The sequence below is a fragment of the Geotrypetes seraphini genome, chromosome 6 (assembly GCF_902459505.1).
Source record: "Geotrypetes seraphini chromosome 6, aGeoSer1.1, whole genome shotgun sequence".
Taxonomy (NCBI): domain Eukaryota; kingdom Metazoa; phylum Chordata; class Amphibia; order Gymnophiona; family Dermophiidae; genus Geotrypetes; species Geotrypetes seraphini.
Window position 1 is genome coordinate 79832524 of NC_047089.1, and position 72089 is coordinate 79904612.

Here is a 72089-nt window from a genome sequence, read left to right on the forward strand (position 1 = left end):
CTAGGTTTGCCACTGTTCTCCAGTTAAAGATAAGTGTTATTCTACCTCTCCTGTGCACAGACAGTGGTTTTGGACCTTTTTGAGATATAGAGCAAGTTCTCTGTAGGGTTTTTTTATGCCAGTGATAAGATTTAAGACAGCTAGAAGTTTCTGGATTTATGCTGCTATTTAAGTTTGAAGCTTTTTTCTCCATATTTGATAAGTCTGTAGGTTCCTTCCACTGCCTGGCTTGTAATAATTTAAATATAGCTGTGGTATTTTTAAACAGTGTCAAAATGATAATTGATGTTACTAGCCAGTGGTAGGTTTACCCTATAGAGAACTGCATTGCGGTTCTCTATAGGGTGAACCCACTGCTAGCTAGTAACATTAATTTTGAGATTATAATGTGTTACTAAATAATTATTACTTGTGTGACTATTTTTAATCAGTGCCCATGCCTAATTTAAACTCATTTTCAGTTGTTCCTTTTAGCTTTTTAAAGCCATTTTCCACATTTTATTTTAGTTGCCCTTTAGAAAGCTAAATACTGAAACTAGATTTCCTTAGTGTCTTCGCTCCAGTCATTAGCTCAAATTTGATCATATTTTGATCATTATTAATATATGGACCCAACACAGTTATCTCTCAATCCACTAAGGATTAGATCTAAAATATCTCCCTCTCTTGTTGGTTCTTGAGCCTTTTGTTGCCAGAAACAATCATGTATTTCATCTAGAAAGTTTACCTCTCTAATATTTTCTGACATCTCATCCATCCAGCCAGTACTGGGGGAAATGAAATTACTAAGCCACAATGAACTTCTGTAAAGATGGAGTTTATGTTACAAGCTTCATTGAGATCAAATTATGCTACATGGTAAATGGCAATCCAGAATGAACATCCGTTTTGCAAACTGAAACATCCAGACTATGAATAGGGCAAAACAAAGGAAATGGACACCTTTGTGGCAGTATAGGAACATCCATCTTATAAAGTGACTGCATAGGCATCTATATAGAGGAATAGCCTAATGGTTGGATAGTTGACTGAGAACTAGGACAAAGAACCAGAGGATGCAGGTTCAAATTCCAATTCAGCTTTTTAATTTCTTTCCTTATAAAACATTGTGATCCCTCCAGGACAGAAAAATATATATTGTGACTCCCTTTTTCCATCCAGTGGAAAACTGCTACATACCGTGTCTACATATTGATGGCCAATTTTGGGCATAGACACCCTTTCCTCTTCTGAAATTAGAGTTGGATGCCCATACTCTGACCCCTCCCTAGTCCTGCCCAAAGCATACCCAGACCATACGCTCTTGCCATAAGATATCCTTAACCCAGTTTTATAAAATCAGGATTTGGAGATCCATGCAATATATGGAAGTCTAAATGCCTATGTCCTCATGAATAGAACTTGGAGTTGGATCTCTAACTTGGCTTTACTTGGATATGCAGTTTTCTAAAATCCAACAATCATCCATTTGACTAGCAGTACTTACATGTTCAGTTATTTATTATGCTTTTTATTTATTCATATTTATTTATATACCACTTATATCCTAAGTGGCTTTACATTCAGGTACTTTTATCATATTTCCCTATCTGTCCCGGTGGGCTCAAACTCTACCTAGTGTACCTGGGGCAATGGAGGGGGGGGGGAATTAAGTGATTTGCCCAGGGTCACAAGCAGTGAGGGATTAGAACCCACAACCTCAGGGTGCTGAGGCTGTAGCTCTAACCACTGCACACACTCAAAAGCTTGTATCTTTACCTGATTTTTTTGGGTGGGGGGTTATCCATCCAGAGTGTACCTAATTTACTTTATCTGTTCTTGTTTGTAGGGAAAAACAGATTTGTGTCTCCCTCTTTGCTAAGTTTAATGTTAGTATGTTAACAACTGTAATGCCTTTCTTGGAAGAATTTAATAATTCTGTAAGTAAAGATCCTAGTTATCTCAAGTGCTTCCTCAATGATCAATGTATCCAAATCTTCCCTGTGCCAGTATTGCAACTATAAACTGAAAGTCTCTGTGAGGAAGTTCCTTTCATGCTCCTCTTAGCACATTTCATACATTTGGCTCCTTGCCCAAAACTTCTCTTTGACTCCATGAATTGCTTCTGAAGCTCTACTGGTTCATCAAGTGTTAAGTCATTTGTACCTAGGATTACTATAATATCCAATTTACCTCCTATTTGCCTTTCATTAGAAAACATCTGCACTGTTGTCCGACCCTGGAAACTCAGGCAACTATGAAGACAAATTACTTTCCTTTACCCTGCTCGAGTTAGAATGCTCAAAAAAGCAGTTTTTCCTTTAGAGAACAATAAGTTGCAATTCATCTAATGCAGTAATAGCCTTTCAAATATTATGATATATTCTGTATTTTGGAAGTAAAAATATCAATTAAGTCATTGCTATTGTCTTTCATTCTAAATTGCTGTTTCTGGTTGTATTGAGGTCCCAATACTCAATGAATGCCAAGATTAATCTTCATATTGTTATACTGGGAACCATCAATGCTCTACATTTCGTCTGAATTGTATGGGCGGAAAAGTGTTTGGAAATCTGCATAATTCTATCTGATCTGCAGACAGGCTTAGGCATAATCTTCAGGATTCTTACTCCACAACTTTGATATGTAAATCATCAGAAGAAAGAAACAAAAGCCAAAAAAAAAAAGACATCTAAACCAGGATAACATAATATAAAGCTCCTTCATTGTCTAAAACTGATGAAGTGGAAATGTATATTAATATGATTTGCTAACAATACATTGTATGAAAATGAAATGTTTGTTGCTTTGATCTTTTAAAGACTAAAGCTCTGATAAATGCAAATATTCTAGCCCTGGAGTTTGATTGCATGGATTTTTATTAACACCTCATTTGGGTTCTAATTAGCTGTGTATTAAAATTGAAAGAACTTTCATTATGTCGTAAATGTTTATGAACAGGAAGAATAAATTGTTCTACTTTCTCCAACATTCACAACCCATGGGTTACTGTTTCTCGGGGACAAAAAATGCCAGCAACACTAAACTGGAAGTAATCAATCGATGACCTTCTGTTCAACTTCCTGCTCAATCTTCTCCTGGTGCGAAAAGTAGGATAAATCCTTTCCACTTACACTCATACCCTTATTTCAGAACTCCACTGACAAACACAAACTCATATAGCTTCAAAACTCTAATGATAAACATACATACAAATGTTTCCCTATAGTGCTGGTCTTTACCTCCAGTACTCGTGGGCTTCCAAGAGGTCAGTTTTTTTAGGGTATCATCAATAAATATGAATAACAGAGAGTTGCATATAATGAGGGGGGTATTAGGAATGCAAATTTCTTTTGCACTTATTTATTAAATAGTAATAATAATAATAATAGCATGAGGGGAGGTTGTGATCAAACTTTTTTAATTCATTAGAATTTACCAGATTACTATAAGATATCGAGTGTTTTGTTACCAGAATGGTACATTTTATCCCAAAGAACAGACTTCTATGAATAAACAGGACACTTCCAGAAAAATCAGGTTTAACATAATATATTTTGGTCCCCCTTCAGCCTAAATTAATATGCTATTGTGTGTTTTCACCTATGTAAATTTTTAATAGACTCAGTGTAATTTTTGTAAAAATTTTGCCTCAGGAAATTTGCTTTATTTGCCCCTGTACAAAGGCTGACAGCTGGCTGTTATAACTGAGAGCAGATTGCAATTCAAATACTAACAGCTATGAGGTAAAGAATGCAATTCAGAGCAGATGGGACCAATCAAGCCATAGTTGACAGTCCACTAAGATGCCTCATGCTAAACTGACTTAACTGAATTCATATAAGAAGCATGACTTTGTTGAACAGAGGTTAAGCTTCAACTTGCAGAATACAAAATATCTTAAATTTATGTCTTAACTATGAATTATGATTGGTGAAATGCTACTCTCACCATGTTTCAGGACTTATATTAACACATTTTATGTAAGAATAGGGATGACATTTTGACTTTTGGGCAATTTTACTGATAACAGTAGTACCGGGAGACTACTGATAGAGGACAGAGATGTCATATTGAATCCATGACAGAAACAAATAGGAGTGCCTGTGAATCATTCTTGCCCTGCTACTATACCACATGGTTGAGTCACATTAATATGACCACATTCTACCTCTGACGTCAGGGATACACAGCCAATGAACAAATGCATGTGTCACATACAAACTTTGTGAGTATATAAGGTGGGATGGCAGCAAGTTGTCAATATAGCAACCGTGGCTGTCATGGGGGAAAAAGCACGATTTATCAGACATTGGCTACTGGGCCATGGGACGCAACATTTTGGAAATGGCAGAGTTTGTGAACTGTTTATGGGCTGCTGTGGTTAAAGTGTACTGTGAGTGGATGAATTGAATTTTTTAAATGATGCGATGTGGTAACTGTGAGGCAGCACGAGCCATCAACGCGAGAGGTGAACATTGGCTGCACAGGTTGATGCGGGTCAATCGGTAGGCTACCATGGAGGAACTCACCATCCAAACGAACCGGGGGGCTTCCAGATGTGTGTCCAAAACAACTGTGCAACAAACCCTTATATGAATGGGGTTCCGGAGCAGATGGCTGATGACTGCACATATGTTCACAAGGGTTCATTGTAAAAAATATGGCTGCAATTTTCACAGGAATATCAATGAGTCATGTTTAGGGCTCCATTGAATGGATGGACGTTGGCATGTCAGACATGAAAATGCCAAGAACAAACACACAGCGACAATTGTTGGATGTACACAAGCTGGTAACAATGGGATTATGATCTGGGAAATGTTTTCTTAGTATGGTCTGGGTCCCTTGATACCTCTGGAAGATAATCTCAACCAATATAGGTATCTCTCCATCCTTGCTGATCAAGTACACCCATACATGTTAACAATCTTCCCTGTGGCTGATGGGATCTTTCAACAGGACAATGTGGCATGTCATACCACCAGAATTGTTCACTAGTGATTCGCAGAGCATAACCAAGACTTCCAACTACTTCCCTGACCTCCGAATTCCCCAGACCTTAACCCAATTATATTACATTACATTACATTAGTGACTTCTATTCCGCTTGTACCTTGCAGTTCTAAGCGGATTACAGTATAAGATAGCTGGGCATTTCTGGGAGGTTACAATTTAGGGGATGCTTACACAGTAGATGCAGGGGAATTACAATTTAGGGGATGCTTACACAGTAGATGCAGGGGAATTACAATTAAGGGAACGTTAAGTAATGGAGGCAGAGGGGGATAATGAGGAAGGGAGGAAAAAATTGAGGATTACTAGTAGGGAAGAAGAAATTTGGGGTAGGATACTTGATAGGGTCATTGGGGAGATATTAGTAGAGTGGTAGGAGGTCAGCTGGTAGTTTGCATAAAGGGGGGATAAGAAGGCTGTATAGTTTTTCTAAATAGTAGAGTTTTGATTTCTTTTCGGAATGATTTATAGTCACATATAGTTGTCAACAGGTTGGAAATGCAGGGGTCCAGCTTCGCTGCCTGCGTCGCTAGGAGGCTGTCATACATCTTCTTGTGCTGAGTTCCCTTGAGTGATGGGTAGGAGAATAGGATCTGGGTTCTTCTTAGTCTGGATGTGCGGTTACGATTCAGACGGTTGTTGAGGTAGGTGTGTGCAGTTCCGTTTATTGCTTTGAATAACAGACAATAAAATCTGAATTGGATTCGAGCTCGTATCGGTAGCCAGTGAGAGTCTAGGTAGGCATTAGTGATATGGTCAAATTTTCCGAGTGAATAGATCAGCCTGAGGGCTGTGTTTTGAATGGGGCATGGAAGTTTGTGGGGCATGGAAGGTAGAGGATATTGCAATAGTCCACTAGTCCTAGGACAAGGGATTGGACTATGATCCTGTAGTGATCTTTTTTGAAGAATTTTCTTATTTTTCGAAGATTGTGCATGGTGAAAAATGCTTTTTGGGTGGTTTTGTTGATTTGGATTTGCATTGTGCAGCTTCTATCAATCGACACTCCAAGGATTTTGAGAGAGGGCTGTATGGGGTATTTGGTGACATTTATTTCTAATTCTGTTATGGATGGGGTTTTGTCCTTTTCAAGTAGTAGAAATTTTGTTTTGTCCGAGTTCAGTTTCAGTTTGTGGTCTAGCATCCATTCTTCCACTTCTTTCAGTGTTGTTTTTAGGTTGGCTAACGATGTGGGGTCTTGGGTGTCGAAGGGGAGGAGTATGGTTCAAGGAGTATGGTTCAAGCACATTTGGGACCACCTTGATTGACATGTTTGACTGGAACTACCACCACGCACCCATCAGCAACTGTTGGATGCACTGCAGTCTACATGGCTCCAGATACCTCCAGCAACTATCCAGTATCTTGTTACTCCCATGGCATCTGGCTGCCCTACATGCTGCCAGAGGTGGTAAGTGGTCATAATAATTTGACTCAACCGTGTATAAACAAGCAACTAATTAGCTGAGAAAACTTGATGAAAGAGACACACATTTAATTGCTTTCCAAATACCTTAGTATTGGTCTGTAATATCCAGTGAAATTGACAATACATATTTCACGTTATCAGGACAGCCTAGAAAAATACATTTTCATGTCTCACACAAATAGATCTGCTGAAAAGTTGGAACATCTAAGAGTCCCTAGATTTTTCATCACAACTGTCTATAGGGCAATGCAATTTTTACATGCTAGCTATGATGATTAGAGCCCATCACTAAGAAACGTAGATGGGGGGCACCATCTACTGAATTGCCCTTATCCGGCATTTATTCAAATAAATGTACAGAATGCTGACACTTTCATAGGTAAGTACACTATATAATTAAACATGTAAATGGCTGCAAAGTGACTAAGCATTATCTTGGAAGGACATGAGGAAATGGCATAGCATTTAAATGCAAGAGGGCATTCACATGAGTTGGCAATGGTAGGACCTTCCATTTACATGAAAAACTTACAAAATAAGAATATAAGAATATCAGAAAAGCCATACTGGGTCAGACTGATGGTATATATTTGGCTCAGTATCTGTCTTTAAGCAGTAACCAATCCAGATCACAAGTACCTGACAGCACTGTTCTCTCTAAGTGGGAATAATCCAACTGTATTGTTTTAACAAGTTCCTGGAGGAAAAGTCCATAAAATGATTAGCTATTTAGAGTCATTGCTTATCCCTGGAAATAAGCTATGAGAAATAGATCTACTTTTCCATTTCTTCCAAGTACAGTGGTACCTCGGTTTCCGAGTGCACCAGTTTGCGAGTGTTTTGCAAGACGAGCAAAACATTCGCAAAATCGGCGCCTTGAAAACCGAGCGTGCCTCAATTTATGAGCGCCCCCCCCACCCGGGATCCGGCACCACCCCACCGCGATCTGCCATCCCCCCCCACCGCAACCTGAAGTCCCCTAGACCCACCCGAATCCGCTTCTTACTTTCATCTCGGCCTCGGCACCGGCACCAGCATGTCCTGTGCTTTGGTGCCGGTGCCCGAAGATCGGCCTCCTCTTCTATGCTCAGTCTTGAGCATCTGCGCCTGCTCAAGGCCTGCGAGTTCACGTTCTCTCCGAGATCTACGAGAATCTCGGAGAGAGCGTGAACTCGCAGGCCTTGAGCATGCACAGATGCTCAAGGCCCGGCACAGAAGAGGAGGCCGATCTTTGGGCACCGGCACCAACGCACAGGACATGCCGAGGCCGAGATGAAAGTAAGAAGCGGGTTCGGGTGGGTCTGGGGGACTTCAGGTCGCGGCAGTGGGGGGGGGCGGATCGCGGGGGGAGGGTGCTGGATCGTGGAGGAGGGGGGCCTTCGGGGGGAGCAATACTGGTTCTCGTGGGGAGGGGGATAGAGCAGCGCCGCTTGTCTCGGGGGGATGGGAATGTATCAAAGTGAGTTTCCATTATTTCCTATGGGGAAACTCGCTTTGATATACGAGTATTTTGGTTTACGAGCATGCTTCTGGAACGAATTATGCTCATAAACCAAGGTACCACTGTACTTGTGATCCATACTAGCTGCTCTCCCAAGCATAATGTTAAGACTAGGTAGCTTTTTCTTATGTTTGAATTTAGTTCAAACCTTTCTCAAAAGTTCAGGGTAAATTACATTCAAATGCAGTAGGTATTTTTCTGTCCCTAGAGGGCTCACAATCTAGGTTTGTATCTGAGGCAATGGAATCTTTAGTGACTTGACCAAGTTCATAAGACTGGCAGAGGACTTTGAAACAGTTTGGTAGAGGAGACAAGCTTAGTGAGAATCATCAATGAGATAGGCTCTCTACATGTGACCATGTAGGAGTAGGAATAGATTTGGAGGGCAGATCAGTTGCTCTGGGTAATGAAAAATGGGAGAATTACCCCCAAAATCTACTATTATCTGGGAATTACATTTAGGAAACAGTGGTGGATATTTTATTTATTTCTGAGATTTCTAGACCACTTAAAACTAAGCAGTTAACAATTGAAAAACATTAATAATAATTCATAGACAAGACATTTACAAAATGCATTCGTGTTACATTGCAATTATATAGTAATATCATCCTCCTTAAATAGTGACAACTCAATAAAGTTACTCAACAGCTCTGTTCTTATTCTGTGTCTGACAAATGTCATTTCAATATTCATGTTGCATGGATGTCCAAATCCCAATTTTAAAAGGCAGATATGGATTAACACTAGAGTACATCCATATATGACAAGGGTATGTGGTCTGGGCAAATATGGACCTCCAACTCCAATTACAGAAATAGAAGAGACATCCAAGTCTAATAAGATTGATGTTCGTGTTAGACCCAGTACTTGGTATGTCCAGACTAAAGAACGGTTCTCCAATTGAGTAGTTTTCCACTGAATAGCGATAAAGGAAGTCACCATATGCATTGTTCAGTCCCAGCAGTGCTCACAATTTTAAAGAAAGAGACAATTTTTCAAAAGTTGCAGTGGAATTTGAGCAAGCATGAAAATATTGAGCAAAATTGGAGATACTGGGGCTCCCTGAGGGACTCAACAAAATGATTCCCATGAAAACACATGATTTATCCACACACAATACCTCCAATTGGTCAAAAAATTATTTAAACCAATTACATACAGAACTCCGAATACTCAGTTCACTCAACATTATAAGGAGCAAATGACGATTGACTGAATCAAATGCTACACTAATATCAAACTGGAGCAAAATAGACTGTTTTCCTTGACTTAAATGTTTGTATTCTGGAGTTGGATATCTTTTCTACAATGTTCCTACACATGGTATGTTGACTCTAACACTTTGTACCATAACCTCACTATAAAAGTTTTAAAACAAATGTAATAACCAAGATATACAAAATGGAAGCATAAAGTGCAATTCATTAATTCTGTATTCAAAACAATGCAGTAAATCAGAGTACTGCCTTCAATAAACAACTCACTGTGGACTAAATTCTATAAAGGGCACCTAAAAATAAGGTGCTGAAAAAAATAGTGCTAAACACTATTCTACAATTGGTGCTCAAAATTAGACACCACTTATAGAATATTATATAGCATAGGGAACCATACCTAATTTTAGGTGTGGCCATTTACAGCAACTAAAATGTAATCCTCCCCTTATTCTATAACTAATCCCATGAATAGCAGAAACGCTCCTGATCTGCCTATGACCCTCTTATTAACACACCTTCTTTTTGGATCGTTTAGGCATGGATCCCGCATTTACATTTACATGCAGAAATTGAAATTCATTCCAATTAGCACCAATAATTGCTCATTAAGATCCCAAATACCAGCACTAATTACCTTGCTATTCAATTAAGTTCCCTTTTACAAAACTGCACAAGAGGTTTTTAGTGCCAGCCGGCGCGCCAAATGTTCTGCACTGCTCCAACGCTCATAGGACCTCTATGACCGTCGGAACAGCACAAAGCATTCAGTGTGCCAGCTGGCGCAAAAATTCTCTTGCGCGGTTTTATACAAGGGGTGGTAAATTTTGGGTGCACATCCAAATTTTGGGTGCACATCCAAATTTAAACATGCACATTTTAATGCTTTTTATAGAATTTGAGGGTTTGCAGTTTTACTAAACTAACATGTAAAAATTAATAAAATGTAAAGTGTCAGATTTTTATATACTGCTTTTCTGTGGTATAACCAATGCATTTTACAATTTATATATGCAAGTTACAAATAAACTTGAGACGAGCTGAAAGTCAATGTACCAATTTGCTGTCTGTGAGTTGCATTTCATAGATATATAGAAATATGATAGCAGATAAGAGCCAAATGTCTCATCCAGTTTGCCCTCTCACTCTGGAGTTTCCTTTCAATTGAAAGAGACTTGCATCCTGTGTATTTATATTATGTAGGTATTTAAACATCTCTATCATATCTCCCCTCTCCTGCTTTTCCTCCAAAGTATACATATTGAGATCTTTGAGTCTGTCCCCATACGCCTTATGACGTAGACCACTGAACATTTTAGTAGTCTTCCTCTTGACCAACTCCATCCTGTTTATATCTTTTTAGAGGTACAGTCTCCAGAATTGTACACAATATTCTAAATGAGGTCTCACCAGAATCTTTTGGATCCTATCATATTGCTTCTATTTTTAGGATTCAATTTGCCTTTTCCTAGTTTACCTCATTTGGTATATTTTTATGCTTATATTTGATCATTTCACTATTATTATGTTAACAAGATAAGTTTTTATGCCAAACTGTATAACACCTTGGATGACTTTATAAAGGTGACTAATAAATCCTAATAAGCAAATCAAAAGAATGATAAAAACGTGGAGGGGCATAATAAAAAAAAAAAAGTCTAATTCCCTTTTGGCCTAAAGCCTTAAACGTTGAAAATAGAATCAGGGAAAATGTCCATTATCAAAAAAAAACGTCCAAAAGGAGGGTTTTTGATAATTGCCTGCCTCTACGTTCAGCTGTTTAAATGTCCAGACCACCACTACATCTAAACTTATACCATATAATCAACCTAAAAAAAGCCTAAGCTCCAAACGTCCAAAACAAGGGCTTTTAGGCGAAGGAGGAGTCAATCCTTTGCCTAAAAGCTGGATTCTGTAACTGGTGTTTGTCAAAAACAACACCGGTTACATAATCCACCCCCCCCCCCTCGATGACATCGGGGCAAGAGGGAGCCCAAGCCCTCTTGCCCCACGATCCCCAACCCCCCCCTCCTGACGACATCGGGGCAAGAGGGAGTCCAAGCCATCTTGTCCTGCGGCACCCCCGACCTCCCCGACACTATCAGGGCAGGAGGGAGCCCAAGCCCTCTTGCCCCATCGACAGCCCTGACTATGATTGGGGCAAGAGGGAGCCCAAGCCCTCTTGCCCCATTGACAGCTCCAACTCGATGGAGCCCAAGCCCTCCTGGCCATGTGACCCCACCCCCTATAAGATCGGGCAGGAGGTAACCCAACCCTTCCTGCCCAGGCGGACCCCTACCCCCCACCCCAACTAAAATACAGGCAGAAGGGATCCCAGGCCCTCCTGCCCTCGACTCAACCCCCCACGACTGCCCCACGAAGCCCCAATCAGCCCCCCGCCGATCTGTGACCCCTCTCACCAACCCCACAACCCCCCCACCCCCAATCCTACCCCTCATACTTTGAAACTGTTGGCCGGACGGACGGGTGCCAAGCCCGCCTGTCCGGCATGCCAGCCAGCTCAGGAATGGGGCTGGATTGGCCCAGGCAGCTCAAACTCCACCCACAGGTGGGGCCTGAGGTGCCTGGACCAACAGAATATGCCCAGGAGCCTTAGGCCCCTCCTGTGGGCGGGGCCTTAGGCACATGGACCCAATCCGGCCCATGTGCCTAAGGCTCCTAGGCCTATTCTGGTTGGTCCAGGCACCTCAGGCCCCACCTGTGGGCGGGGTTTGAGCCATCTGGGCCAATCTGGCCCTATTCCTGAGCTGGCTGGCCTGCTGGATGGGCGGGCTTGGCTCCCGTCTGGCCGGCCAACAATTTCAAGGTATGGGGGGGTGGGATTGGTGGTGGGAGGGTAGTGGGGTCGGCGGGGTGGGTTGCGGGTTGGCAGGGGGGCCGATCGAGGGTTCGGGGGGGCGGTCGTGGGGGAGTTGATTCGAGGGCAGGAAGGCCTGGGATCCCTCCTGCCCGTATTTTAGTGAGGGTGGGGGTTAAGGGGTCCGCCTGGGCTCCCTCCTGGCTCGATAGAGTCAGGGCTGTTGACGGGGCAAGAGAGCTTGGGCTCCCTCTTGCCCTGATGTTGTCAGGAGGGGGGGTAATGTATCGCGGCAGGAGAGATTGGCCATCTCCCCTGCTGCGATGCGATCACTCCTCTACACGAACTGCCACAACCCACAGCAGGAGAGATTGGGCATTTCTCCTGCCGTGGGTCGCGGCAGTTCGGGTAGAGGAGTGATTGCATCGTGGTAAGGGAGATAAGGCATCTCTCCTGTCATGATGGTTGTGGTGGGGGTGGGGTGGGTAGGTTGTCGGGCCGCTGAACTGATCGCGCCAGCTGCCATCAGCTCAGCAGCCCCTTTTTCGGCACTTTTACCTGTTTTGACTTGGTCTAAGTGAAAACGTATAAGTGCCGACTAGGCAACCTGCCTAAAGTTTTGGTTATACCTACTGCACGCCTAGGTCTAGGTTGTCCACCTCCCGCCCGCCCTTTCCCATCCTCTAAAAATGCCTCTTTTCTCTCTGTGTGTTTAGAGGCAGGGGAAAGGCCTAAGCTGGTTTTAGATACGTCTAAAACCAGCTTTGATTATGGGTATTTGGACGATCAGGCTTTTTGATCATCCAAGTACCCATTTAGGCCACTTTTTTAGACTTTTTTAAATTTTTTTATTATGAGCCCCTTATTGTATATTTGACGTGAAGTTGGAAATACTTTATCATTTGATTCTGCTTAGGTACTTTATAATATAAATTTGGTTATAACAGAATAATTCCAATATTATTGTTGGGGACTTTGCTATTTTTCAAACAAAAATACTTAAAAATTCTCTTATAATACTGGCAAGATAAAATAACACTTTGAATTTACCATCTGTCTAAGCATTCCTACCTTGTAGACATTAAGCTGGCACATTGGACTTCTACTCCTGCCAAAGTGTTATCAGAGCACTGGCACCCAGTTCAGTGATGTCCTTGCTTGGCATGTTGAATGGTGAGTGATTAAATAATTATCATTCAAAATGATACAATAGACCTTATAGACAAAACATAGCAGCAGAAATGGAAGAAATATAGCACAGGGGTTATCGGTGTTTGAGATAATTCAGATTTAGTAAGGTTCCTCTTGTCTGCTTTATTATAATCTCGCTTTTCTTTGGAGCTTTCAGAGACTTGAGATCTCCTAGGATGTGACAATCAAAAACAGAATGTAAAATCCAACCATTTTGTTTTCCTCAGATATATAAAGGCCAGGGCAGAATTGTTTAAAGCAACATCAACATCAATGCAACTGGATTAGGATCTTGATGATACCTCTTTCATTTTTTTTCTCTAAAGATATTTTGTTTCTTATAATGTCATACTTTTTCTAATATGTATGCTTTCTATTATGATCTCTCTCAGAAAGATAAACCAAAATTCTTAATAGTGAACCATCATAAATATACCCTACCTAAATTCCTTCACTATAAATATTATTTTGATGGACTTCACTGTGACCATATAGATAGCCCAAAGATTCTTTTTCAGCCAGTATCTTCATCAGTCATAAGAATGAAAGGGAGATGTAAGGTGGATATAGAGGGGAGAAACCTTGAAACAGCCTGTGGTGAAATGGAAAGATATGTTGAGAACCTCCTCCTTCAGAGTGTTTAAACTATGTTAAAAAGACAATTTATTAAGAAATTAATCTTTATTGAAGTGGAGAATACATTTAATACATTTATTAATGCTAAAGATTTCAAATTTAAAGGCCTGATTAAAATATTGGCTGAAAAGTAATCACGGTGCTATCTATATGAGTACATAGATTAGCCGCTGAAGTCCATCAAAATAATATATTTATAGTGAATGAATTTAGGTAGGGTATATTTTTATTATGGTTATTCCTACTATCTTTACAAATCTGTTTCTGAATTGACTCTTCAGTTGACCTTCCTATATGTATATCTTATTTTCATCAAGAAATTCCTGGGGTCCTGTGATGATCGTATAAAAACATCAAAAGATGTATTTAGTTTCATAATATTTTGAATAGCCAAGAAAAAGAAGCTATGAAAGTCCTCAAACAGAATAAAGTACAATAACGAGCATAAGGGAATATAATAAATGCATTTTCATAGTTTAGCTGATTTAAATATAGTCTGATCAACATTCAGTAGAAAGTTGCATGATAATTTTGAAAGGTCTAATCTAGATAGTTCAAGTTATTTCTGTACTCAGTAGAACTATTACAGAGTTCTTATTTTAGAAACTGTATTTATGTTTTGGATTTATTAAAACTGTTTTTTAATCATCCATGTTGCATATGTTTATGTTTATGTTTATTTTTTTTATGTTTATGTTTATTTTTCATTTGATGGATCGCTTATCTGTAGTTTACTAAGCGATTTACAGTAAATACATGAACAATTTAAAACATGTTAATAACAACAAATACTTGGTAAAAAAAAACAAATTCCTAAACTGACAAACATTTTAACATTATAAGACGATTAAAAGCATTTTGATGTACATGTTAATAAAATTGTCCAAATCCTGATTTTATAAAGCTGGAATATGGTACTCTAAGAACATAAGAAGTGCCGTTGCTGGGTCAGACCAGTGGTCCATCGTGCCCAGCAGTCCACTCCCACGGTGGCCCCTAGGTCAAGGACCTGAGCCCTAACTGAGTCTAGCCTTACCTGCATATGTTCTGATCTAGCAGGAACTTGTCTAACTTTGTCTTGAGTCCCTGGAGGGTGTTTTCCCCTATGACAGCCTCCGGAACAGCGTTCCAGTTTTCTACCACTCTCTGGGTGAAAAAGAACTTCCTTATGTTTGTATGGAATCGATCCCCTTTTAACTTTAGAGAATGCCCTCTCATTCTCCCTACCTTGGAGAGGGTGAACAACTTGTCTTTATCTACTAAGTCTATTCCCTTCATAATCTTGAATGTTTCAATCGTGTCCCCTCTCAGTCTTATCTTTTCAAGGGAGAAGAGGCCCGGTTTCTCTAATCTCTCACTGTACGACAACTCCTCCAGCCCCTTAACCATTTTAGTCACTCTTCTCTGGACCCTTTCGAGTAGTACTGTGTCCTTCTTCAACTACGGCGACCAGTGCTGGATGCAGTGTTCCAGGTGGGGTCGCACCATGGCCCGGTACAGCGGCATGATAACATTCTCCAATCTGTTCGTGATCCCCTTCTTAATCATTCCAAGCATTCTATTTGCCCTTTTCACTGCCGCCACGCATTGCTTCATTGACTTGTCGACCAATACTTCCAAGTCTATTTCCTGGGGGATCTTTCCGTGTACTGCACCAGACATCCTGTGTTTGTGTATAAGATTTTTGTTACTGATATGCATCACCTTACACTTATCCACATTAAACTTCATTTGCCATGTTGCGGCCCATTTCTCAAGCGTGTTTATGTCCTGTTGCAGGTCTTCGCAATCCTCCTGCATCTTCACTACTCTGAATAACTTCATATCGTCTGCAAATTTAATCACCTCGCTCGTCGTTCCAATTTCCAGGTCATTTATAAATATGTTGAAGAGCACAGGCCCAAGCACTGAACCTTGCGGCACTCCACTGGTGATGCTTTTCCAGTCCAAGTATTGTCCATTTACCCCCACTCACTGTTTTCTATCCGCCACCCAGTTTTTGATCCACATGAGTATTTCACCCTTAATCCCATGGCTCGCAATTTTTTGAAGTAGTCATTCATGTGGGACCTTGTCAAATGCCTTTTGAAAATCCAGATATACAACGTCGACCGGGTCACCTTTATCTATCTGCCTGTTAACTCCCTCAAAGAAGTACAGCAAGTTTGTCAAGCAAGGAAATGTCATAAGAGTGGCAGGACTAGAGGCTACATTGAGAAGAGGGGGTAGGAAAGACAAAAAATTAGAAGAGATGATTTTAGGGTATGCTGTGAATGGTAAAGAATAACTAATCTTCTGTGGTCCACCTATGGGTCCAGCTGGATCCATAAGTCACTTTACATTGACTAAAATTGATATTGTTAGCTATTCTTTGGTGAACTTTTATGACTTGTGTTCCTTGAAAGGTGAGAAAATTTTATTTTTTATTTATGAATGTAGAAAATAAATTGTTTATATGAACCATCTGGCGTAATTAGAGGAGGAAGAAAGGTTCGAAATAGGATGGTAATTGCTGGAGGAGGTAGAACCTAGGCCAGGTTTTACAGCAAAGGGTGATGATTTGGGTCTATAAAGCCTGATGTCAGAAACCTGAAGTCAATCTGTTGGCTTGTTTATCTATCTATTTATTTGTTTCTAAATTATACACATCATCTCTTCCCAATAATCAAACTATAGAATGATTTACAAAAAGTATAGCTACATCCTAACAACCATTTCAATCAACTTGCCCAGAAAATGCAGACTGGTTATAGGATGATATATCCACCAGGCCAAGAGATTGTTTCTTCAGCGTAGACTTAATACTACTACATTTCACACTTCAAAGAACCATCCCTTCTGATATGGAAGTCCAAACCAGGTCTCATAGAAATCAGTCTGTGGCTCCGCATGCATCTTAATATTGCTAATTTACAGTGGCTTAACAAGGGTGGGAGGCGCCTGGAGCAGGTGTGTCCTTGCCATCCATGCTCCTTTTCCACTTCCCACCGTGCATGCATGTCCCTTCCCTTCCACCATACCTCTTTAACTTCACCAGAAGGAACAGCATCTCCAACTTGCTGCCCATGCTGGCCTTGGGCTCTCTCTCTGATGTCACTTCCTGGTCCCATGACCAGGATGTGACTTCAGAGAAAGAACTAAGGCTGGTGCAAGCAGCAGGTTGGAAATGTTGCTCATGCCAGTGAAGAATTAGAGGCATGGTGGGAAGGCAAGGCAGGCGTGTGGCAGGATAGTGGTGGGGAAGAACCGGGGGGACAGAGAGGAGGAGAGGTATGGTGCCCCACCTAGACAGCACACAAGGCGATCTGCCCCCTTGCCCCCCTTACTTACACCACTGGTAGAATTCATAGATTGGTTCATGTTTATTATATCTTCTTATCACCAAAAATATTTCCATGTTTTGTGCTGGGGAATTGAACTATTATCATCTCCTTAGGAGATTAAGCACAGGGAACTTGGTTAATGATAGGTTCTCTGGAGGGGGGAGCATTGCAGTGCATTGTACAATAACGTGTTGAATTGGCTTGATTGCGGTGCATGCAACAGAGATTATAAATGCCAAAAATCTCTCCATGGCAACTAATAAAAGCCTCAATCCATTTGGCAAAATACCCCAAACCTTCTATGTATTTCTTTCTTTTTATATGTAAATCTTCCTGTCATTTCATTTTGACCTGGAAGAAGTATGGAATTCATGGAAATACCCAATGGTATCTATATATTGTAGAATAACAGAATTGTCTTAGGTTTCATGTAAGCCACCTATATTTTCTGTCTATAAAACACACAAGCTGAAACATGAATAATGAAAAGCAGATTTTGGCATATGAAGGCAGTCATTAGCAAGTATGTTTGTAAAAAGCACTTCCAGAAGTTAACAAGAGGTTCTCTTTCTCATTTCTTACCACATTGGGTTAACCAGTTATTTTGTGAGCAGCAGTGACACTCATAAAAGGCATAGCTCATAATTAAGTTTGGATATTTAAAAGGATTTATCCATATACTACTGTAGGAGTAACTCCCCTATTCAAGAACTTTCAGTGACTCTGTGGGGGCAATTTCTACAACTGGAAGATGCAATTTAGGGACTAGATACTGTGAGCTAAGCTTAGAAAAAAGGTCTCCACAGTTAGATGAAACATTCATATTCTCACTCAGCACTATTCAAATAGTTCTAGAACATGCTGTAAGAATTTCCAGTATCTCTGTCCACATAGCTCCTCATTTTACATCATGCCAGCCAATATTCAGCACTATTTAATCTTCCAGAAATGATTCTGACTGGTTAAATAGTGCTTTATTGACTAAGAGGGACATTCTTGATAGGACGTCTAAGTCTGGAGGACGTTTTGGGAAAGACACTAGAAATCCAGTAGAGATAATGTTCATTCTCAAAACAGCAACTTTTTTTAATGAACTATGTAGATGTTTTGGTCCTTAGTATGTCTACCCTTTTTCGCCATTCTTAAATATAAATGCATCCACATGAAAAACGCACAAAAGCAAGTTTTTGTCTAGGCAGCCTGCATTCTTAGCAAACTGTTCAGCCTGCTGAGCATAGCAAAGGGGCTCTTCTAAGAAGTACTTTAGTAAACTTCACATTAAAAGTCCCAGGTACAGATGTTTCTATATCTTGCTTATATTGTATGGTGAACCCTCTAAAACCCACCCAAAACATATTGTACCCACTTGTACATCACAACAATAGCCCTATGCCTGCAGGTGTCATCTTAATGTAGGTACAGTAGGTTTTTGAGGGCTCACCATACAATATAAACAAGATATGGTGACACCTGGAACTTTGAATGTGAAATTTCCTACAGTACTTCTTAGAAGTACTGCTCTCTCCTCTCAAATGTCTGTATTAACACCTGAAGCTGCTTGGGCTGAGAACTTTTCAGCACACCCTCGTAATACAGGCTAGAATGTACTGTTAGTTTTTTGTTTTGTTTTTTACATCTTTGGGTGGTGGTGGTGGGGGGGGGGGGGTCATGCCTTAATCCCTTCAGTGGTCATCTGGTCATTTTGGGCACCTTTTTAGCATTTAGACACTTTTTTTAAACAGGTTAGCTCCAAACATCTAAAAAAAAAGTCTGAGGAGCATCCAAGTCCTAAACCTGCCCTAATCCCACCCAATAATATCATATATTGTGAGTGCCTTGGTTGGTTTCACATTAAGGACTAATAATACATGGTATAGTAGAACTCTTCAAATATAATAGACATTCTTAAAGTGGTGTAATAAATACTCATATGATACTATAGCTGAATTGTATGGACCTTCAGACCACCATCAGGGTAAAGACCGATTGTTATACTCTTCGTGGGTCCAACCTTTATTAGTTATCAATTTTTTCAAAGTCTTTATCTGAATTTTTCTTAAAAGATTTCTAACAATCAGAACATTACTTAGCTTTAGCTTCTAGTGATACTGTCCTGTCTTCACCTCTCCTGACATGCATGTTTCACACAAGAGAACTTTCTTCAGGGTCGAGGGAAACTATAATGAAATAACAATGTGCCTTCCTTTCTCATAAATTTGTACAGACAACCCAAACAACCGAACTGCCTCTCTTTAGTGTTTCAAACTAAACTACAAACCTACTACCGAGCCTAAAACATAAGATATAGAAGTTTAAAAAATAACTGCTTACCGATTGAGGGAGCTATGTTGAGATACTAACATGGCCGCGGTTGTGCGATACACAAAATATCTGTGCCATTAAAAAAAACAATGGGGAAAACCCAGCAGACCTGTCGGTAAAATAGCCCAGCAAATGTTAGTGAATCAGTCGCTTGGCTATTTTGCATGGGGGTTTTACTCATTTGCATGGGTTGGATTGGATCAGATCGGAAAATACACGGTGGGCAGTTCAGTGAATCGGGTGGGTGGCAGCAATCGTTGCTAAACCTGTGAAAACAGGTTTAGCAACAATTGCTAACTTTAGTGAATCAGGGCCGGGGAGTAATTTGTGTAGTGGTCGCCAGTATCTCCTGGATTCTATAAATGATGGCCAAAGTTGCACATGTAAATTTGGGCACACGTCCAATTTGCATGTACAATTTAATTGTGTAACAAGCCAATTAGCACTAATTGGGTACTAACCAGCATTTAATAAAAACACTCACCACACTAGCTATTTATTGATCCGTTACTGTATGTTTAGAGTTGGTTTCCCTGCCAAGGAATGATGGTTTCAAGTTGCAACCTATGAATTAATTGCCGCCCCACTTAATTTGGTAAATGTTCATTGCTTGGCCTTTTCTTTTAGCAGAGGATTTGTCTTCATGACTTTTAAACTCAAAAGGTCAAAGTTCCGTTAGAACTGAGATACTTAAAAGCATCAACTTATATTAGATACATTCTTTGTAGAACTACACAGCTTTTTGCAAGTTCTTTAGATCGGTTTTCTTAATACCAAGCAACAGTTTACTTTTTATCAGAAATTGTTTTACTTTGCTCAACTTTTTCATAATCAACCATTGAAATGCAAAAGGATTTTTCTCCACAATAAGCTGCACATTTATAGAGACAAATTATAAGATTAAAAAAAAAAAGGGCCAAAGTCAATAACTAATTAGAAGAGCTCTGAAGGACAAAAAGAGAATGTGGAATTAGTTTTCAGTGGTGTTGTTTTCCAAAGCCATGATTTGTTTTATTTAAAAGTTGAAAAAAAAAATCTTAGGTTTATCACTGCAAAACCCAGCAGACAGAGAATGGGCTTTAAGATAAAGCACTCTGATTCTACAAGAGGAAACTCTTAGAAACTTTGTAGCTTGTGTAATCTCCTCCAAAGATACATTAAAAGTTATGTGGAAGTTATTCTTTAATTACATATCTGATAGGCCCTTTGGAAGCAGGAGCTACCTCTGACATTGTCATTGGCTCCTATTAGAAAAACTGAGGCAAAGGTAAGTGCATTTAACTGTGGTCAAGAATGTCTTAAGATTTCTGTTAGCTTAACTGTTTTTATTGGCACAGCTTATATACGGTAAGTAGAAAATGCTCCTACATACAATATTGCTGTACTGTATTAAGGCTAAAACTTGAGTCAAAATATATCACCTCCCTCTTTCAGTTATTTTGTCAAGGCAAGTTGTGAAGAATAGTAAAATATCTGAAATATCTGTGGGAGTGTGTGGTGCAGTGGTTAGAGCTACAGCCTTGGCACCCTGAGGTGGTGGGTTCAAATCCCACAATGCTCCTTGTGACCCTGGGCAAGTCACTTAATCCCCATTGCTCCAGGTACAGAGTGAGAGCCTGCTGTGACAGTTAGGGAATAAGGCTCGAGTACCTGAATAATTTGTAATCCACATAGAATTGTAGGATATGCAGAATATGAATTGCTTTAAAAAAAAAAAACCCAGGCCTCAGGCTGCTGGGTTTCACTGGATAGAAAGAAATATTTTTCACTGAAACCCCTTTTATTGTCTGTAGTTACCAATTATGTATCTTTACATATGGGCACAATTATATCTGAGAGACTCCCTATGTCAAAGGAACTAGGCACTTATTTTATGCCATATTATAGAGCTATATACCAGAATAAAAAAAGCTAAACCCCAAGAAGAAAATCTACACAATTTAAAACTTAGAGAATATGGACCATTACAACCAAGCAGCTCACAAGCTCTTATTTATGAACATAACAATAACTGTATTGTCAGACTAATGATCACAAGTACCTGGCAAAAAAACCAAATCGAAGCAACATTCCATGGCACTTATCCCAGGGCAAGTATTGGCTTCCCCCATTTCTGTCTCAATAACAGACTATGGACTTTTCCACCAGGAACTTGCCCAAACCTTTTTTTATACCCATCTACATGAACTACTGTTATCACATTGTCTGGCAATGCGTACCAGAGCTTAACTATTCTCTTAGTGAAAAAAATATTTCCTCCTACTGATTTTAAAAATATTTCCCTTTAACTTCATTGAGTGTCCCCTTGTCTTTGTAAGTTTTCATGGAGTAAAATATCAGTTCACTTGTACCCGTTCATACCACTCAGGATTTTGTAAACTTCAATCATATCTGCCCTAAGCCTTCTCTTTTCCAAGCTGAAGAGCCCTAACCTCTCTAGTCTTTCCTCATACTAGAGGAGTTCCATCCTCATACTAGAGGAGTACCATCGGCACAATGTGCGGCAGCGGCAAAGAAAGCGAACAGGATGTTGGGCATAATTAAGAGGGGGATTACGAGTAGAACGGAAGAGGTCATAATGCCACTTTATAGAACAATGGTCCGACCGCACTTAGAATACTGTGTCCAACACTGGTCTCCATACCTTAAAAAAAGATATAACTCTGCTGGAAAAAGTGCAGAGGCGAGCCACGAAACTTATCAAAGGAATGGAAAATTTGACGTACAAAGATCGACTCAGGAAGCTGGGGCTGTTTACCCTTGAGAAGAGAAGACTAAGAGGAGATTTGATAGAGACTTTTAAAATATTAAAAGGATTTGATAAAATAGACCAAAAAGAAGCATTACTGAAATATTCTGATGTGACGAGGACATAGACTGAAACTGAGTGGCAGCAGTTTTAGGACAAATGTCAGGAAATTCTGTTTCACACAGCGCGTGGTGGGTGCTTGGAATGCACTCCCGGAGGAGGTTGTGGAGGAGACTACTGTACTGGGATTCAAGCGCAAGTTGGATGCACACCTTCTTGCATATCATATTGAGGGATAAGGTAAATCCGGGTCTCCAAAAAGGAGTATCTAAATGGGCCGCCGCGTGTGCGGATCGCCGGACTAGATGGACCTCGGTCTGATCCGGTGAGGGCGTTTCTTATGTTCTTATGTTCTCTTTATCATATGATTAGCATAAAGGAAGATGAAGTTCACTATGTTAGATTTAAGATCGCTACATTTGCCGTAGCTGGGACAAAATTGTGGAACTCTCTTCCTGGAGCTTTGAGATTATGTAAGGACTGCATGACCTTTAAGAAACTATTAAAATCACAACCATTTCTAAATGATTTCCTGTAATGACTGATGGGAGCTTTCTCCCAGTGAGGGCGGCTCATGGTTTCAATGATAGAGAGGTTCTAAATTTGAGATAGTACTTTAACATCAGGTCACTATGAAACATATATATTACTGTATCTCTGTAACTATCTGATTCTCTATTGTCTGTTTTAATAGTGTTTGTTTGGCATGTACACCACTTAGGACTCCTTTTACAAAGCCGTGCTAGCGGTTTTAACGCATGCACCGGATTAACGCGCGCTAGCCAGAAATCTACCACCTGCTCCAAAGGAGGTGGTAGTGGCTAGAGTGTGTGACAATTTAGCGCGCTATCCCGCTCGTTAAGGCCCTAGCGCGGCTTTGTAAAAGGAGCCCTTAGACTTAAGCGGTCTATAAATTAATTCTGCGATATGTATTTTGTGACACAGCAACCAGAGCTGAATGCGATACTCAAGGTGAGGTTGCACCATGGAGCGATACAGAGGCATTATTATAATCTTAGGACTCGTTTTACAAAGGTGAGCTAGCGTTTTTAGCGCGCACACCGGATTAGCACGCTACCTGGAAAAATTAACACCTGCTCAAGAGGAGACGGTAGCGGCTAGCGCGTGTGGCATTTTAGCGCGCGCTATTCTGCGCATTAAGGCCCTAACGCACCTTTGTAAAAGGAGCCCTTAGTCTTATTTACCACCCCTTTTCTAATAATTCTTTGCATCTTGTTTGCTTTTTTGGCCACCGCTACACCCTTGACTAAGGTTTCTGGATATGATCTAAGATAACACCCAGATCTTTTACTTGGGCGCTGACCCCCAAGGTGAAACCTAGCATCTGGTAACTATGATTTGGATTATTCATCCCAATGTGCATCAATTTGCATTGATTCACATTAAATTTCATCTGCCATCTGGATGCCCAGTTTTCCAATGTCCTAAGGTTCTCGTCAGTCCAAACTTCTCAATAAATATTTATAGTTATATTAAAAACAATTATTGTGCCAAATAAGAAAACATTTAAAATGCATCTCAGATATTATGTTTGCCTTCAATAATGTTCTCATATTTATTAGTTAACATACCCAGCTCCATCAAGAATTCACTTTTAAGATCAATTTATCTTTCTAGTTAACTCTCATTTGTAATGCCTCAGATAATAACAGTTTAAATGAAATGGGAGTCAGAGGGGGGATTGATTGTTGCTGTTGTTAGTGATTTCCAATTTATCAGTTTGAATAAGAGACTGATCTCTAATTTAAAAATGCAGGTATACTTTTCCAGACATAAGACCAGTGGTGCCTGGGGCAGTGGCACCCTCCCCTCCCCCGGTTCATTCCCACCTGCCATGCGCGCCTCCCCTTCACCGTACCTATAGCTGAAGTTGTTGCTCCTGGCAGTCAACAACGTGCTCCTCATGACCCTGTTGACTTTCCCTCCATCACTTCCTATGCGCGGCACCCAGAAGTGACGTCGGCGGGAGAGCCGACGGGGTTGTGAAGGGTACATTGTAGACCGCCACAAACAACAACTTCAACTGTTGGTATGGGGAAAGGAGTGCATGTGTGGAAGGGAAGAATGGGAAGGGGTGGAGAGAAGGAGGGGTACCATTGCCCCCACTTACATGGCACCAGGGGCAGACCACCCACTCGCCCCCACCTTACTACACCACTGCATGACAAAAAAAAATTGAAAATATAGCAAACGAGGTAAGGTTTCTATATCTTGCATATAGTTTCAAGTTTATTAAAATATTTGTTTGACCGTTTAATCTAATTTCTAAGCGGTTAACATAATAAAATTACATAAAAACAAGTTAAACAGTTACATTGAGACGTATATTAAAACAGGGAAAACAAGTGACTTGCACAGACATACGGCAACAAAGGGATGGATGGGGAAGAACTACAATTGATATAGGATAGGCAAAACATAAATGGCTAAAACAATAGGTTAGGTAAAAAATTATTAATAAAAATTAAGATTTAATTATAAACTTGGCCCTTAAAAGGGCATTTTAACCAAAAGCGTCTCGAAATAAAAATGTCTTTAATCCTGTTTTAAATTGTTTTATATTTGAATCGTTACGAAGATATATAGGCAATAAATTCCAGAGAGAAGGAGCAGTAACAGCAAAATTGTTGGTGCGTAAAGTATTAATTGATTTTAAAGAAGGTATAACTAAAAGATTTTGAGAAGTTGAGTGGAGGGATTTTGACGTAACATACGGGATTAAAAGGCTATTAATAACAGTTGCTACATTTGGCTGCTTTTTCTGGGGTCCATAGGGGCAAATGCTTTATAAAAACACATGTGTGTGCAGATTCAGCCCCTGCACACATCTTCACCACATCTTACTAAAGAGCTGCTGGCCTGAGAAAAGCAAACTTTTCCTAGGAAGAACTTGGATGCCTTGTTAGAAAGATTAAAATTCACTACAGTGTGCCGTATTAGGCTGTTGGAGCCAAGGTAAGACCCAACAATGCAATTGTCATCTGACATAGTCCAGTGCTTCAGGGAGCAGAATGACACATTTTGCAAGGGTGGTTGCAACTTGCATCATTCATTTACAGCAGGAGTTTCTAAGCTGTGGAACCGAGTTACCTTACCACGTTAGTCTCTGTCACCAAAGTAAGCTGTGGTAATATGAACGTAAGAATAGCCTTACTAAGTCAGACCAATGGTCCATCATGCCCAGTAGCCCATTCTCATGGTGGCCAATGCAGGTCCCTAATACTTGGCCAAACCCAAGGAGTAGCAACATTCCATGCTACTGATCCAGGGCAAGAAGCGGCTTCCCCCATGTCATTCTCAATAACAGACTATGGACTTTTCTTCCAGGAAATTGTCCAAACCTTTCTTAAAACCAGCTACACTAGTCGCTCTTACCACAACCTCTGGCAATGCATTCCAGAGCTTAACTATTCTCTGAGTGAAAAAATATTTCCTCCTATTGGTTTTAAAAGTATTTCCCTGTAACTTCATCAAGTGTCCCCTAGTCTTTGTAATTTTTGAGGGAGTGAAAAATGAATCTACTTGTACCCATTCAACTCTACTCAGGATTTTGTAGACTTCAATCATATCTCCCCTCAGCCATCTCTTTTCCAAACCTTCTTAGTTATTCCTCATACAAGAGGAGTTCAATCCCTTTTATCATCTTGGTCGCTCTTCTTTGAATCTTTTCTAGTAATGCTATATCTTTCTTGAGATAAGGAGACCAGAATTGAACGCAATACTCCAGGTGAGGTCGCACCATGGAGTGATACAGGGGCATTATAACATTCTTAGTTTTGGTAACCATCCCTTTTTTAATAATTCCTAGCATTCTGTTTGCTTTTTTGGCTTCCACCACTCATTGGGTAGAAGGTTTTATTGTATTGTCTACGATGACACACAGATCCTTTTCTTGGGCGCTAGCCCCCAAGGTGGACCCTAGCATCCGGTATCTGTGATTTGGGTTATTCTTACCAATGTGCATCTCCCTATATGCTGCACTTTAAGTTGCTTTTCAATGCCTAATGATATATATTAATTATTTTGCTAAGTGTGACTGTTATGGATATTACTGACCATCCAGAAGTTTCACTTCCTGATACATCTCTGATACACATTTTGTTGTCTTAAGTTAGCAACCTCTATTTCTTTGACAAAATTAGTTACCACTATTCATGCCTCTACATTTACACTTGATGCAATGCCATCTTCTTAGTTTAAGACCACAAAACATGGTTTGATTTCCCCTGCCCCTCATACTTATCAGTAACGGCTAAACTAGGTTAAATACGCACTCGTTAGATCTGTCCTGAAGACAAATAATGTAGATCCATCCGTAGCTTCTCACTGCATCCTAATCTCTGTTATTTATCTGAGTTCACAGAGAAAATAGTTTTTTCAATAACTGCTAAAACATGTTGAAAACCTTAATGCCCTACATCCTCATCAGTCAGGTTTCTACTCTCAGCATAGTGCTAAGATCATGTTTACTGCATTACTAAGTGAGATCCATTCTACATTAAATTGTGGTAATGTAGTTCAGGCCATTCCACTTGATTTATCAGCAGCATTCAACCTGGCAGATCATTCTATACTGCTGCCTAGATGAAGATCTATAGGCGTCTCTAGAACAGTATTTAGTTGGTTCTCTTTGTTGTGAGACAGGTCTTTTCAATTTCCTGGGTTGTTTTTTTTTTTTTCTCAACATCTGCTCAGTATTCTCTCTCACATCGTGCTTCACAAGGTTCAGTGCTGGTCCCCTTATTAGACACCTTGACCCTCCTTACTGTGCTTGTTCAAAACCATTTTATTATGCTGATGACCTTCTTTTGACCAATTATGTTGATCCTTCAAATGATGACTTAACTAAGATTCAGCCATTGTTTGAACACCATCTCTAAATGGTTGTCTGATTTTCATCTGATCCTGAACTCATTCTAAACAATGCCCACCTGGCTATTAGACAGACCCATTTTTCATTTGATAGCCTCGCTGCTGATCAATGTGCCCATCATCCTTGTTAATTCAAATATCTAGGCATACTCATTGATCATACCTTATCAGGTCAGTGCCCTGGTGAAAAATGTTTTAGGGCATTAGGACAATGTCATTCTGTCCTGTGCTGTTTGGATGAGTCCTCTGTGCACTTATAGCTTCCCAGCACAACTATTGTGATATGACATGCGCTGGACTTCCTCTTTACTTAATTAGGAACTTACAATCTGTTCAAAACATGGCCATAAGACTTATCTCAAGCTAGATGACAAACCATGGCATTCTTTTACTGATGAACACATTGGTTCTCTGTACAGTATCAATCTAAATTCACTATATTGGTATCCCATCCTATTTTTCATCTATTGTTTCTTCCCATACCCACTAAAGCCATTGTGTTCATTACTTGATGGGCGCTTTATATATACTGTCTATCTGATCGGCCCACCTAGATTTGACCTGACAGTGGGCATTTTAATATGTTGCCCCTTTGATTTGAAACCCTCTCTTAACCCTCTCTTACCTATTCCAACAGGCCTTCAAAATCTAATGACAGCAATTGCTTGCAGTCTTGAATCAGGCTGCAATTACTTACTTTCTCTGTTTCACTCCTGTCTTTCTTTTCTTTTGGAGATGGTGTTCTTTTTCTACCCTGTTTTTAACAATGTTGTAAACCGCTTTGTCGTGTTGTTATAAAGAGTGGTATATAAAGCTAAATAAACCATAACCATAGTGCTACTACAGTACATGGACACTGTCATTTTTTTCTACTTGTGATATGTACATTGGTATGCATGATATTTGATTTGATTTTACTTTATTTACAACAAATATCAAGACTACAGCATCTGGTTTCCTGTACTGCTGTATGACACCTTTTGATTATCCATGGGCCTTCATTTAATATGCAAAGTGATCAAAATCTCTGCTTTCCTTTGAAAATGGCAAGACGTGCTAGGGACCAGGCTGTCATAAAAGCTAAAACAAAGTAATTTCCTGAATCCATTGACCTTTCCATTGATATCATAACACAGCATAATCACTGGGCTTTTAAATTAGCTATTTAATTTGACACAGAAAGGGAATGGTGGAATCGCAGAGGTCTGCTGCTTGAACAAGACCCAGGAACTGCAAGCAAAAGGGTAAATGAGCTTCAGATGTTTAGACATGACCTTTAGGTTCCACCGCTGCCTATCATATATCATGTCTGTCCTTGCTGGTGAGTTTAGCCTATTAAAATTAATTTTACTTTGCCTGTTTTAATATTAAATAGTCATTGTTTTATGGCCAGATTATATGATAAGGTTGTTATGGCTATCAGAAACGTAATGTTCCTTATTTAATTAGCAATATGATCCTAAAAACAGAGACTGTGATGGCAGATAAGGATGGCCTATTCCTAATGCACCGAGCCTACATGAGCTCATGTTCTTTGCATTTATTTAATACATTCATATAGTGCTTTTGTGGTCATAAGTCGAATCAAAGCAGTGCACAAAAAAAATAACCCAGACACTATAACACTGGAATTCGCATCTCGCTCAGATTGATCATAAAATACACAACACATATAAAGTGGCAAAAAATGGGCCGCAGCTTTATTGTCATAAAATCAGACTTTAACAAAAACTTAGAACTTTCCAATACAGTGTAGCTTATTCTCAAAATTCTGGAGCTACTCGGTGGCGAACTAGCTCCTCTTCCAAAATTCACCCCCATTCCCCACTTCCCTTTCGGCAAGACACGCGGTGGCGCAGAGTCCAGCCGCCACCCATGGCGGTATCGCACATGAGCAGTTAACAAAATTTAATCACCCAATCTGTTGCATAGCTACACTGATCCAAAATTGTTTCCCCAACATAGAAATTTTCCGCCAACAAAACTGCGACAAACCAACCCTCCCCTCCCCACCCGCCAAAAAACACCAAACCACCCAGATAGGACCCATAAAGAGGGAAGGGAAGGGCGGGACAAATTTCCCTCACAACTCTAACCTTCCTACACTCCCTCCCACTTTAATTCTCCCTTGCCCGCCAATTCTCCTCACAAAAAACCCTCCAATTCCAAAGCCCCTTCCTCAGCCAATCCACACTTTCTCTCTCTACCCTATCCTTGCATCTCTTACTTCCATACTCCTCCCTTTTCCTAACTTGCCTAACACCCACTACCTATTCTCCTAACTTCCTGCTAATATTAATTAACCCTTTTCCCCCCCAACCCAATCTTCGCTAGCTCATCCAGCGTTATAAGCCCGCAGATTATCTGCAAGCCACTGTAAGTTGAAAAGTATGTGCTTACAGTATGAGAAAACTGCACATTTTCCTTTCCTCCATTTGCAGACACATCCATATCTGTTTGGGGAATGGATATGAAAAGACATGGTAAAGTGTGTCTTATAAGGGTTTTGGCCTGACAGTGGGCATTTTGGTGGAATGTGACAATTGGTAGGATGAAAATTGGTAGGAAAAAAATTCTTAGAACTGCTAGTTGTTTTTTAAAAGTGAATTTAATAACGTGTTTACTCAATTTATAATTCAAGACAGACTGTAAGCAATGAAACTGCATGCTTAAAAAAACCCTAAAAAAACTAGTTTTTTGGGGGGTGGTTAAGGAATTTAGGGCTCCTTTTACAAAGGTGTGCTAGCGTTTTTAGCGCATGTACAAGATTAGTGCGCGCTAGCCAAAAAAATTACCACCTGCTTAAAAGGAGACAGTAGCAGCTAGAATGTGCGGCATTTTAAAACCACTAGCGCACCTTTGTAAAAGGAGCCCTTAACGCATTTACATAATTTGTAATTCAAGACAAATTTTAAGCAAATACCTAGTTTGTTTTTTTTAAAAAGAGAATTTAATAACTCATTTACATAGGGGTCCTTTTATTAAGGTGCGCTATCCGATTTAGCATGTGCTAAAGATTAGCGCATGTTAAATGCTAAGACATCCATTATATTCCTATGGACATCTTAGCATTTAGCATGTGCTAATCATTAGCGTGTGCTAAATTGGTTAGCGCACTTTAATAAAAGGACCCCAAAATTTGTAATTTAAGACAAATTGTTAGCAATGAAACTTCAAAACTTAAATAATGCTGTTTTTCTTTTTATAAACTAAAAAAAGTGCCAAGTATACATACATACAATACCATAAAAACACAGCACTTATGTTCGTACATAAATATATTAGAAAATCACTTAATCCCACCCCACCCTTCCCATTTCTCACCCCCCTCCCTGGATGTGTGTAGGAATTGGAAACCTTAAATAAAGATGCAATCTATTGTTTAACATAAACCTCTAATGGACTCCAAATAATTTTAAATCTTTTACTAGTCCCCAATTACTCTGATAACATCCTTTCATACCTATAACTTTGACAAAGGGTTTCCCACCCAAAAACCAAATTTAATCTGTCCCAATTCTTCCAGTTTTTCATTATTAGCTGCATGGCCACTCTCGTCATGACAAGAAGTCTGTTTTTATTTATATCGATTGGACTTTTAGAGGGGCATAATCGAAAGGGACGTCTAAGTCCATTTACGTCCCTATCGCAAGTCGTCCAAAGTTAAATAGAGGCTGAGACACATTTTCGAAAGATACAGCCAACTTTTTTTTACTTTTGAAAATCGTCTAATTTTACGTCCTGCCGATCTGATCGTCCAAGCCACTAAATCATCTATCTTTATACCACATTTCCATCCAACATTCCGTCCAAGTCCAAAATGCCTAGAACAAGCCCTGTTGGACATGGGAGTGGTCTGCAAAGTGATGGACTGCACACCCAGACATGCCACCTTAATAGTGGGGTACCTTACAGGGCACTGCTGTGAACTTCACAAAAAGGGTGCCATGGCTTCTCCTCACTACAGCTCACTACAGCCCCCCAAACCACCTCCAGAATCCCCTAGACCCACTTATCTACCACCCCAATAGCCCGTATGGCTGCAGGAACCACTTATATGCCAGTAAAAAATGATTGTGGGGGTATATAGGGCAGTGCACATGTTTCAGTATCAATGCAGTGATTACAGGGGCTTATGGGCATGGGTCCTCCTCTCTATGGGTCCCTAACTCACCCCCAAGATGACTTAAGCTGCCTCTGGGCTGGACGACTAGGCTTTCCTATGCCAGGCGGCTAGGTGATGATGGTCTGGAGGCTGAAATTTAAAGTTGTGAATAATATTTTTATGGGTGGGTTGGTGATCACTGGGGTAGTGTTTGGGGGTCTGTGTATGTGTTTGCAGTGCATATCTGGTGACTTTAGGTGGATTTTCGTGACTTAGACCATGTTTTACAGGGTCTAAGTCACAACGTCCAAGTTCCGTCTAGGCTCTGTTGTTAAACTTTCAGTTATACATGCTGTACGACTAAGTCTAAGCCGGCCCATGTCCCGTCCAACTCCTGCCCTCGACATGCCTCCCGAAACGCCCCATTTAGCTTTGGACGTTGAGCGGCACTATGAAGGCCTAGGTCATTTTTAAATACGTCCAAAACCCGGTTTTATTATCCACGCTTGGAAGTTTTTGAGAAATGTTCGTCCAAGTGCCTACTTAGGCTGGTTTTTGGACATTTTTCTCTTTCGATTATGAGCCCCTTAGGGTTTAACAATGTTCCAAAAAGGACCACATCGTAAGATAATGGTATGGAAACGCCTAGTACCATAGTAATTTTCCCCCATATAGACTTTCAAAAATTGAGTATCAAGGGACAATAGAATAACAGATGATCCAGTGTCCCTATATCAAGATGACAGTGCCAGCATCTATTAGATTTAGAATTATCTAATTTTTGCAAACGAACAGGGGTCCAGAAAATTCTATATAACAGAAAGAACCAAGAATGGGGTCAAATAAATAGTTTGTTAGATAATCCGGTGGCATTATCCTATGATACTGTATTGTTTGGCATGTTAATGAGGGCTAAGAGCCAAATATTCTCTAATAATTGGAAAAATTGGGATATGTTGAATTATAGCTTTTGGTGGAACTCTTTGTGTCACATATTCAAAATGGAAAGGGTAATTGTCATGCAGCAGGGGAATTTAAAGAAATTTCAAGTTATTTGGGAGCAATTAACAAGATACTATAAAGATTGAAATTACTGCATAGAATAAATATTAATTTTTTTCCCTTTTGTTCATTTACGTCCAGAGTGGGGTGGAGGGTGGGAATATTTTATGATTTATTTTGCTTGAGAATAATTGTTGGATATAAGGGAGGGGGGATATTTGATTAGAGTTAGAATTTGATGATATATTACGTGATGTTAAAGTATAAAATGATTTTATTTTATGTTACACTTATTGTGAGTTTTAAAAATGAATAAATATTTTTTTTCTTTTAAAGGAAAGAACCAAGTTTGCCTCATAGATGCTGACGCTGTACACATCATCCTCCAAGTCCAAATCCATGGCCATTGAGTAGCAGAAATCTGCTGCTTTATCTCAATGCTCCAAATGTCTTTTAGGCTTGTTTTAGGTTTTTTATTCAAATATAATTCATGACAATACCATGAAGAAAATGAAGAGGTTGTTTTAGCACAAATTTTTCAACAATATATTTGATGCGCTTGTCAAAGTCAACATATATATTCTGCCTTTGTTCCTGCTGGCCAACTAACAACTGTTCAATTCTGTGTTCAAAAAATGCCTGTTCACTTTTGAGAGCAGCAGTCAGATGCCAAATAGTTGGGTGATCACAACAAACTAGAAAATGAAAGCGGTGGTGCCATGCCTCATTTGAATTATTTGATCTAGGTAGATTGTTCAAAACTCTTTCAAAGTTGTTCCAAACTCGCAATGCAAAAATTCCTTCCCTAGGTCAATTTTGTCATATTCTGCCTAGATATGTGTTTCTGCTTCAGCAGGAAAGTTCATCATCATCAAGTCAAAATATTCTATGACTCTTATGAATAGGGACAAAAGATCAAGCAGGAAACCCTTAGATATTTAAAGCAAATTCATTTGCTATCGCTGTTGAAGACCAGCCATTTGTAGTTTTCAGAAAACATTTTGACATATATGAAATAAGTATCCATGGACATCACTTTTAAGAAAAACAAATTCAAAAGTGTTTATAGCTCCTCTTTCAAAATCACAAAGAACTGATAATGGCTGAAAATTAGGACAACATTTTCTAATTTTATTCAAAAACTGAACTTAAGTTTCTTCACACATATGGTAGCAGTGCACAAACTAATGGAATGCATTGACCCTCAACAAAAACATGCAAAGTAAAGTTGGAAAAAATGTCTGGAGAAACATTAAGGGCTCCTTTTACTAAGGTGTGTGGAGTAGCGCGCTCTAGATCTCAATGCCAGCATTGAGCTGGTGTTATTCTAGAAGCGTACTGTGCGGTAATTTCGTGCGTGCGCTAAAAATGCTAGCGCACCTTAGTAAAAAGAGCCCTAAAGGTTCTATCAGCATATACATTTTGAGGTTCTTCCAATAAGTGTAGATTTTGCTATGTTGAAAAAAAATTAGAAGTCGGTTATTTACAGCGCTTGAATGAAAAAGTAAAAAATTCTGACCATTTTCAGTTTGCTTAAAGTCATCAGGAATTTGAAGATCCTTTAAATCCTTTGGCTGAGGTGGTGCTGCTCCTTGACGCTTTTTCTGAATCATTCATTTCAAGCAAGTAACGTGTGGCAAACAAAGCAATGAATCTAAAGAAACTTGATTCAAAAAATTATAAATTGTGTTGATTCTTGATGTTTTCAGCCTTTTGTCGAATATTATCAACTGCTTTTAAAACTTCTGTGTGAGCGGCGTCAGGTGGATGAGAATGATCACCTTTAATGATTACTGTAGAACCATCTATCACATTGATATCAGTGTGAACTCTAGCCTTACATATCTTCCATTTTTTGCAAGCCAATTAGTCTTATCACCTGAATCTGCTTCATGATTGTAAGCATAACTATGAAAAATTAGCTTCCATTTTTTACACTCAGTGTGATGAAATTTGGCTATATTAATAGCAAACAAGACTGAAATACAGTCAAAAATGAAATCTGTTAGAGAAGGAACTGTTATAAGACATTTTAATATCAAAAATCATACCAATTGTGGCATCCTACTAATTGCCATATCTTAACAATGGGGGACCAAAATGATCTGCCCCAGACCAAGCTCCTCTAATAATAGTACTAATTATTTATGTATTTTTAGTATTTATATACCACTTATAGCCTAAGTGGTTTACATTCAGGTACTGAAACATTTTTCCCTATCTGTCCTGGTGGGCTCACACTCTGTCTAATGTCTGGGGCAATGTGGGATTATGTGGCTTTCCCAGGATCACAAGGAACAGCATGGGATTTGAACTCACAATCTCAGGGTGCTGAAGCTGTAGCTCTAACCACTGCGCCACACACTCCCCAATTGTAATGAGATTTCTTCCATTTATTTTTCATATACACACAATGTAATCTTATTAATACATAATGGTAACCACAAAATTAAACTACACAAAACATACTGTTTTTCTCTTTTACACCCATGCACAACATTTCTTCCTCTCTCTCCACCACCCCTATGTGCAATGTATCTTTCTCTCTTTGTCCCAGGGTGCATCTATACCACCACCTCTATTGCCACATCCAACATTTCTTCTTCTCTCATCCCCAAGACTGTATGCAGCATATTTTGACTCTGCCCACCAGTCCAGCATCTTTCACCCCTGATCCCCAGCCCCATAACCACCATTTTTCCTTCTATCACCATTCCAAAACTATGCCACATCTCTCCCTCCATAACCTCCACTACCTCCCTCTTTCAACCCTTTCTATTGTCTGTGTTTCCTCTCCACCATCACATTTCTCTTTCTCATCTCTCTTCCCCATGCATCTGCGTCTCACTCCTCTTCCACCACTATGTCCAACAATTTTCATCCTCTCTATGCCCAGCAATTCACCTCTTTCTTCCTTTACTCCCTCTCCCTCACCCATGTCAAATGATTCTTCATTTCCATTCCCTCCTCCAACTCAGCATCTTCTTCCCTCCCTTGTTCCTAGGTTCGTTTCCCCTCCCTTCTTCCTTCCACCTTTTGTCCCAAGTTCATGCTTTCTTCCTTCCTTCTACAGTATGTCCCAAAGCATATCCTCCCCCTCCCCATGTCCCAATGTATTTATCTCCCTCCTTCCCACCCTCCCTTCTGTGTTCCAAGTTTGTGCCTCCCGCCCAAGGGTGTGTACCTCTCCACATAGGCCTACTCCTTCTCTTCCTCATCCTTCTTCCATAGGCTTACTCCTTATCTCCATCCTCCTTCTTGTCAGCTCTAAGATGGTCTGCATAGGCCTATTTCTTCTCTTCCTCCTCCTTCTGCTTACCTCTAGGCTCTTCCTTCCAGGCACACTTCTTCACAAATATGCGGGCAACAGCTGATCCAGAAGCCTTTCCTCTGATATTGGAAGGTCCGTGTTACATCAGAGGGAGGTTCCCTTTGACTTCAGAGGGAAGGCTTCCAGGCCAGCCACTGTCCTGTGGATTTGTGAAGAAATGTGCCTGGAAGGAAGAAGAATGAGGAAGAAGAGAAGGAGTAGGCTTAGTGTCTGTGTATTTTTGTGTTTCTTTTGTTTTATAGGTGCATCTTTGTGTGTGTTCTAGTGAATGTATCTTTGTGTCTGTCTGTCTGCCTGTATTTATCTATATGTTCATGTTGTGGCCACCAGCATAACCCTGAACAGGGCTATGTTGCAATTCTGATGGCTACACAAAACAGCACCTAAGCGTGTGACCCGGCCTGGAGTCACCCTGCAGGATCGGATTTTCAAAAGTGAAAAACACCACAAATAAAGTTCCAACACAGGGACAGATTATATAAATAGATCTCTTTACTTAATCCTTCCAATCAGGTAAGTAATACTTTCCTTGCTTCAGAATTCCAGACAGAAGTCCAAGAAAGAAAAATAAAAAAAAACATACAACAATGTCAAAATGGCAGAGTAATTGAAGCAGGGCTAATTAACTCCACTTTCCTCTTCTCACTGCTTCTTAAGTCTCTCCTATTGTTGAGACCTGAGCCCAGTAAGGAGCTCACTCTGACTGCTACCCAGCAGTCCTTTTCCTTATTCAAAAACAGCTACAGTCCAGCTTTCAAGTTTTACTTAGATTGCAGTCCATAACAAAAAAATAAGAAAGCCTCTTGCAATTAATAATCAAGGTTGCCAGGAAGAAGAGAGAGAGTAGTAGGTTTTGCAAAAAATACAGTCTTTCAAACAGACTTTCACATTCCCTCCCAGGTGTAAGCAAAACCTCTCCCCCAAATACTCTCTCTAAACTTTCACAGCAAAAATCAGCATTCAAAAACAAAAAGAACAGCACACAAACAGTTTCCAAAACTCACTCACTGTTTGTGGCTCAGAGTCCAGTTCACCTGCATTGGTTCAGGTAGGTTAGCATCCTCACCAGCACAAGACTCTTGGAAGTCCATAAGTTCCTTAGAATGAGTCAAACCCTCTGGTTGTTCAACCTCATCCAGCTCCATAGGTTGGGGCTCTCTGTCCCTGTTTGGCTCGTCAGGGTCCCTAGGGAGGCAAAGCCTAAATTTCCTCCCTAACCGGCTTCTTTCCCTGTTGTCAGGGGCAGGCTTATATACTCTGGGGAAACGCCCTGTTGTATCAGCCCTGGCAGTATTCCAAGGGCCTCTTGGGCTCCCCCGGTGGTCCAGGAAATTATTTAATTCAGATCCAATCTGTTCTTTACCAATTCCTACCCGGGATTTTGGTTTCACCTCTTTTCCCTTTATCTTGACTGGGACCTGCGCTGGAAGAATTCCTGGCTGGTCACATACCCCCACCCTTAAATGGTGCTTATCCCTATAAGCCTGGGGCTGTGTCGTATTTTCCGGAATGCGAGATAGGGTATCAACATTAGTGTTTAAATGCCCGGGCCGATGGACTACCACGAATCTAAAGGTCTGTAACGCTAAGTACCACCTTGTAAGACGGGCGTTATTATTTCTCATGGTCCCTAGCCACTTCAATGCGGCATGATCGGTGACCAAGGTAAATTGTCGCTCCCCTAGATAATGGTCTAAAGTTTGCATGGCCCACTTCGCTGCTAAACACTCCAATTCAACTACCGCATAATTCTTCTCATTTGGGTGTAACTTCCTACTCAAGTACAGAATTGGGTGCTCTATTCCTTGGTTTTCCTGGCTGAGTATGGCTCCTAAACCGCAGCCAGAGGCATCCGTCTGAAGGATTAAAGGCTTGTTGTAGTCAATGGCCGCAAGGACCGGTCGACTACACAAGCTATCCTTCAGATCATGGAAAGCCTCCACACTGTCGACCCCCCATTGCAGAGTATCGGGGACATCTTTTTTCAACATATTTGTAAGCGGAGTAGCTCTAGTGGCAAAATTGGGAATGAACCTTCTATAATATCCCATTAAACCTAGAAACCCCCGCATTTGTTTCTTAGTGTTAGGTTGGGGATATTCTTGGATGCACTTCACCTTATCGACTAGGGGTTTGATCTGGCCTCTACCCACTGTGTACCCTAAATATTTTACCTCCCTCTGACCCAGGAAACACTTTTTGGGGTTTACAGTAAACCCTGCCTTCCTTAGTGACTCCAATACCGCAGCAACATGTTCAAGATACTGTGGCCATGCGGAGGAATATATTACAATATCATCAAGATACGCCTCCGCGTAGGCGTGATGCCCCCGCAGGACCTCGTTCACTGCCCACTGACAAGTAGCAGCTGCCCCATGCAGTCCAAACGGCATACGGGTAAACTGATACAATCCATAGGGAGTGCTAAAGGCCGTTTTAGGTTTAGCCCTATCGGTCAAGGGGATTTGCCAATATCCCTTGGTCAAGTCAATGGTAGTCAGATATTGAGCCTGGCCTAAACGATCCAACAACTCATCCACACGAGGCATTGGGAAGGCGTCAAATTGTGATACTTCGTTTACTTGACGAAAATCTATACAGAAACGAGGGGTCCCATCAGCCTTTGGCACGATAACTATGGGGCTACTCCAGGGGCTCTGCGAGGGCTCAATGACCCCTAGCTCTAACATTTCTTGTACTAACTCGTTAACCAGCCTCTTTTTCTCCTCCGACAGGCGATAGGGGTGGACTCTGACGACCTTGCCCGGAATGGTTATAATGTCATGAGTTATTCCCCGGGTGCGCCCTGGAATGGAAGAGAAGACATCAGAGAATCGGTTAATGAGGGTCTGTACCTGTTGAGTTTGTGCAGTAGACAATTCCACCCCTATGTTTACCTTTTCTGGCTGTCCCAAGTCCGCTATTTGGGGACCTAACTCATCCTCTTGGTACCTCTGGGCCACTAGAGCTAAGGTCTCTCTATCTCTCCAAGGTTTTAACAAATTCACATGATAGGTTTGTATGTGTTCTTTCTCGTCCTTAACTCTATAATTTACAGGGCCTAATTTTTCCACAATCGTGGACGGTCCTTTCCAATGTGCCAAAAATTTATGAGGATCCGAGGGCACTAAAATCAAGACCCTGTCTCCCACATAAAACTGACGCTCCTTGGCTTTCCTATCATAATATACTTTTTGTTTCCTTTGAGCCCACTCAAGATTTTCTTTCCCCACTTTAGCAGCATTAGCCAGATTCTGCTTCAGTCGGGACAGATAAGAGATCACATTCATGTCTGTTTCCTCCGGGGGGTCCCAACCCTCTTTTACCACATCAAGTAGACCCCTGGGAGCTCGCCCATATAGCATCTCAAAAGGACTAACTCCCAAGGAGTCCTGCACTTTTTCCCGGGCAGCGAACAAAGCAAATGGGATAAAGAGGTCCCAATCCCTGATGTTGTTTTCTAATCCTTTTTTGAGCAAATGTTTCAGAGACTGGTTGAACCGTTCGACCATTCCATTGGCCTGGGGGTGATAAGCCGACGTCCTAATATGCCTAACCCCAAGGTCTTTCCAAAACCCTTCCATCTCCTTAGATAGGAAGTTACTTCCCCGGTCAGATAATACCTCCCTCGGGAAGCCTATGGTGCAAAATAACCCCATTAGTTCTCGCATCAACACCTTAGATGATGTTTTCCGTAGGGGAAAAGCCCATGGAAACCGGGTGGCAACGTCCATTACAACAAAGATGAAATTGTATCCCCTAGGAGTCCTCTCTAGTGGCCCTATAATATCCATAGCGAGCCTCATGAGAGGTTCCTCCACTACCGGGATAGGAATAAGAGGGGCACGCTCTGGTTTACTTAAGGTCAACCTCTGACAGGTGGGGCAGGACCTACAAAACTCTTCTATCTCCTTCCCCCAACCTGGCCAGAAGAACCTGCGTTGTACCTGTATCTGGGTAGCCTGAACCCCTTTATGACCGGCTAATGAGGAATCATGGGCGGTTTGTAGGATGGCTCTCCTGAACCCCTTTGGGACCACCAACTGTTGCCTCTTCTCCCCTGAGCCCTTGGCACCCTCATCTTCCCTATAGAGGAGTCCTCTTATAACATGCAAACCGGTACGACCGGATTGTCGTCCGGTAGCCTGATGCCATAATTCCTGTAAGGAAGGGTCGGTTTTTTGTTCACTTCCAAACGTGGGAAAGGTATTAATAATTTCTTGCGGGAGGCTAGGGAACTCCTTCCTCTGTTCAGTCTGCCTAAGCCCTTGTGCTCTCTGCTGCTGTAGTCTCCTTTTCTGTGCCCTGGAGGCTCTTGCCTGCTTCTGAGTAGGCCTTTCCACCCCTCCTTCCTGGAAAGGGAATATATCTCCCAGCTCTGCCCCAGGAACTGCCGTGGGTAAACCCTGAGACCGCGTATTTACAAACCCCTGTTTGATACTCAGGTACTCATTCAACCCAGGCCAGTCCTGACCCAAAATCAAGTCATACGGGGCCTCCGGGACTAAAGCAGCTACTACTTGGTACACTCTATCCTGGTGCAAAACAGTAGTTGGCCTAAGTGGGTAATGCACACTATCACCGTGTATGCACTTGATTCCTACCTTCCCAGCACTAGAGGAACCTTTCTCCTCAGGGAATACCTTTTTCCAGAACTCTACAGACATCATCGACTGATCGGCCCCCGTGTCAATCAGTGCTACCGTATCTTGTCCCCCTACGGAGACTGTCGTAGTGCATGCGGTCTTTAGACCTTGTCTGGGAATACTTATTTCAGTTCCCTTAGCATTGCACTTGATTCCTCTGCTAGACAAGTTTACCGCCTCACAAGAACTCTGCATATGTCCTGTCCGCCCACAACTATAACATTTGCTAGCACCTTTCCTAGTGTGAGGCCTACATACAGGGGTAGATGGCCCTTTGCATGGGAATTTCCTATTCCCCTTTTTGCTTGAATTCCCAGGGCTCTGCCTAGGTGTGTGTTCCTGCACTCGGCTCGGGCTTCCTCTTAAGAATTCGCTAGCATCAAAAAAGGCTTCCCCAATTCCCGGGATTGACCCTAGCGTCTCAGAACCAAGTGAATTATCGGGAGCATTCATGAGCGCCGATTCACCCCTATTAAAATATGACAGTGTGTTAAGGCCTACCGGAGCTGGATCGGTCTCCCTAGGTAAGGTTGGATGAGCAGGAAGTGCTGTAGGCCGCTGTAGTAGCTGAGCAAAGGTTTTCGTTTGCTCTTGCATGATCATCCTTAACTGACTATATCGCAGCAACATGGCGTCCTGGCGAGCTTGCCAACGCGCCTCGTTGGTTCTCAAAATGCCTTCAAGTTCCTCGGTCTGTCTCTGGTCCTCCTCGGCCAGCACCGCCAGAAACTGCGCTTGCTCCATAATCCGGACCTGAAAGGAAAACAAAAAGAAAAGGAACCCAAGTGTGGCCGCTTGGTAACCGTGTTCCTCCCCTTTACCAGACCCCCCAGCCTAGGTACTCTTACCGATAGCACTGGTGAGTCTGCGCCTTTAGTGTTTAGGCCTCCTTGGCCTCCAGTCGTTCTCCGCACGGCTTGCCCCTCTGGACTTCGGGTCCCGAACGGGAACTGTGTCTGGCACTCCGATCCACCGGAACTGGGTCTGGGTCGTCCTGGCTCTGGAACCTTGGTCCGACTCTCTCTCACTCCGCACTCGAACTCCAACTGCTTCCTTACAGCTCTCCTCCAAAGGATATGCTGTAACCTTATCCGCACTTCCGGCTGAAGACTCCTCCTCCAGGCGGATATCAGTAAACTTCCGATAAAGCACTTTGGAAAGATATATTTCTTAAACAAATAATTAGTCCATAGTTCACTTGTTCCAATCAAAAAAAAAAACAGAAAGCTAAGTATGCCTTCTCCAGCACAAGTCCCAAAATGGAACCGCAAAGAAAATTTTTTTTTTTTTTTTTTTAAATTACAGTTCCTTGAATGTCCTGCAGGAGGTGCAATATCCCACTCCTGATACCACTTATGTGGCCACCAGCATAACCCTGAACAGGGCTATGTTGCAATTCTGATGGCTACACAAAACAGCACCTAAGCGTGTGACCCGGCCTGGAGTCACCCTGCAGGATCGGATTTTCAAAAGTGAAAAACACCACAAATAAAGTTCCAACACAGGGACAGATTATATAAATAGATCTCTTTACTTAATCCTTCCAATCAGGTAAGTAATACTTTCCTTGCTTCAGAATTCCAGACAGAAGTCCAAGAAAGAAAAATAAAAAAAAACATACAACAATGTCAAAATGGCAGAGTAATTGAAGCAGGGCTAATTAACTCCACTTTCCTCTTCTCACTGCTTCTTAAGTCTCTCCTATTGTTGAGACCTGAGCCCAGTAAGGAGCTCACTCTGACTGCTACCCAGCAGTCCTTTTCCTTATTCAAAAACAGCTACAGTCCAGCTTTCAAGTTTTACTTAGATTGCAGTCCATAACAAAAAAATAAGAAAGCCTCTGGCAATTAATAATCAAGGTTGCCAGGAAGAAGAGAGAGAGTAGTAGGTTTTGCAAAAAATACAGTCTTTCAAACAGACTTTCACATTCCCTCCCAGGTGTAAGCAAAACCTCTCCCCCAAATACTCTCTCTAAACTTTCACAGCAAAAATCAGCATTCAAAAACAAAAAGAACAGCACACAAACAGTTTCCAAAACTCACTCACTGTTTGTGGCTCAGAGTCCAGTTCACCTGCATTGGTTCAGGTAGGTTAGCATCCTCACCAGCACAAGACTCTTGGAAGTCCATAAGTTCCTTAGAATGAGTCAAACCCTCTGGTTGTTCAACCTCATCCAGCTCCATAGGTTGGGGCTCTCTGTCCCTGTTTGGCTCGTCAGGGTCCCTAGGGAGGCAAAGCCTAAATTTCCTCCCTAACCGGCTTCTTTCCCTGTTGTCAGGGGCAGGCTTATATACTCTGGGGAAACGCCCTGTTGTATCAGCCCTGGCAGTATTCCAAGGGCCTCTTGGGCTCCCCCGGTGGTCCAGGAAATTATTTAATTCAGATCCAATCTGTTCTTTACCAATTCCTACCCGGGATTTTGGTTTCACCTCTTTTCCCTTTATCTTGACTGGGACCTGCGCTGGAAGAATTCCTGGCTGGTCACAATGTCTATGTGTGTGTTAATTTGCGTATTTTTTTGCATATGTATCTTTTTGTTTGCTTTTGTGTGTGAGTATTTATCTTGTAGAATTTCTGAGAAAACAGAACATTTCTCTGAGTAAGTGAAAACTTTAATCTGTGCTTTGTTGGTTTTAAATTCTGGGGATAAAGAGAAAAGTATAGGTTTATTTCTAAAGATAGTTTGAATTTAAAATAGTAAACTTTATTTATTAGCTAGTTCCCATATTTTTGTCCACAGTTTTAAACTTAAGCTTTCTGTCAGATAGAAACTTAATTCTCACAATCTACAGCATTAAAAGATGGGACAACTTCCCTATGAGGAAAGGTTAAAGCAGCTATGGCTCTTCAGCTTGGAGAAGAGATGGCATTTGCTGCTAGTTCTTTTCGTCAGCTGACAGCAAACACATCATTCTCTCCCCCCCCATCCTTTGTAACAACCCCTCTCTCCAGACCACTCACTAGTTCCACTGATTCTCTCAAGTGACCCTGTGCAGAGATCTGCTTCCCCCACAGCCCCTCCTGATGACTAGAGCAGCCTTCCCATTGTCTGAGGCCTAACATAGCCTCTGCAGTAGAGGGGGAGGGGGGCTGAGTATGGAGAACTGTAGTAGGCTAAACTGTGAAAAACATCCACACACTTAGCCATCCTTCTCCCTTTACAACTTTTTAGAATCCTGAAAAAAATCCAAATTGTCCTCCTGAATTCTGAGCACATCTGACAGGACTCCCCTAAACTTTTGAGCCAGAGGCACATGCCTAGTTTGCCTATGCCTTAATCTGACTCTGGTTCCAAGAACTAGGTTGAGAACCTGAACTAATATATTAAATATATAAATAAAAATAATAATAATGTATATATATATATCCCCTCTTCTACAAAACTGTGCTGGCAGTTTGTAGCAGGGGGAGCTACGCTGAATGGCTTGCGCTGCTCCCGACGCTTATAGGAACTCAGTGAGCATCGGGAGCAGCGCGGGCCATTCAGTGCAGCTCTCTCTGCGCTAAAAAATGCTAGCGCAGTTTCGTAGAAGGGGATAGGTGTGTGTGTGTGTGTCTCAACTAAAATGTGAAGTTTATTTTTAGAACTTATAATAATCATTATAAAATGAGCTTATCTTTTATTGCAGGATTTTACTTCATAAATGGTCTTTGGTTGAATGCTGATGTGTATTTTGTGTTGCACGACACGTAGGGACATTTTCAGGTAACCCGAGAGCAGTACTCTACCACAACTTTATTTTATACATTGGCTGCTAAAAGCCCAGAAAATATAAAACCAGAAAAGCTTTATAGTCATGAAATCAACCATCATGCAAACAAACTTCCGTTTTGCTACTTGCCATAAATCTTTCCAATTAAATCTTTCTCTCTTGTTTGAGTTTAAAAGGATACAACCCCCATATTCCATGTGGTTCTTCAAGTGAAGTTAGCAACTCTCCTCAGTCCCTCCATGTCCCTTTTTGTCTCTTTGTCTTTCTTCCTCCCCGGTGATCATCACTGTGTTCCCACTCATTAACCATGAACTTTCAGTAGTGTGTTGACTAGTGGCCAAACGGAGAGGGAGATCATTTTTGATTATGAGTTCATCAGATAAACTTCAAGGTCACAAAAACACACTTTGAATAATTGCAGAAACAGTTCACAAATGCTGGCCTTTCTGCAGTTTCTCTTCAATAACAACTTCTGTTCATCGTTCCAGTACTAAACATAGCTTCAGCAGCTGGCGACTAACAATATTCGGTGCCAGCTTATGCAGCCCATAAATCCCATTATATCAATTTTACTCACTATTTTGTTGATTGAGTTTTCCAACTGGATTCATTGGGTCATCAAGTCAAAGAGCTGGCAAACATCCGAAGCTGTTTCATTAACTTAGTGCCATCGTTTAGGATGATTTCTGCTGCTATCATTCCTATGCCAGGTGTTCTGTGATTTTAAGGGCATTAATTTATTTATAGTGAATTGCCCAGTATTGCTGCTCAGGTCATTTATCTTGATTTTAAACCTGCACACCAGAGAAGAATGTTGGTATCATCATAATCTCAAAATGATTTGTTCTTTTTTTGATGGGGGTTGCTTTTGTGTGATCATAAATACCCTTGTTGTCTAGATTTGTTTGGCAAGGTTGGTCAGTGTTGAACCAGTCCTCTGCAGGTTTTCTACCTGAAGCTTTGCCTGATGTGCCGTTCACTCGGTGCTGAATAATTTACTGAATACTTCACTAAGGGGTTGCATGTGATCTATTTCAATCAGTTAAACATCATAATATGAGTTATATTCAGAACCACCTGTGGTTCACATATGAGCTGCTCTGACAGGCCTATACATAAAGTACAGTTTACCATTAGAGTAGTCCATCCGTGAACCCATCAGAGCATGCATCCTAGTCTCAATGACCTTAGATCTATAAATGTCAACTGTCAAAAGTGCCATGTAACCACTAGCTCCCCTCCCAATCCCATTATTGTCAAAGTTCCCCCTCATACCATCATCCCCTCCAATGCCAAAGTACTCCCTGGTTCCACCCAAAGAGCTCCCCTTCTAATATGTTTCCTCCACCCATCAGAGCTCCTTCTGATCCCCCACTCTCCCCATCAGAACTCTTCTATCCATATTCCTCCCATGCAACCAAATCCTCACCCTTGATTGAAACCCACCTTTTCCCTCCAACTCCAAAATCCGCTACCCATCCAAAACTCTACCTTATTTGGAAGGCCCCAAACACTAGTACTCTAAAACTACTGCTAGCTGGTACAGGTCTAGGCAGGAGTAGGAGGCACTCCCAACCGGAGACACTAGACTTCCAGGGATCACTGACAGGTATGTCTTTGGGTGATTAGATAGTCAGGATAGGGGAAGGGATATGTTTCCAATCAAGGGGAGGAGCTTGGTTATATGACAGGGTTTGAATAAGGTTTTGGGAGCTCTAATCAGAGAGAGTAGGGGATTGGAAGGGGGTCAGAGATAGGAGCTCAGAGATGGGAGCTGAGAGCTGAGAGCAGATTCGAAGGGAGTTTTTCAAGGGAACTTTGGTATTGGAGAGGATGCTGTGATAGGAGAGAAGGATCAAGGTGAACTTTGATATTGAAGGGGATGAAGGGGAACTTTAGCACTAGAGATGATGATGGGATTGGTGGGGGCTAGTTAGTAATGTGTGGTAGATGGCACCTTTGACTACTTCCCTTTATCTGTTTAAGGGTGTGAGCAAGTACAGTATATCATGACATGTACCTATCAGGGCAAATGTGTATACTGTATACCTTTAAAATAGGGAATACACATGCATGTTGTAGCCCTGACAAGCTAGCACTCACAAGATGCCCACATTTTTGAGGATCTTAATTTTGGAGTAGTTAGTACAATATAGATAGTCTTTTAAAAATTATTTTATGTATTTATTCATTCAATTTTTTATACCATACCAGTGAGGAGAGTAAATTCTAGAGCAGAACTGGGGCAGCTTGAAATTGTGGTGAGAAGCAAACAGATCTATCCGAGGAGTTCCCCACTGGGAAAAAATGTGATGGAGAGACAGAGAATTGATTGTCCATTCGTGAGGTTGCAGGAGACGGCTCAATTTGTCCGCCAGTGCATTTTTCTCTCCTTGAATGTAGACAGCTTTCAGAAAGGCGTTGTTAAGAACTGCCCAATTCCAAACTTTCTTCACAAAGGAGAAGAGATCCTGTCCCTCCTTGCTTGTTTATGTAGTACATGAGAACTTGATTGTCTGTACGAATGAGCATGATCTGATCGTGAAGAAGGTGTTGAAAAGCTTTGAGAGCATTGAAGATCACTCTGAGTTCCAACAGATTGTGATGTTGATAGTCTGTGGTGGACCAGTGTCCTTGAGTCTGAAGACCATCTAGCTGTGCTCCCCAAGCATAGGTTGAGGAATATGTGATGAGAACCTTCCAATGAGGAGGCATTTGAAATAGCAACCCTCTGGAAAGATTGGAGGATAGCAACCACCACTGAAGAGATTGCTGAAGAGAAGGAGTCAATGTAACATGTTGCGAGAGCGAGTCGATAGCCTGCTCCCTTTGAGAACTGAGGGTTTCTGAGATGGAGTCTGGCAAAAGGAGTCACGTGAACTGTAGAGGCCATGTGACCGAGGAAAACCATCATGTGTCTGGCTGAGATTGCAGTGAGGGTAGACACTTTGTGACAGAGTCGAATGAGAGTATCCTGACGTTGTTGTAGAAGGAATGCTCTGAGTTGTAAAGTGTCCAGTGTGGCTCCAATAAACTGCAGAGTTTGAGAGGGCTGCAGTTGGGACTTTGGAAAGTTGATTTTGAATCCCAAACTTTGTGTTACTACAGTAACCCCCTGAGATGTTGGGTCTTTGAGAATCCCAAACTTTGTGTTACTACAGTAACCCCCTGAGATGTGGGTCTTTGAACCAGTCATCCAGATATGGGAAAACGTGGAGACCATGACTGCGCAAAGCTGCTGTTACCACTACCAGGCACTTGGTGAAAACTCTGGGAGAGGAGGCCAGGCCGAAGGGTAGAACTCTGCATTGATAGTGATGATTTCCCACCCGAAATCTGAGGAACTTGCGAGAGGCTGGGTGAATAGGGGTGTAAGCTATTTTGAGATTCAGAGAGCATAACCAATCATTGTGATCCCAGAAGGGGATAAAAAGATGCCGGTGATAGCATCCAATATTTTTATTTGACAAGAAATTTGTTGAGAGCTCTGAGATCCAATATTGGTTGAAGACCCCCGTCTTCTTTGTAACAAGTGCTCTGCTGCTCCAGAAGAACGGGCTCAATTGCATTGAGGGAGAGCAGAGCTTGTACTTCCTGTAGAAGAAGTGGGGTCTGTGAGATATTGGAAGGATACTCTCTTGGAGGGTGATCTGGTGGAATCTGATGGAATTGTAAAGAGTAACCCTCCTTGATGATCGAGAGTACACAGAGGTCTAAAGTAATCAGTTCCCATCATTGATAAAAATGATGGAGATGACCTCCTATGAGAAGAGGAGAAGACAGAGGCAGAGAGATTGCTGTTATGCTCTGGCTGAGATTGTCAAAAAGACTGGACGCAGCTGGAGTCTGGGGTTTTCGCTGACGTTGCTGCTGTGGCTGTTTCTTAGGCAGAGGTCTAGAATAAGATGATGATGACTTTGGTGGTAATGCCGTTTATAAGATGCAGAAGTCTTGAAACCCCTAGTCACCAGGTGTTTAGGTTTTGCATGAATGAGAGTAGCAAATGCTTTCTTGTGTTCAGATAAACATTTCATAGCCATTTCAATGGATTCATCAAAAAGCTCAGTGCTGTGGCATGGAATGTTTGCCAGTCTATCTTGTAGATTTGGGTCCATGTCCACAATGCGCAACCAGGCCAAGCGCTGCATTGCCACTGAGAAAGCAGTCACCTGTGAAGACATTTAAAACGCATCATATGCTACTTGAACCATATGAACTCGTAATTGAGATAGAGTGGGATGCATGTGCTGAAATTCAGTCACATGATGTGGAGGCAAGTACGTGAAAAATGAAGGCATGGTCTTGACCCAGTGCTTGAGATATTTGGTTAAAACAAAATTATAGTTCAAGATTCTATTCATCACCATGGAATTTTGATAGTCTACGTCCAAATTTGTCCATGGACAAGGCCGCCATCAGAAATTTCTGGGCCCCTTACTGAGCAATCCTATTGGGCCCCCAGACACCCCTTCCTCCCCCCTGATCCCCCCTTCTTCCATGGGCCGAATACACACATACTTTTCTCTGTCGCCGCACTCTTTGACCAAAAGATTTCTAAGCCTGCAACCACGTCAAGGTAGACTCTTTCAGCAGGGCCCTAACCTAACCTAAACTAAACTAATCTATACCTATCTATTCTAAACTAACATATGTCTAATACTGAACTAATAACAAACTAACAAACATCTGCATAATAAATAACTAATAAATAATAGTGCTAGTAGCTATAATTCACTTTTGAATGTAAAATCTCAGTTAAGGATTGCTTTTGACCTTTGTAGGCCAGAAGTAGATCACAATTGCACAATATTTTTTGTAACAAGTATTAAATGTGTTTTTATAAATACTGTAAGCTTAATAAATATATCAGAAAAAACTACACATCTGAGCGCATATCTGAACATACACATCTGTATGATCCCATCCTCCTAAGCTTGCCTATAGCTGCATCATGCATGTTAAAAAAGTACGATATGTTGATATGTGCACCTTCCTTCCTTCCCATCCATTCTCCTCAGCCTGTCCTTACACATCCACAGCTGCATGTTAATGATGATGTATATGTTATGATGATAAATAAGTGCATATGAGCACATCATTAACATGCAGCTATGGATGAATATAAAAAAGAAACAATATTCAGTACAATTGTCAATTTATAAATCAGCGTCTTCTCCACACTCTCTCTTCCCCATTTCCCTTCAGCGTCCTCAGCCCACTCTCTCTCCACTTTCCTTCAGCGCACACACATAAAAACAAGCAAGTAATTTATATCATTTTCATTCTATTCATTCATAGAAATTAAAGTCTAAATAATGCCAGTCACACAACAAAACATGATTTTACAAAAATAATTTCCTGCACAGTCAAGCCTGCAAAGATTACTAGATGTCTTTCAGCAGCTCCCCTCCCTCTCTCCCCCTTACCTTTGTGGCCAAGTCAAAATGATCTACCAACAATAAAATTTTAAAAACACAAAGCACGCTGTACGCAGAGAAAATGTTAATTATCATTTATATTCTGCGGGTTTTCAAAGAGGTCAAGGCAGATGACTTTATGCAATGTCACCTCAGTAACAACTATACAAAAATAGACAAATATTTCCCCTCCCTTTTTACTAAAACGCGATAGCGGTTTTTAGCGCAGGGAGCTGCGCTGAATGCCCCACGCTGCTCTCAATGCTCATAGGCTCCCTACGCTAAAAAACGCTATTGCGGTTTAGTAAAAGGGGGCCATAGTGCAAAATATAGACAGCATATATAAATTCTCAAAGCAGACACATTATGATCACTAAATTGAAAATAAAATCATTTTTCCTACCTTTGGTAATTTCATCAGTCTCTGGTTGCACTTTATTCTTCTGACTATGCATCCAATATTTCTTCCCTTCTTTCAGCCTCCTGTATGCTTCCTCTCCTCAAGACCTCATTCCCTCCCCAAACTTTTTCTTTGTTTCACCCTGCCCCTTCTTTCTTTTTCTCTCTCTCCATACCCCCTTTCTTTCTGTATGTCTGTTTTTCTCTCTCTCTCACCCTGCCCCCTTCTTTCTTTCTCTCCCCACACCCTCTTTCGTTCTGTATGTCTGTCTTTCTCTCTCTCTCCGTGCCCCGTTTTACTTTGTTTCACCCTGCCCCCTTTCTTTCTTTCTTTCTTTCTGGCTTCCTGTCCCCCCCTTTTTTTCTTTCTCCCTGCCCTCCCCTATGCCACCACCATTGGGAAAATGCTGCCACCACCACTGGGGAAGAGGCTGTCACTGCCGCCATCGGGAACAGGCCGGCGCTGAGTTCGCCCTGCTTCTCTTCCCCGCGGGGCCGACCAACTGTCGCCACCCGACGTCAATTCTAACGTCAGAGAGGACGTTCTAGGCCAGCCAGGCAGCGATTGGCTGGCCCAGAACGTCTTCTCCGACATCAGAATTGACGCGAGTGGCGAGAGTTGGTCAGCCCCACAGGGAAAAGCAGGGAGAACTTGGCGCCGGCCTGTTCCCGTGGCGGCGGTGGCACTCAAGTGGCTAAAGAGCCGCAGTTTGCCGGCCTAGGGAGAACACTGGAGGGTGGCCAGCTGTGCACCCCCTTGGGACGTAAACTCGGGGTGGGGCGTGGCGGGGCGGACCCCCCACCTTGGTATGCCACTATCTGTACCTCACTCCCTCCCTATGACCAAAAATTCTCCTTTCTTCTATTCCCCGTATACACAACCATCTCTTTCCCTCCCTTCCTCTCTCCCAAGTCTATGCCTTCTGTGTCCAAAAACCCATTCTCTCCCCCACCTCAGCATCTCTTTCCCTCCCTTCCTCTCTCCCAAGTTCATGCCTTGTGTCCAAAACGCACTCCCTCCCCCCTTTTGTGTTCCGCGTTTGCCTCCCAGCCCATCTTTGCAACTTTCTCAGCAAAACGGAGCTCGAGCCGAGAGGCTTGTCTTCTGTTTCCTGCCTGCCCTGCCGCGCACAAATAGCCGACCGGAAGTATTCTCCGACGTCAGCGCTGACATCGGAGGGCAGGCTTTGCTTAAGCCCTCCCTCCGACGTCAGCGCTGACATCGGGGAACACTTCCGATCGGCTATATATGAGCGGCATGGCAGATAGGAACAGAAGACGAGCCTCGCGGCTCGAGATGTATTGAACTCCATGGGTTCACCGTCAAGCTCTCTCCTGTGCACCTGGGGCGGACCGCCCCCTCCCTAGACTGTGGCCTAGGACACTGGGGGAGCCCGGGTCCCCTGTCAGCTCCGAGCCCCTGAATGCAGGACTGGTAGTACTGCCCTGATGGCGGCCCTGTCCATGGATCTGCCCTCCCAGCCTGGTGAGACCACTGCATAGACTTTCTAGAAGGATGAAATCTTTTCAAGAATGATTCGACCACCAGAGATTGGTGTGAAAGTTGTGGTTTCTCAAATCCCTTGCAAGGTACAGTCTTATAGTGAGATTCCAATTTTGTTTGGACTGCCGGAATGGAATATGGTGTATCAAGATTCCACTGGAAAGTGTGCTGAAGAATGCCATTCATAGGCAACTTCAGAGATTCCCTGGGAAGATGAATCATCTCCAATTCCTCCAATATTTATTTTGTGTATTTTGAATCAGACTCCAAAGCGATATCCAGATCCTTAGACATTTGGCAAAGGAACTTCGTGAAGGACACCAGATCAGCCGAGGGACGTTCTTTGTGAGGAGTAGTAGGATGAGATCTTTGAAGTGCAGAGAAAGAAGGTGAAGCCTCACGTGAGTATTGATACTGGAAATCTGATTCAGGAAGTAGTGATGTAGAAGAATACCTACTCCTGGAAGTAACAGGAGAAAGAGAAAGCTTCCTTTTAGAGGATTAAGCTGGGGATGATGGTTTTGACCCACAGGAACCATGTGCCAGCTGATGATGATGTTCCTTTGAAGAACACCTCGACAAAGGAGTGTGTGGCCTCGAAGAACCTCGAGGCAAAGAAGAATGCCTCGGTGAACGGTGTCTTGGCGAGGAAGACTGCACCTGGAAGAGTTGGAGCAGGAAACATCCTGATGTTGCCTCGAACGACGATGCTCAGAAAGGTCCCAAGTCTGCCAAGGTGACATCGAAACTTTCCTCGATGAATGCTTCAATGGATGGTGTAGAGCTGGAGTGAGAGACCTCGGTGACCTGAATCGATGCAACGAGGAGTGACTTGATGAGTATTGAGATTGAGACATTCTCAAGGAATTAACTTCTTTTCTGTTAGACGAGTGCTCATGCTGGTCTCGGGACACTCTCAAGGACTCAACTCCTTGTAAAGTAGAAGAATGCTCAGGCTGGACTGCAATTGAGGTCGGAGTTAGTTTTGCAAGCATATTGTCAAACTCCTTGTGCAAAAGTGCTTCCAGCATATTCTGGAAAAGAGGCACCGATACCAATAGAACTGATATCTTTGATGCAGATGTGCCTTCTGGCGAGAAAGACTTTGATGTAGAAGAGTCTCTTGACCTAGAGGCACGGCATGCAGGTCTTTGATTGGCCGGCAGGACTAAACTCTCTGCCTTAAGGGCCGGAGACTTAGGTTGGAGGCTTCTTAGCCAGCATACCTGTGTGAAGAGACATCGACTTAGACAGAGCCCCATTCAGAGATGTCTTCAGTGATTTCCCCGAGGTCAAATACTGATTTAGCTGAGGTCAATGTCAAGGCCGAGGCCTTCACCATCGAAGAAGGTTTGTTCAAGGTTGAGGTCGAAAGTTTATCTGAAGTCAGATTTTCTCTTGTTGAACCCGACGTTTCATAAGAGACTTCTTCTGAAGTATAGCACAGCAAATGCATGACTCTGTGCAGTGGTCTGGGCCCAGACACTGAATACACCAATGATGGGGATCGGTGATGGAATTCGCATGTTGACACCGGCTACACTTCTTGAAACCAGTGATTGGATGGGACATCGAGGTAAAGACGGCTTCAGCCAAATCAAATTCCACGGGACTAGACCGCAGAACGGGTCCCGTCATCAGAAGTCCAATTAAAGTAAAGTTTTGGTTTTTTTTTTTTTTTTTTTTTACCGACACGTAAATCAATGACTCTCGGCCGTAAAATAACAAATGAAAGCCGCAGCAGAGAAGGCAAAAAAGACCGAATTAGTTTGAACGCTCGCACAGAACCTTGAAGCGATGGCTTCTCAGCTCCGCGGAAAAACTAGAGCTGAGGAGACGCGCACCCTACATTGGGCGGGAAGGCACTCACGCATGCTCGGTGCAACAGTCGCAGACTTTCTAAAAGTTCTTCAAGCAAGTCTGCTTGTGAAGCTGTCCTCATCGGGGCTCCATGGATGATGTCATTCATATGTGAGAATATGCTGCCTGCTTGTCCTGGGATAAAGTAATTAAATACCCACTGGATTGTTTTCTAATTCATCTCTTGGCCCTGAATACTTAAAGCCAGGCTCTGAGCGGGCCGAGACACTGCATATCTGGGACTAATTTACCCCCTCTTTTACAAACGTATAGTGCGGGTTTTAGGAATTCTATGAGCGTCAGAGTAGTTACCGCTGCTGCTGGCGCTAAAACCTACAATATACATTTGTAAAAGAGGGGGTTACATTGCCCTGACCATTGGAGTTTAAATGGATGCCGTCCGGTATTCCAGATGGTTTATTTTGAATGCTCTATTCTGTTTTCTACAATAGAACTCACAGAAGCATTTATACAATGTTGCATGTAATACTCATGAATGTTATGAAGTCTTCCTATTTTATGATGTTGAAACACATTTCCCAAAATCAATATACTGCACTAGGTATACTTAAGACCACAGAAATTTACTAGCAGTTTTTTTTTTTTTCATTGTATTTTTTAACATTCCCTGCCTCAGTACTATATCCCTAAGGTTTTTCTTTTACCTCTTTTTTTAAGAAAATATTTATCTATTGTTCAATAAAGTTTTAAGTCTAGGGTCTACTTGACAGTTTGTCAATGTCTTAACCCTTTCACTGCATATTTTCTGAATCTTATCCTATTTTTCACTGCCATATCACAGTATATTCCTACAGCAGAAAGCTTAATATACATTAATCAGCAGAAACAAAATTGACTGCCAGTTTTTTTTATTGATTCCCTGCTGACTAATTTCAACCCCTGCTTGACTGGTCTTACAGTTTCATCTGTATAATCCTTTTACTAAATTTTTAGCTTATTCCTTCCAAAGTTATTTCTAGTCTCAAAACATCACTTTATAATTGTTTTATTTTTTAAAATGTAAAAAACAATGTCCCCCTTTTATCAAGCCGAGCTAGGGGTTTATCGACAGCCACTGCGATAAATGCTCTGACACTCTGGATTGGGAGGGCATAGGATAAAGTTAAGAGGTGATAGGCTCATGACTAATATTTTTTTTTACAGAAAGAGTGGTAGATGCGTGGAACAGTCTCCCGGTAGAGATGGTGGAGACAGAGACTGGGTCTAATTTCAAGAAAGCCTGGGATAGCGGGGAAGACTCAGCGGATCATGGACAGGACAGAAATCAGGACGGATCGAAAGAGATGCAAGAGGGAAGAAAGTACAAGAAAATAACAGGCTGCAAACTCAAGTGTATATGCACAAACTCAAGGAGTCTAAGGAATAAGATGGGTGAATTAGAAACTATGGCACAAAAAGATAACCTTGACATCATCGGTATCACAGAAACATGGTGGAATGAGGAAAATGTCTGGGATACTGTTCTACCAGGATACATGCTATACCGCATAGACAAAATGGGTCAAAAAGGTGGTGGCATTGCCCTGTACATCAAAGAGGGAATAGAGTCTGTCGGAAAGAACACACAAGAAACAAAGAATATGTTATAATCTCTAAGGGTGAAAATTCTGGGAACAAATGAAACAGAAATGAAGATCGGCCTCTACTACAGTCCCCCTGGGCAGTCCGAAAAAACTGCTGAAGAAATGACGGCTGAGATTAAACACAACTGCAAGTGAGGCAATGCAGTTATCATGGGTGACTTCAATTACTCGGGGATAGACTGGAACCTAGGCACCTCCGGCTGTGGTAGGGAAACCAAGTTCTGGATGCAGTGGGCGATTGCTTCTTGGAACAACTTGTCAAGGAAAACACGAGAGGAAATACAATTCTGGACTTAATTCTAAATGGACTACGAGGACCGGCGCAAGATGTAGAAGTAGAAGGGACACTGGGAAGCAGTGATCACAATATGATCTTCTTCAACCTGGTCACGGGGGCGAAACAACGATCCAGAATGATGGCTATGGCACTGAACTTCCGAAAAGGGAATTACGAAGGGATGAGACTCATGGTGGGGAAGAAGATTAAGAAGAGGATAAGTGCTATAAAAATAATAGAGCAAGCATGGTCCCTTTCTAAAGACACCGTCACTGAGGTGCAAAATCTATATATACTGTGAATCAACAAGGGATCCAAGAGGAAAAAGAACAAGGAACCGGTGTGGCTCACTGTAGTGGTTAAAGAAGTGATCAGAGACAAGAAGGCTTCGTTTAAAGAATGGAAAAGGTCAAAAACAGTCGAAAACTGGAAAAAGCACAAGCAACATCAAAGCAGGTGCCATAAGGCGGTAAGAGGGGCCAAAAGGGACTATGAGGAAAAAATTGCCAAGGAGGTGAAAAACTTCAAGCCGTTCTTTCAATACATTAAAGGGAAAAGACCCGCGAAGGAAGTGGTGGAGCCGTTGGACGACCATGGAATAAAGGGAGTGCTAAAAGAGGACAAAGCAATCGCCAATAAACTGAACACATTTTTTTGCGTCTATGTTTACAGATGAGGATATATGCAACATACCAGAAGCTGACAGACTATACCTAGGAAACGAAGTCAGGAACTGACTGGGATGACGGTCAGTCTAGAAGAGGTATGCAGGCAGATTGACAGGCTTAAAAACAATAAATCCCCTGGACCGGATGGCATCCATCCGAGGATAATCAATTAACTGAAAGGGGTTATATCTGAACTGCTTTAACTAATAACCAATCTGTCGATCAAATCGGGAAGTTATGCCGATCTTCAAGAAAGGTTTGAATGCAGATCCGGGAAACTACAGGCTGGTGAGTCTGACCTCAGTACCAGGAAAGATGGTAGAGGTGCTGATAAAGGACCACATCGTTGACCACCTTGATGGACATGATCTGATGAGCACGGCTTCAGCAAAGGAAGATCTTGCTTGACAAACTTGCTGCACTTCTTCAAGGGAGTTAACAGGCAGATAGACAAAGGTAACCCGGTCGACATTGTATATCTGAATTTTCAGAAGGTGTTTGATAAGGTCCCGCATGAACGACTACTTCAAAAAATTGCGTGCCATGGGATTGAGTGTGAAATACTCGCATGGATCAAAAACTGGTTGGCAGATAGAAAACAGAGAGTGGGGGTAAATAGACAATACTCGGACTGGAAAAGCGTCACCAGTGGAGTGCCGCAGGGTTCATTGCTTGGGCCCATGCTCTTCAACATATTTATAAATGACCTGGAAATTGGAATGACGAGCGAGGTGATTAAATTTGCAGACGATATGAAGTTATTTAGAATAATGAAGACGCAGAAGGATTGCTATGTCCTGCAACAGGACATAAACACACTCGAGAAATGGGCCGCAACATGGCAAATGAATTTAACATGGATAAGTGTAAGGTGATGCATGTCGGTAACAAAAATCATGTACAGGAATACAGGATGTCTAGTGCAGTACTTGAAGAGACCCCCCAAGGAAAGAGACTTGGGAGTACTGGTCGACAAGTCGATAAAGCAGTTCACGTAATGCGCGGCAGCAGCAAAAAGGGCAAACAGAATGCTTGGAATGATTAATAAGGGGATCATGAACAGATCGGAGAAGGTTATTATGTTGCTGTACCGGGCCATGGTGCGACTCCACCTGGAATACTGCGTCCAGCACTGGTCGCCGTACTTGAAGAAGGACACGGTACTACTCGAAAGAGTCCAGAGAAAAGTGATTAAAATGGTTAAGGGGCTGGAGGAGTTGTCATACAGCGAGAGATTAGAGAAACTTTGCCTCTTCTCCCTTGAAAAGAGGAGACTGAGAGAGGACATAATTGAAACCTTCAAGATAATGAAGGGAATAGACTTAGTAGATAAAGACAGGTTGTTCACCCTCTCCAAGGTAGGGAGAACGAGAGGGCACTCTCTAAAGTTAAAAGGGGATAGATTCTGTACAAACATAAGGAAATTCTTTTTCACCCAGAGAGTGGTGAAAAACTGGAACGCTCTTCTGGAGGCTGTTATAGGGGAAAACACCCTCCAGGGATTCAAGACAAAGTTAGACAAGTTCCTGCTGAACCAGAATGTATGCAGGTAAGGCTAGACTCAGTTAGGGCTCTGGTCCTTTACCTAATGGCCGCTGCGGGAGCAGACTGCTGGGCATGATGGATCACTAGTCTGACCCATCAGCGGCAATTCTTATGTTCTTATGTCTTATGGGATGGTTACTACGTATGGGCAGATTGGATGGGCCATTTGGCCTTTATCTGCCATCATGTTTCTATTGCATTGGCCAGCAATAAAAACCCTAACATGTCTTGATAAAAGGGGTCCTATAACTCTTCTTTCATATATTTTTCTTTCCATATGTATTCTACTCTGCTAAGAGCCTCTTCTATCAAATTGCACTAGCAGTTTGTAGTACAGAGAGCCGCGCTGAATGGCCCGCGCTGCTCCCGACGCTCATAGAGTTCCTATGAGTGTCGGGAGCAGCGTCGGCCATTCAGCGTGGTTCTCTGCACTTCAAACTGCTAACACAGTTTGATAGAAGAGGCCCTAAGTGGTAGTGTACCCTTGAACACCAAAAATAATATGTGCTATATTTCAACTGACTATTCAAACAGATTTTTTAGGTGTAGTTTTATGTAGCATCTAAGTAGGAATCGAGCATTGCAGCTGATCCAATAATTTCAAATAACTAGGCATCAGAATCTTTTTGATGTATTGCTCAGATCTCATCTTCTTCCCAGCATCAACATATCACTTGCAATCAGGAATGCCCAGGTAGGATGTAAGCATAAAAAGCCATGACCTGGGCTTCAAGAAGGACTGCTCTACTACCTCAATCTGAAATGCCTCCTGTTCTTTTTTTTTGTGTGTGTGTGTGGTGTCGTTCACTCTGGAAGCCCATGAATACCATTAGGGACCAAAGGGGGTTGTCATAAAAGCCAAACTGGCAAAAGCCCAAGATCAATGGAATAAAGAAAAAGAGAAAGAAATCCATAGAATACAAAATAGATTTAGTTTACTGTGCAGGAGCTAAGGACTATGGAACAATTGCCTCAGTCCAAAAGAGACAAAAAAAGGTAGAAACAAAAACGAATTTCCTAAAGAACTGTAAGTAAAAGAAAACAGTATGGAAATGAGACATTAAAAATAAAATGCACATACTTTTTCATGATATCCCAGTAACCCTGTCTTACTAGAGAGGAGGAAGGGTCATTAAAAAATAAAATAAAATTTAATATACATTCAATAATCCAAATTAAATTTAAACAAACAGGAAATATTTACAGAGTAAAATAGTAATCACATATTAGAATACAACAGAAGGACCAAGAATAAGTTAAATCGATATAGGAAAAGAACCCCACACACACACACACAGAGGCAATGGATTGAAAATAGAAAGCCAACTGAGGATTAACTATGGAAACTACCAAAACATTTAGGGCTTCTTTTACAAAGCCATGCAGTCCTGTATGACAAATGCAATGTAGCCCATTCAATTCCTATGGGCTGCTTCACATTTGCCACACTGGGTCTCGCTACCTCAGCTTTGTAAATAGGGCCCTTAGCAAGCCTACACTGTAATAAAACTGAAACTGATTCAAATGTTCACAGTTTAATGCTGTGAGCATATAACAGTGGCCGCAGCCATCTGAGTAAACTTGACATATTGTCCTGTGGGCGGGGCCTTAGGCACATGGGCCTATTTTGATTGGCCCAGCGCCTTAGGCCCCACCTGTGGGCGGGGCTTTGGAACGGCTGGGCCAATCCGGTCCCATTCTGGAGTCGGATGCCTGCCGGACGGGCGGGTTTGGCACCCGTCTGTCCGGCCAACTTGGAAAAGGTACGGGGAAGGGGGGTGGGGGGTGAGGGGGTCGTGGGGTCATCCAGGGGGGTCACGGGTCAGCGGGGGGGCAATCGGTGATTCTGGAGAGCGATCATTGGGGGAGGGGGTTGCGTCGAGGGCAGGAGGGCCTGGGATCCCTCCTGCCCGTATTGTAGTGGGGGGTGGGGGGTAGGGGGTCGCCATGGCCATGAGGGCTTGGGCTCCCTCCTGGCCCATTCCAGTAGTGGGGGGGGGGGGGGTTCGCCGGGGCCAGGAGGGTTTGGGCTCCCTCCTGGCCCGATCATACTCGGGGGGGGGTTGCCGTGGGCCAGGAGAGCCTGGGCTCTCTCCTGGCCCACTCGAGTCAGGGGTCACCGCGGGCCAGGAGAGCTTAGGCTCTCTCCTGGTCCGATCGTACTTGGCGGGGAGGGGGGGCACGATCGCCAGAGATCATCAGGGGTGCCGCGGCTGTTGCGGGGCAAGAGTGCTTGGGCTCCCTCTTGCCCCGATGTTGTCGGGGGGGGGGACGGGTTGGCGGTTCGACATGGCAGGAGGGCTTGGGCGCCCTCCTGCCTGGATCGTTGTGGGGGGGGGGGTGATTCTGTAACCGGTGTTGTTTTTGACAGACACTGGTTACAGAATCCAGCTTTTAGGCGAAGGCCTGGCTCCTCCTTCGCCTAAAAGCCCTTCTGTTTTACGTTTGGGGCTTAGGCGTTTTTTGTTTCATTATGGCTAAAAAGTGTAGACGTCGTGTGAGTGCACTTTTAGACGTAGTGGTGATTGGGTGTTTAGGCAGAGGAAGGCCATAATCAAAACAAGGACGTTTGGTTTGGTTATGGACACTTTCCCTGCTTCTGCTTTGAACGTTTAAGGACTTAGGCCAAAAAGGGATTTAGACGTTTTTTTTTATTATGCCCCTCCACATGTTTAAATGTTTCTTTTTGTAAATCATATATATGCTTAGATGGATTGATGCTCTGATTTGCTGTAACAAGTGGATTCTTATAAAATATATTGAAATACAGCAATGAAGACTATGAAAGTCCAACTGCAAGTTCAGAAACATCTATGTATGAGCTTCACAAGACCCAGCACAGTGTCGCTAAGTCTACTTCTTGGAAAGAAAACCAGACACAGTCTCATTACTTTTCAATCAGATCTCGTATATTGTATTTGACTTCAAGCAGACTAAATTAATTTTCTAACTTTCAGTCCTATGTTTGCTAAAGGGGTTAAGATCAAAATAGTATGTGTTTTCATTTATGGTGGTCATGCCCTTTTAGAGAAAACAATTTGCCATGTATGGACCTTTGACCTCAATGAAACTAATCATGTTTCTCTAACAGCTTTTCTGGGCCAGTACTGTACTTTTTCGCTATTTTAAAGAAATCGGCCATCCTAGAGGTGTCTGGTATTTCTTGCACATTTTAGTGCAACTTCTTGAATAAACTATATAGTCCATTATTAAACATGAGAACATCATTCTTTCACACTGCGTCAGCAAAATCCAACATTTTGACAATCCCAGTTTTAACATGCTTATTGCATTTGCTGTCATCAGTGATATGTCTGCTTTAACCTTGTCGCGCCAAAAGAAGTTTAATTATTTAGAAAGATCAGCATGTGAACCTACGAAATAACAGCTATTATTGCAGAGCCAAATAATCCCTGTCTTTTACTAAGGTGCGCTAACCGATTAGCGCACGCTAATCGAATTAACACGCGCTAAACGCTAACGCGTCCATAGACTAACATGCACGTGTTAGCCTTTAGCGCGCGTTAATTCGATTAGCGTGTGCTAATCAGTTAGCTCACCTTAGTAAAAGAGGGGGTATGTGTAAGTTTTTTGTTTTATTTTGGGGTTTTTTTTTCCCTATCTTTATTCATTTTAAAAACCAACATCAAGTCAACATATTGTCAAACAATTTTACAAATTAAACAGCACTTAATTCCATCAAAGGAAATAATAAATACATATCCCATTCCCCCATCCACCCACCCACCCTTAAACTAGTCTTCGAGACATTTGGAGCATTGAGATTAAGCAGCAGATTTCTGCATATCAATGGCCATGGATTTGGACTTGGAGGATGAGATGAACAGCGTCAGCATCTATGAGGCAAACGTGTTTTGTTTTTTTTGTTGTTGTTGCATAGAAGTTTTTGGACCCTTGTTAGATTACAAAAATTAGATAGTTCCATGTGTAAGTTCTTGAGAAAGGCTCATCAAAAAAAATCTACATAGAGTATCCAATGATTTATTCTGTTCAGGGTAGGATTAAGGCATAGGCAAATTAGGCAGCCAAAGCAGTGAAGTCATTTCAAGCTGGACTTCAGTCTTGACTGTTTTGTTTTTATTTTTCACTTTCTTTTTAGTTTATGATATATATTTTTTTAAATCTCATTCATTGTTTTGCCACTTGTTTTTGTTTCTTATTTTATTATTTAAATTTCATTTAAATTTCCCCAGAATTCTATAGTTTCAACGGTTCTCCCTTCTGCTTCTATTTCCTATCTCCCCTCTTTTTTCAACCTTTCAAAGTCCTTTAGATCATTGTAGTCTTATTAGAATGTTTCTTTTCTTTTCTTATTTTTCTCATCTATCTCTATTTTATTTCTTCATTACTCTACTAATTGTCATTTTTCCAGGTACTTTAGTTAGATTGTGAGCCTTCGGGACAGTAAGGGAATTTCTAAGTACCTATATTACTTATAATTTTAATGCACCCTATTGTCTATTTTCTGTAAACCGCTTAGAATCCTAACGGAGTTTAGCGGTATATAAGAAATAAATTACATTACATTACATACTGCTACTTATTTTATTTAAAAACTTTGGGTTCCTTTTACTAGAGTGCTCTAGCGTTTTTAGCGCACGCAATAGATTAGTGCACGCTAACCCCACACCACACGGCTTGAACTAACGCCAGCTCAATGCTGATGTTAGCGTCTAGCATGCGCGGCATTGTAGCACGTGCTATTCTGCGTTTTAATGCCCTAATACATAAAACAAAAACAATACAAATCATTCTTCAAAATAATATAAACGCATATAAAAATAGGACCTACAAATTCTTCAGTAACATTTTTTTAAATGTTACAAAAATGCCCAAACGTTAGGAAAGACAGATGAAATGTATGCGTCTATAGTGCTGCCAGACATACGCAGCACTGTACATTAACATGTAAGAGACAATCCCTGTTCAATAGAGCTTACAAGCTAATTAAAACAGACAACAGGACAAATAAGGGTTATGGAATTTCTCACAGAGGGTTTATAAAATAGACATGGAGGAGAGTGGGGTAGAGTTTATATAACCAAGTGAAAAACTCCAAATCCACAAACTCAAGGGATCAATACAATCAAATCTCAACAACCCTTGAAAAAATATACAACCCTTCCTATGCAAGGGGTTACTTTTAATGTTTATATGTTTTTTGCCTAATATTTTTAAATACATATATTTTTGAAGATGTGCTTTTAAAGGTATATTTTTAAAGAAGGAGGAAAAAGCCTCAGACTCATGCCCGCTGCTTAGCAAATTGGCATACAAACAGGCTTTCACATAGAAATACCTCATTGGCATTAAAAAAAAAAAAACCCTCCTCCTCATCTTAAGTTCATTTCAATTATTTTACATTATTTTAGATTCTTTTAAGTTGTTTGTTTGTTTTTCTAGATTGCTTTAAATTATGAGCCAAACTGCTAAACAAACAGGCTGTGTCACGTTGTAGTGCAGTGGTTCTCAACCCTGTCCTGGGGACCCCCCAACCAGTCGGGTTTTCAAAATATCCCTAATGAATACGCATGTGAGAGATTTGTATATAATGGAAGTGACAGGACAGGGTTGAGAAACACTGTTGTAATGCCTTAAAACATCCCATTAGTGTGTTAAAAGTATGCTTAATCGTGTGCCTCTGCTGCATTCGATCCTTCTCAAAGTAGAGCTAAGAATTCATGAGCTCATAACAGTGTTCGCATCATAGAAACTCTGTTACTTATCTTGCAGCACTACAAAACACAGTCACTAACAATATATCTGCTCAGATGCAGCTGTTTTGCTGAAGCTGCATCAGGGCACTGCAGGCTGTACTATAAAACAAAACACGTTAAATCGTTAACAAAAAAATCTTTGACCTGCAACTCCTTAAAACATTAGGAGAGATTGTTGCAACTTACTGTACTTCGGCATTGCAAAGATGGCTGCCTCTGGGTCGGACTTTGTAATTTGTGGTGTCTGACGTCACTAGAACGCCATGATTTCACTGGTGATTTCAAAACTTCATGGCTCATCTCAGGCGGGCTATCGAGTGTGGGACCTGCCACAAAACCTATATGCCTCTCAGTTCTTTTGTGTTCAAACGATCTAAATACTTCAAATTATGTGCTGCTCCCCTTAAAAGAGTTCTCTGTCACCGACTTACAGCATGACTTCATGCTATATGCTCAAATGTCTGCAGTACTGGTTTAAAACTGCATGCTGCATGTTGGTTCACTAGAATTTTACTTTTGTGACTTCATTTCCTTTTGAGGCAATATTGCAAATAGTGCTCACTCATTAGAGTGCACACTCGTCATGAATGAAGCACAATATTTGTTCTGAAAGAATACTCCTTATTTTCAAATAGCTTTCTTTCTTTCCAAATTGTGCACGCTATTTATGAGATGGGAAAAAAAAACTAATAGATTGGTTTTGTTCTCTTTTTTTCTTGTCATTTTGGGCAAAAAAAAGTATGGAAAAGTACGGGAAATGTTTCAAATGAATGCTTATCTAAGGTTACCAGACGTCCGGATTTCTTCGGACATGTCCTCCATTTGAGGACATGTCCTGGGCGTCTGGAAGACTTTTCAAAACCTGGTACTTTGTCTGGGTTTTGAAAAGCCTCTTCAAATCGCATCAGGCAGGGAGGAAATACGCGCATGCGCGGATATCATGCAATGACATCACGTGACATCCGCGCATGTGCGGACTTCCTCCCTACCCGAGGCTAGGGCATGGCTGGGGGTGGGATTAGGGTGGGGATGGGTGAAACTGGGTGGCCCTGGGGGGTGGGTCTAGGGGGGGGTTCAGATTTTCCGAGTGGAAAATATGGCAACCCTATGCCTAACCCCAGTGATCAATTTATCAAAACAGCACTCAATTTTTATATATAAATGTTCTTGTGAGGATCACCAATCGAACTCTCACCAAAATATATATCAAGCTCAATATATATCTCAAACTCCTCAGAAGTACCACCTGGGCTCAAAAGCTTTCACAGCCCTAGGCTTTATGTACTACTTCCTCACTGGAGCCATTATCAATTTTTACTCTCAAACTTTATTTTTACATTTTTATTTAACAACTCTTCTAGCATATTTCAAGGGTACTTAGCTTTTTGAATCAACATTCAGTGGTCATATATGTCGGTGTAAAGCTTGCTAAGGGATGATAAGCCTTGAAAAAACCTTCTGTGGGTGAAACATGTTGGCTCCTATTTCCCTCAAAAGAAGACCACAATTAAAAGCTAAGTACTCTTGAAATATGCTAGAAGGGTTGTTAAATAAAAATTTAAAAATAAAGTTTGTGAATAAAAATTGATAATGACTCCAGCGAGGAGGTAGTACATAAAGCCTAGGGCTGTGAAAGCTTTTGAGCCCAGGTGGTACTTCTGAGCTAGGGATTATACATTAGAGGTGAGGAGTTTGGAGATATATATTGAGCTTGATATATATCTCGGTGAAGGTAACCCTAGTGATCAGCATCAATATAGTGTCTGCTACTGCTACAGATATTTAGCTTTGAATTTCAGGGCCTACAATATTTTCCCCTATAGGTTGTTCATCTTGCCATGAGAGGAAGTAGATAATCAAAATAATTCCCATAGATTACAGTGGAAGCTGCATGACTGCAGGAAGGGTCTTTCTGAGGTATTCTTACTCAGGATGAGTACATACAGTATTTTGAAGGATGAAAGTTCTAGGAGGTAAATAGTTATAATATACAGTATTTGTGGTAAATTGATCCTTTATGGGCTAGTCTGAGAGGAAAACAAAGAGCTTTACTGGGATTTCAATGATGGCTTCATTTCTTCTATGCATCAAAGTTTTTTTTTCTGAGTTGACATTTTTTTCACTTCCTCACCTCTCCATCTCCCAGACATCCCCTTTTATGACAATTTCTTCTCAAGAAAACATGCATACAGTATTCTGAATTATTCACACACCCCACCCCCAGAGTCAAAAGAAAGTCAAAGCGATTCAAATCATGAAAGTCAATATGTAAAAATATTTTCAAAGAAAAAAAACTATAATCACAGTAGGCTCTTCTGAGAGAAAATATAGCTGGCTAAATGAAGATCTGATATCATTCTCAATTTGCTGCATTTAATGCAAACATGGAGAGTAATTCAACTGAGCTAATTTGAGTACTTTTTCAGCATAAAAGAATAGCATTCTGCTTAACTCTGCTTCTTGGCTAAGGTCCAGAGAGCCTATGCGGAAAAAGAATTTCAGATTACACACAAAGATTTCTTCTGACTCAAAGTTCAGTGTTCTGATCATTTGACCCTCACTGTCTCCCAAAATGAATAGGTTTTCTGTATCCAACTCTAGAATGCCATTAACAGCTTACCCATTCTAATTCCCAGCCTACCGTATACTTATAAGAAACTAGCTGATGCCCCGGCGTTGCACGGGTATTTAATTATAGCAATAACACTGTAAATGGATTCAAATAAAGATACTTTATAGTGGTGAATGAAATTATTTTTTTACAGCTTAATAAAAAGTACAATATTCAAATTATAATGTGAAATATTTGACAAAATGAATACAATACAACTAACGCAAAACGTGATTATAAACAACATTTTTAGTTTCACCTCCTGGAGCAAGAACATATAAATTCTTGGGTGAACCCACCCTTGAGCAAGCAACATAGAGTTGTGGGCCGCGAGACCCCCAGAACATATCACTCCAGGTAGTGAGGGATCTGCATACCAAGTTTCGTTCAAATCGGTCAAGCCGTTTTTGCGTGATCGCGGCACATACACAAACACACACACACATACATACACACATACATACCTCCGATTTTATATATATAGATGAAGACTGAAGACATTTTTCTCTAAAATAGCTTCACTGACTCCAATCACTTCTGAGTATGAGCTCATAGATCATCAGTCTGCAAGTGTGCATTGAAGGGAAGGGGGAAAAGCTTTTACAACTCAGCCCTAAATGGACTAGACTCAGCTTTTTGTAGTGCAAAAAGTTATGAATGCAAGTTACAGAATAAGGGGATGGATGCACAAAGATAGCGACACGATTGATGGTGGCCGATTCTCTGGCCAATTCTCCTGACAGCGAATGATGCACAATCAAGTTTTCATGCAAATGATTTGCATAGAGGTACAAATCATTTGCATGCAAACGCGACCGATTCAATCGTTCAGTGAGCGATTGACACATGCGAACAGCCCTAAGAACAATGACAGGAAAAACAGCCTCCTGTCACTACTGTTAGGGCTTCTGTTTGTTTGGTTTTTTTTTAAAGTCACAGATGTGCATGTGTTAAACAAGCACAACCTGTCCCATTAAAAAAAGAAGAACCCCCCCCCCCCACACACACACACACACACTGCTCCCCTCAACCCCCCAAAAAATATGACAGAGGGATGCCTACTCCTTCCTGCCACTGGATGCTCCCCCCCCACAAACTGAAATATAGCAGGAGGGATGCCCACTCCCTCCTGCCCCGGATACTCCTCCCCCTGACAATCTGAAATATGGCAGGAGGGATGCTCGCTCTCCTGCCAATGGTGGCCCCCCTCCTCCCCAGTACCTTTAAGTCAGGAGCTGGCGGGGTGTTCAGTCAGACCCTCCCACTCCTCTGCTGGCTGCCATTTGCAATGTGAGCCTTAGGCCCCTCCCCTGTGCCTCATCTTAGATGCCTCAGGTCCTTCCCCTTGGGAGGAATCTTAGATGTCTGAGCCAATCAGGGACTCCCTTAGACTTCCTCTGTATCCCAGATATAAGGGGGAGGAGCCTCTCTATGGTTCCCTAGCCTTCCCCCCAGGCTACTTAAGACACCTCTGTGCAGCTCTACTAGGCTTTCCTGTAGCAGGTGCTGATGTTCTGGAGGCAGGTATGTACGTTTTTATTCTTATTTTTATGGCAGAGTGTGTGTGGGGAGATGGTAGTGGTCAGTGATCACTGGGGGCGTCGGTGGGGGTTTTAGCCAATCAGAGACTCCCTTAGGCTCCCTCTGTATCCCTAAGGCTCCTCCCCCTTATATCTGGGATACAGAGGAAGTCTAAGGGAGTCCTTGATTGGCTAAGATCCCCCACCGTTGCCCCCAGTGATCACTGACCACTACCACCTCCCCACACACACACTCTGCCATAAAAATAAGAATAAAAATGTATATACCTGCCTCCAGAACATAAGCACCTCCTATAGGAAAGCCTAGTAGAGCTGCACAGAGGTGTCCTAAGTAGCCTGGGGGGGGGGGGCTAGGGAACCATAGAGAGGAGAACATAGGCCCATAAGCCACTCTGACCACTGCATTCATGGTGGAAAATGTGAGAAAGGCATGTGGAAAGCCACTGCTTGCCCTGGATCGGTAGCATGGAATATTGCTACTCCTTGGTTTTTGGCCAGGTACTGGTGAATTGAATTAGCCACCGTGAGAACGGGCTACTGGGCTAGATGGACCATTGGTCTGACCCAATAAGACTATTCTTATGTTCTAACCTGACCATGCTCCTCCACTGTAAATCAGAATAGAAGTCCAAAACTCTAATGTAAAATATATTCACCACATAAAATCATAAATAGCTTTCAAGGTAAGGAGAGAAGCTATTGCCAATAGGTGACACTTGTTGAAAAACACCTTTTGGTTTTTACAGCCCCTGATGCAACCCTTATGAGGGCAAAACATGGCCTTGTCGGGTTTTTAATTATTTATGATTTTATGTTGTGAATACATTTCATATTGGCATTTTAGATCTCTATTCTGATCTACTGATTTTTTTGGTTTCCTGGATCGGCTGCCCATTTGTTTTCATGCTCCTCCATTGGCCATGCTCCCTTTTGAGATCCATGCACTAGAATTTGTGTGTCACTTTATAGAATACTAGTATTTTAGCCCGTTACATTAACGGGTGCTAGAATATATGTATGTCTATCTGTGCTTCTCCCTGCCCCTGTATTTCTTTTTTTATTTCTGTCTCTCTCCTTCCCACTGTTTGTCTTTCTTTCTTTCTGTCTCTCTCCCTGTCTGCTGTCTTTCTATCTTTCTGTGGCCCCTTGCCTGCCTGCCTTTCTTTGTCTTTCTCTATGGCCCCCTTCTTTATCCTCCCCAAAGCAATCCAAGATTGCTCCCTGGCCCCCCCAGCACAACCCTCTCCCCAAAGCAAAGCACGTTTTCTCCCTGGCCCCCTTTGTCTCTCCCCCCCATGCAGCAGCATCATGTCCTCCAACTCCACTTCCTTGTGAAGCAACATTTACCTACCCCCACCCCACTTCCCTGTGCAGCAGCATTCCCTCCGCCTTTATTAAAGGCATAGTCGGCCTAGAGGAGCCGGTCGGGGCGGTGCTCCCGTGCGCAGTGGGTGATCGGCCGTTTTTGCAGTGTCGGATCCTTTAGTTTGGGTGGCTGACTTAGGCCCGAGCGCAGCGTTGGCCTGGAGGAGGCGGGCGGGGCGCAATTCCATGAGCAGCTGCACGGGAGTTTAGAGTGATGCCGACAGCCGCGGCGGCACCTCAAGCCACCTTAGCGCTGTCATGGCAACCCGCCGCCGAGCTGTCTTTCCTTCTCTGCCGACAGGGACCGGGGGCTGGGTGCAGCGGGGAAGGAGGGTCTTGCCTGGCCGTGTTCGTTCGAATCCCGGGCCTGCTCTCCTTCCCCTAAGTTTCAGCCCCTCACTCCGGCGGGGGGAGGGGGGGTGTGGGGTGTGGAGGAAGAAGACCGTAAGCCACGCATGCGCACTTCCTAGCTACAGCTCACAGAAAACGGACGCACGCATAGGAACTGCTCATGCGCGGCTTACCGTTTTATTATATTAGATGCTTAGAAGGTTGTACAGGGAAATTCTAATTAGTGACATTAATTGCTTGTTAATTATTGGGGCTGATTGATTTGTTAATAAATTAAGTTGCACACGCAAATCTGCATTGTGTACCGATTTGTACATGCAGTATGTAGAATAGGAGGGATAATGCACTCTTAACTGTGAAAGCTTAGGTTATTGATATGCCCTCTTTTTAAGGTGGATTAATGAAGTAAATGTGAATTAACAAATACATATCCTTAGTGTTTATGTGAAATACCCTCATTTAATTGCATCTTCCTGGTGCTGGGCTGTATCTATGAAGGCACAGAGCTCTAAATCCCATAAAGGTGATATACACAGTTCCCGGCATTAGTTCAGATACTCCATTCATCCATCAATAATAAAAGGTGACATTTTTCACAGTGGTTGGCAACACATGATCCAGTTTTTCCATATAAAGAGAAATACCTTATCAAAGAAAACACATTCACGCAGAACTCTGGCATACTACACTCTCTGGGGCTACTAATACCAGACAAGGTCCCAAATAAATGTCAAGCTTGTGTAGAATATATATCAAGATCTAGTGTCAAGTAAATAAATGTTTTTAACCAAAAAGAAGCTAATTTTCTCTCAAATGGTAATTGTAAATGTCAGAGGGTAACATTAAACACCAGAAATATTCTGTATGAGCAACTTTAAATAGCTAATACTGTATTGGCTCCATTACATGGGGTCAGCCCTTGTTGCATATATATTCAATGTTGTTTTATGCTTGGATATTTGAGTTATATGAAATGAACTTAGGTCTCCTTTTACTAAGCTGCGATAGCGGTTTTAGCACACGCTAGACCTTAACGCTAGCATTGAGCTGGCGTTAGTTCTAGCCGCGTAGCACGCGCTAAAATCCTGCACTTGCTAAAAACGCTATCGCAGCTTAGTAAAAGGAGCCCTTAGTTCAAGTTTCAAGTTTATTTAAAATGTCTTATACCGTCTAATCAAACCTTCTAGGCGGTGTACAAAAAGTTAAAACCATCTACAGTACTCCCCCCAATATTCATGGGGGTTCCATTCCAGGAACCTCCGCGAATCTCGAAAAACCACGAATACGGTTTTTCATGGGGTAGCTTGAAGAGGGCAGCAGGAGAGCAGCCGGAGCGCCGCAAGTGCAGGAAATCACTCACGGTACGCTCTGACCGCCTCTTCCTGCACTAAGTTGGGCCTTATCCAATCAGGAGCTGCGTGTCAAAGCAGCTCCTGATTGGATAAGGCCCGACTTAGTGCAGGAAGAGGCGGTCAGAGCATACCACGTGTGATTTCCTGCACTCACGGCACTCCGGCTGCTCTCTCCTCCCTCTCCCTCTGCCCTCTTCTTGTCGGCGGTTCGCGGTCGGAAAATACCACAAATAACCGGGACCACGAACCGCCGACCGCAAACGACCAGGGGAACACTGTACTGACTAAAATACAGTTTGAAAAAACACACACTAGGGCAAATACTAGCTTTTAAGGACTAATAAACTAACAAAAAAATTAATGAACAGAGACAAGTGGGAAGAGAGGGCTGGAACTACAATATGTAAAGAAAAAGAGAACATGTAAGGGAGAAGAAAAATAGGAAGGGGAACAGGTATTAAGACTCCTAAATACTGGGTAGTACTTAAAAGGACAATTAGGAGTCAAACGCGTCGAGAAAGAGAAATGTCTTTAGTTTTGACTTAAAGTCTGTAAGTGTAAGTTTTTCACGTAAGTAGTTTGGAATACTGTTCCAAAGAGAAGGGGCGCTAACAGAAAAGATTGAAGTCCTTAATGTATTTATATGTTTCAATGATGGGATAACAAGAAGGTTTTGAGCTGTAGATAAGTAGATTATTAATGAATTCAAGCTGATTATTTTCTCTGGTTTTAAAAGTTAATAAAATAATTTTATAAGTAATTCTGTGTTGTATAGGTAACCAGTGAACTTTATATAAAAATGGGGTGACATGATCATATTTTTTTTTCCATTAAATAAAATTTTTACTGCAGTGTTTTGTACCAGTTGGAGTCTTCTTATTTCTTTTTTTGTTGTGCCTCATTTTATACCATTCATGTTCTAAAAACAGAGGATCTCTAATTAGAAAATGAATGGTATAAAATGAGAAACTAAAGCCAGTACTGGGCAGACTTGCATGGTCTGTGTCCCATATATGGCAAGCTTGGTTTAGGATGGGCTGGGGAGGGCTTCAACAGAAACTCCAGTACCGTATTTTCACGCAAATAACGCGCACCCGTATAAAACGCGCACACGGGTATAGCGCGCAGAAATCACGATGATATGTACAAAAACTTTGGTATACCGCGCTCACGGGTATACCGCGCATGCTGCCCGACGCTCCTTTCGCCCGCCCTGACTTTCCGTGCGCTGTCCCCCCTTGAAGGTCTGTCCCCATCCTGAAAGCCTGATGCCCCCCCCCGACGTCCGATACATCCCTCCCCCCGAAGGACCGCCGACTCCCCAACAATATCGGGCCAGGAGGGAGCCCAAATCCTCCTGGCCACGGCGACCCCCTAACCCCACCCCGCACTACATTACGGGCAGGAGGGATCCCAGGCCCTCCTGCCCTCGACGCAAACCCCCCTCCCCCCAACGACCGCCCCCCCCCAAGAACCTCCGACCGCCCCCCCAGCCGACCCGCGACCCCCCTGGCGACCCCCACGACCCCCCCACCCCCCTTCCCCGTACCTTTGGTAGTTGGCCGGACAGACGGGAGCCAAACCCGCCTGTCCGGCAGGCAGCCAACGAAGGAATGAGGCCGGATTGGCCCATCCATCCTAAAGCTCCGCCTACTGGTGGGGCCTAAGGCGCGTGGGCCAATCAGAATAGGCCCTGGAGCCTTAGGTCCCACCTGGGGGCGCAGCCTGAGGCACATGGTCGGGTTGGGCCCATGTGCCTCAGGCCGCGCCCCCAGGTGGGACCTAAGGCTCCAGGGCCTATTCTGATTGGCCCACGCGCCTTAGGCCCCACCAGTAGGCGGAGCTTTAGGATGGATGGGCCAATCCGGCCTCATTCCTTCGTTGGCTGCCTGCCGGACAGGCGGGTTTGGCTCCCGTCTGTCCGGC